The following is a 72089-nucleotide window of genomic DNA, read 5'->3' on the forward strand; positions in this document are numbered from 1 at the left end:
TCATCTCCATTTATTTTTTCTTCTTATGTGTTTACTTAGCTGAAATATTTCTACCATAGCCTTGCAGCCCCATAGGGGTCAGCAGGGTGCTTCTCAGCAGATATTAAGCAAAGAGCGGCAGCCCATTCTTCATATGATCAAGGCCTTAATTTCCTACTATCAATTCCCCTCCAATCTCTGGCTTCCTTTCCTTTGGCCCTGAATGTTATCATATTTCAGTCAGTACAAAAACAATGCGATCCCTGTCAAAATGCCCTTCTGATCATTAGGGCCATCATCATTACTACTATGTTACAATAACCAATAAGATCTCTAATATTCTCTTCATCTCTCTCTCTCCCCCCTCAATCTCTTTATAATAGTAAAAATGAAAACTGTGAAATGTGGGTAAACCAAGAAGGACTTACTGGTTTGGTCTCGTCTAGTCTTTCTGGTCTGGTGAGAGCAATGTTCTGACCAACTCACAGTTGGACCAAGGGACTGGGATAATGTCACAAGAAGTTTGATGTCACAAGTAGGCCATCACACTACCATGACAACCCCTGTAAAATCCCAGCATAGTGGGTCCATAAGCCTACCATCCTGTTTTGCACAACTACTAGTTTAAAGGCTTCTGTGGAGGCCAGAAGCAAGGTGTCAAAGGAACAGCAAGTGGCATTCAGGGCCTCTGAACTGATAGATTCCACTTGTGAGTCTTGATTAGGTCACCTCTCCATGAAATTGTCTCCTCTCGTTTTAAAGACATCAGACTGGTAGCCACTGCCACTTTTTGTAGCAGCAAATTCCAGAAGTTAATTTTGTTCCTTGCCTTTGTCTTATTTGTTATAAGGACAGTTGGCAACACACTAAAGAAACAAGATATTGAACATTAAATTCTTGTCCCAACAAGACGTCTGGGAGCATAATGAAATCTTTCCTGGTGCCAAAAAGACATTATATGTTGTGTGATTAACTCCTCTCTTCTGAATCAACTTCATTATGTCACCTGGAATTATGGGAGATGGAGGAAAACTCCAGCCATGTTCTCCATAGCATGTGTGCTGAATCCAGGTATTTTCACTGGGATCCCCACATCTTTTCTGTGCCTTTGGGTCTGTTTTCTCATATTTTGGGCAAATTGGACTCACCAGCAGCTCCTGTGCATTCAGCAGCTGGGAGCATTACAGGTAGCTTTTGGCTCTTTCTTTTATAAGCGCCATAAGCTCTTTCTCTTCCGTTTGAACCAGAGATCCTGCCAGGGACTGGGATATACCTGCTAATTGGCTCACATTTCAATCTGTCCGACTCCAAAGGGGAACAGACAGGTATCTTTCCACTAATCAGGTAAACCAGTGACATCATCATAGCCAAATCTTAAAACTTGCAAGCCCACGAGGAACTGAATGGTCTTCATGCCAGTTTCCTGAGAACCCAAACTGTGGGTCTCGGAGAGAAGTACCCACTCACAGGCAGCAAGAGAAAGTGGTCTGGAAGTTCCATCTTCCAGGTAATTAGGACAGGGGCTAGCAGTGTAGAAGAGATCTGTCAGGTTCTGATTCATTTCAGTTCCGTTTTTCCACTGGTTTACAAAATTTTCCTAAATGAGGCAAGCAGAATAGTAGCCCAGAACTCCTTCTGCACATTTTTACTGCTCATTTTATCTAGTTGCCTTGTTCTTTTTTGTTTACTCCTCTTATTTAATGTATTAATACAGCTGGTTACATTTGAACCCTTGATCTGCCTGGAACTTGTTTCATTCCTGCATTATCAGGTTTGCTTCAAGCATATTAAGCTCTCTTTCATTCCTTCCTTTCATTCTTACATTACCAGGCCAAAATTCACCACTACCTACCCATATCTTATTCATTTTTTTCTTCCCATCAATGAGCTCTTCCAGCTTTTTGCCCTATATTATCAGGCTCATTCATACTTCTCTTTTATTCTTTCTCACATATTCTGGTTCAAATTGGCCATAGATTGCCTCTGTAGCAGTCCTGTTTCAATTTTGTACCATCTTCCTCCCTTTATTTCTTCTTATGTGTTTAGTTGAAATATTTCTGCCACAGCCTTACAGCCTCATAGCAGCCAGCAGGGTGCATTTCAGCAGACATTAAGCAAAGGAGTAGCAGCCCATTCTTCATATGATTGAGGCCTTAATTTCCTACCATCAATTCACCTCCGATCTCTGGCTATCTTTGGCACTGAATATTATTATATTTCAATCAGTATAGATAGAAGGAAAACAATGAGATTCCTGCCAAAATGCCCTTCTGATCATTAGGACCATCATTACTACTACGCTACAATAACCAATAAGATGTCTAATGTTCCCTTCATGCCTCCCTCTTCCCCTCTCAATCTCTTTACAATAGTAGAAATGAAAAATGCAAAATGAAGGTAAACCAAGAAAGACTTACTGGTTTGGTCTGGTCTTGTCTTTCTTGTCTGGTGAGAACAAGAAAGACTTACTGGTTTGGTCTGGTCTGGACTTTCTTGTCTGGTGAGAGCAATGTTCTGACCAACTGACAGTTGAACCAAGGGACTATGATGTCAGAGTGCGATGTCACAAGAAGACCATCACACTACCATGACAACCACTGCTAAATTCCAGCATGGTCGGTCCATTAGACTAGCACCATGTTTTGCACAGTGACTAGTCAAAGGCTTCTCTGGAGCCCAGAAGGTATCAAGACAACAGCAAGTGACATTCAGTTGGCTTCTGAACCGAAAGGTTCCACTTGGCAGTCTTGATTAATAGCCATTGAAAGGCCACCTCTCCATGAAATTGTCTCCTCTCCTTTTAAAGCCATCAAACTGCTGACCATCACCACTTTTGGTAGCAGCAAATACCAGAAGTCAATTTTGTTCCTTGTCTTTTTATTGTTTTATCTGTTATTTTCATTGCCTTGTATACTGACCTTTAATACAAATCATCAGAACAGTTGGCAACACACTAAAATGTGGGGTCCCCACATCTTTCCTGTGCCCTTTGGACTGTTTTCTCCTATTCTGGGAGCAGCGCAGGTAGCTTTTGGCCCTTTGTTTTGTAAGCGCCAAAAGCTCTGTCCCTTCCATTTGGGTTATGTTCCTGTCAGGAACTGGGATGTGCCTGCTAATTGGCTCACATTCCCATCTGACTCCAAGGGAGGACATACTGTTATCTAGGTAAACCCTTTCGACTAATCATGTGAACCAGTGACATCATGATAGCCAAATGTTAAAAATTGCAAGCCCACCTGGAACAGGATGGTCTTGATTCCTGTTGCCTCTGTGGGTCTTGGAGAAAAGTACTCACTCATGGGGCAGCAAGAGAAAGTGGTCTGGGAGTTAATTAATTGGGATTGGGACACAGTCTAGCAGAGATCTTTTGACCATTGACCAGTTGACCATTCACCCAGTTTGGAGAGGTTTGCCAGAACTCACTGCTGTCGAGACTTCTGTGGGAGAAGTGACAGCATGTGAGTGGACACAGAAGTGCTTTGAGCCTGCTTGCCAGGGCTGCACAGGGCTCCTTGCACCTCCTGTAGCCTGCTGCAGCCCTACATTGTAAAAAGTAAGTGCAAAGCACCCCCCTCGCCCCCCTTAGTGCCTCCCTCCACTTCCCCAGCTCTTAAATGGACGGGGAAGTGTTACACAAACTGGTGGGTCGCGACCCACCAGTTTAAGAATCACTGATCTGAAGTGTCACTCACAATAACCTATCTGAATTCCCTGTTAATAAATTTAATACCATTCACTCACACTGTTAACAGTAAATCACAAGATAATACAAGCAAATCTTTCTAGATTGCCTGGTCTCTCAGCTGATTCCAACCAACTTCTCTTCCCCGACACTTCTAACTGCCTCAGAATGCTCTTGCCCATCAAATGCAGCTCTGCAACAACAGTTGAAGATGTGACAAGTTCCAATTCTAGTTCCATGATATCCTCCCAGCAGCCCTAAGAAATATTTAGGCAGAGGAATAAATATATATGCAACTGTCCAGAGGAACATAGGCTCAGTTCTGGTCCCAGCCCTTAGCCAACCAACCACTGGAGAATGCCTTGTTTAAAGTCTCAGGTGCCTTTGGACCTCTTGATTCCCCCTGCCATCCTCATGTTCCAGTTAGGAAGCCCCGATAACACCTTTCATCGCCCAACAGGAAAAGGGACTGTGAAATCACAGAAACCAAATCTCCAAGACCCTTGCCAAAAGGGAAGGTTGGCAGGGACTTTGTGTGAGCATGTTGAAAAAACAAGGTTCAACTGTATGAGTCGGGCAGCCTGTCCAGTTTAGGAGGTGAACTTGTTCCTTCTAAGTGGAACTTAGTGCAGGGACTGTTGAGTTATAAACTGGCTTTCTTTTCTTTTATTTGGCCTGTAAAATCAAGTACTATATTTGATGGTTAAGCCATCTGTCCTGGGCAAGGGGAAGGAAGGAATCCCGGTGCACAGCAGGAGAAGGGGCTGCACCAGAGCCCAGAGGCAGGTCCAGGTCCCTGGGACAGCAGCCCCAAGCCCAACGCGACCAGGTCCTTTCCTTGAGGGGTTACAGTCACTGCGAGGAGCAGGAGAGCTTTCCTGCAAGGATCATTCACAAGGAAAAGGAGGACATTTAAGTTCTTTTCCAGGACATGAAGCTAAAAACATGTCCTGTAAAATGAGGACATCTGGTCTCCCTACATACAGATCCTTGGGGATCCCCACTACTGTCCCCTTTTCCTTACCTCCTGCTTCCTGATGGACCTTTCCTCTTATCCCATGATGGCTCAGTTCACTCAGAAGCTTTTAGAGCCTGAGTCCTGTAGCTATGAACATTTGACCCATCTGAGGAAGAAGTGACACTTTGGGTGCAATCCTAACCAACTTTCTAGCACTGACATAGCTGTACCAATGTGGCATGCACTACAACCTGCAGTGGGGAGGCAGTCAAGGGGGCCTTCTCAAGGTAAGGGAATGTTTATTACCTTACCTTGGGGCTGCATTGTGGCTAAGTCAGTGCTCAAAAGTTGGTTAGGATTGCACCCTTTGAGGTCTACTCCATTGGCTTGGTTGAAACCAATGGCAGTTTCGCTCCTTCCCTCCAGACTTATCTTCTTTAGCAGCCCTTCTTACCTGGCTGCCTCAGAGAGAGGCAGATAGCAACACTTACTCCACCAGTGGTCATTTGGCCCCTCCCTCTCACAGAAACTTCATCCTCAGTTGACATTCCATCTGGGCATTAGAACAATTGTGTCACATTATTTAAGAATTGATAATTGTATTTGCTTGCTTCCATATAGGGCTGAGGAATGCATATACAACACTGGTTAACACAGTGTCAAATCTTGGAGGAAACTCAGCTGCTACAATAGCTCATTGGCTTGTAGATCTGCTTACCATGAAGGAGTGTATAGGGTCTCAAATGATCTGGCCCCAAGTCATATAGGGTTGCAGTACAGGTCCAGCCTTGTTATACATGGATTTTTTACTGTTGCAGAGAGACAGTCATACAAGTGATTACAGATATAACCTAAGTATCCACAGATTTATGTATTTTCAGAGGGCAAATCAATGCATATATATTCTTATATGAATACACACACACAGGTCTAGCCTTGTTAAACAAGGATTTGTTATACATGGATTTGACTTAACCCGAATGGCCCCTGCAAATGAGAAGGAATGTGCTGATCCCTGGAGAAGGGGAAAAATGCATCAGTTTAAAAAACTGAACAGTCCTTTAACAATAACCTCCTTAATGAGAGGGGGGGGCACCTGGCTGACAATCCATCAATCCTTCTCTCTCCAGCGGACCCCTCCCTTCCCCCTGAGCACCTGAAAGAAAGGTGATCACTTTGCATTGGTGAAGGGAGGGGCTGAGTGAAGCGCCTTTCTAAGTGCTTGGAGGAAGACTGATTGATGGATCGTCTTCTTAATGACTCTTATCTTACATCACAAAGGTCAGCAAGGCTGTTTTTAAATAACCGGAGCAAGGGAACTTTGTTTTTAAAATGGATTTGCTTTAGTACATTTTTTTTGCCATACATGTGAATTCTGGGAACAGAACCCAAACAAATAATGAGGCTGGAAACGAATCAGCAGCCAGTACAGCTACTAGAACAGAAACTGACAAGAGTCAAACAGCCTACCTCCAATGATCACATGGGCCACTGCATTCTGCACTAATTGCAGTTCCCAAACAGTCTTCAAAGGCAGCCCCACAGAGAGCGTGTTACAGTAATCTAACCTTAATGTCACCATGGCATGGATCATTGTGGCCAGGTTCACATGATCCAAATATAGTCACAATTGGTGCAGCCGATGAAGCTGGGCAAAGGCCCCCCTGGCCACAGCTACCACCTTGGAGTCCAGGAGCAGCTGTGAATCCAGGTAAAACCCCAAATTGAACCTGCTCCTTCAGAGGGGGTGCACCCCCATTCAGCACAGGGCAATACTTTATCATCTGCACTGTGATGTCTGAACTAGGAGAACCTGTCTTGTTCAGATTTAATGTAAGCATTTTTATCTTCATCTAGGACCCAGCCACCCCCAGGCAGCCTCAACAACCATGCTTTGAATCGTGGAAAGAAGAGACAGAGCTAGATGTCATCAGCATACTGATGGCACCCCACTCCAAATGACCTCTCCCAGTGGTTTCATGTATATGTTAAATAGTATGGAAAACAAGATTGAGCCCACATTTCAAGGGTCAAGGTGCCAAACAGGAATCCCCCACCACCATCTTGGAATCCCCAGCACCACCATCTTGGCCTCTTTGGAAAATAAGAGCGGAACCACCACAAAGCTATGCCTCCAACCTCCAGCTCAACCAAACCCCCAGCTCAGAAGGACAACATTATCAATGGTGTTGAAAGCAACTGAGAGGTCCAGCAGAACCAACAGGGATGCACTGCCCCTGTCCAGTCCCTGGCATAGGTAATGTCTGGCTATCTCTGAACCAAAACCTGGCCTGAAAACAGATTGAAAGGTTAGAAATCCCTTTCATTCAGGACCCTCTGGAGTTGTGGTGCCAACACCTGTTTGCCCAGCATGCCCAGAAATGAGAGGTTCGAGACTGGCTGGTAGAAGTTTCAATGCAGTGAAATCCAGGGAGGGCCTCTTCAGAAGGCGGTGGACTTCTGCCTGCTTCAAAGCTAGAGGCGGCAGCCCTTTCATCAGATAAGAATTAGCATCCCTGTCCACTCTACTCCACCAAGCCCTCCTGGGCAGATCTAATAAGCTATGCTGGGCAAGGATATGAAGGCAGATGGCCTCACACTCCCAAAGAGTCTGTCCACATCCTCAGGCTGTAAAAGCTGAAAATCCCACAAGCAGGACAAGCAGACACCAAGGGGGCATCATCAGACCTGGCATCCAGGTTGTGATGAATGTGAGCAATTTCATCTGCAAAGTACTTTGCATTTACAAACATGTCACAGGCCACGGTATGTTCCTTTGGTCTATTGAAGGGGCCTGATGTTCTCAGCAAAACATTAAGCACAGTCTGAATAACAGCACTTCTGCTGAACCATATGTTCAGTACTCACTGTCCACTCACCCTGATTCTTTTCTCCCATATGCTCTGCAGGCTACCAAACCCTCTCTCTGACTGTTTCAGATGCCTCTTTGACAAGAATTTGATCCAGCCAAAGCTCACCTCTTTCCCCTTCTCTTGGAAACTCAGTTCAAGGATGCACCCACACCACTAACTTGTCCAGTGTGAGGCAGCTTTCTCACTCACCTTACTCGCCTTCAAATAAAGGCTTCCCACATAACGTGTGATTTGAATATGCGCACTGACCTATGTGCACGTGATTGTCTCCCACAAGGAAGCTGAAAAATTTAGTTCCACTTGGGCCCAATCCTATCCAACTTTTCAGCAGTGATGCAGTCATATCAATGGGATGTGAGTTGCATTCTGTGGTGGGGGGGGCAGTCATGGAGGCCTTCTCAAGGTCAGGGGACAATTGTTCCCTTTCATTGGGACTGCATTACAGCTGCATTGGCCCTGGAAAGTTGGATAGAATTGGTCCCTTAGACACCACCACCATCTCATCAACCTCCTCAACTAGACCACCTCTGCAGGAACTAAGTTTCTTGTCAACCTGCCTAAACTCTCAGCATCTAGGATGATCCCATCTACAAGTGTTCATGAATATGACTTAAGGACATTGTGAATCTCTCCATATGTACAGGCAGACAGTTCCTGGCACAGCTGCATGTGTTGTCATATTATGACATCCTATGAGGTGGGTGTTAAAGGAACAGCTTGCAGGAACCAAATACCAACTGCCACTACAACTCTGGTAAACAAGTAGCAGCACTGCCATCTTTTGACAACTGTTATAGCTGCAAGTATAGCTCTCAACATTGCCACACAGTTCTAATCCTCATGAATGCTTCTTAACAGTTCCAAATAGGAATTTTTCCCAAAAGAAAGACAAATTCCGCCTTGCCACTTGCACAAATTGCTGCCCATCTAGTTCCTATACCCATCACAAAAACTAGAAAGCATGAAGTATTTAGCTAACAGCTTCCTGTTGAGTCCCAAAAACGTAAGCATAAAAAAGGTCATCTCTCCCTTCGGAGGCGCAGCTAGGGAGGGCGAAGCATTCAACCTGGCAGGGTGGTGGCAAGCGGCCCCTCCCTTTGGAGGCATTCCTGGGGGGGTGCCAAACCCTCTTTTGGGGCTGCTCACCCACCTCCCTGCCAGCTGAGTGCTCTGCCCCCCTCCAGCTATGCTGCCCCCCCTTAAAATGGTTAGGTCAAATTTGGGGCTAACTTGGGGTAGTTCTTTGCAGAACGTAACTTTGTGGGTGTGGTGTCTGTCTCAGAGTTGTGTTTCATCTGACAGAAAATGCCCTGTGCCAGAGTTGGCATGGGTATAATTTTGACATTTTTGCCTCAGGTAGCAAGTGTCCAAGGCCAGCACTAGTTTGTTTCCCATCATTGTCATAGTACTCAGGCTCAGGAAGGAGAAGGAGCAAAGGAAACACCTACAAGAGAAGGTCAGCTACCAGATCCTAAGCAGCTGTAGATGAGGACAACCCAGGGGAAGACATAGGCTTGCATGGTTTTTAAACAATTCACAAATTAATATAGGTACGAGCATGATAGTTGGACAGAATCAGCATGTTTAGAATGCCTCTAGATACTAGAGGCTGTGGACAAACAAGCCCTTCTCCTTATGTACTTGATTCATTGCCTTAAAAGGAAGAAATGTTGGGAGTGCACAGGTATTTGGCAACTTGTTTTTACTCACTAGAACAGCCATTTTCAACCACTGTGCAGTGGCAAACTGGCGTGCCCCGAAAGGTCTGCAGGTGTGTCATGGGAGTTTGGAGGAGGGTCATTTATTAGTAGGGCCATTAGGAGATGTGAGCCCCCCAACAGCATGGTGTGCCTTGTCAATGGTCAAAAAACCGATGGTGTGCCTTGACAATTTAAGCACCTTGTCAGTGTGCCATGAGATGAAAAACAGTTGAAAATCACTGCACTAGAACATGGTGCTTATTTTTATGAACCAGGTGTAGCAAAAGCTATGGCCCATAGAATCTGAGAGGTCTCAAACTAGAAACATTAAGTCCTAGTTACAAAGCGTTACAAGAGTCAGGAGGCCATCTGAGATTAACAAAAAAAATCGCCTTGCTTTCAGTGGAGCTTCCTCTTGAAATAAAGACAAGTCAGAGCAAAAGGTGGCAACACTGTCTGCTCTGTTGTTCTACTAAGCCATTTCTGCCCAACATTGCAAAAATGGGTTAAAAAGCATAAGGTATTTCTCCACGATGATCCACATTGCTGCATTTTTCAAAGTAGTCCCCAACTAGTGGCTAGTTCTGTCACCATATCAAATAGTCTAGGGGGCATTTTCACATCTGCAGGATGTGTTGACAGCTAGAAAGGGCAGCAGGGTTCACCCATCAAAATCTGCCTTTTAAAACTGAGGCAGGAAATACAGTTCAGCAAGGAGATGCATATGACCTCATTAGTCCAACTTAAGTCAGTAATTCTTTGCATTGTCATAATTGTTATCTAATATTCATGCATCCTACATAAGACCCAAGTTACCCAATTAGAATTTTACCACACCATTCCACAGTCCTATAAAAGCCACCCTTTCACTTCCCTTGTCAAACGCAAACATTATTTTATAGTTTACTAGAATATACTTTACTCAGATAACTATATGTTGCAACTTTGCAAGATAGAAGTCAGTAGATCTAGCTCTGACATGGGGTAAACGAGACAGGATTTGGAAAAAATAATTCACTTTGTTTCCTTCTGCTGAAAGATGATGCAAGGTTGGGGGGGGGGGTATTTGGATTATGACCATGGTAAAGGGGATTAATTCCCCTCCCCACTTCACAGCAGCTTTGGTCTTTGAAACCCTGAAGGTGCACTTTGCCACAGAGGGAAAAGCATGCAGGCATAATATACTTTTCCATTCCTGTCTAAAGTGGGTCCAGACGGGAGCAATTTGCACCAAGGCACATACGGGTGTAGAGAGGGGAGCTAACTTCATACCTTACCAATCACCACATGACTTTTAGCCAAAGGGGGGGGGGTACCAAAATGGTTGGAAACGGCATCTCTGAGTCAGTTCAGTCATTCCTACTTGTTAGCAATTTAGAAGGAAAAAAGGTCTTTGTGAGGCAGATAGAAACAAAAAAGCTGAATCTTGGACTATCCGCAACAGTAATACTGTTTATAACTTCAGTCCAGCAAACCTGAATTTTCAGACATTACCACCAGAACAGCCTTCGAGGAAGCCCATTGGCATGTTTAAGTGGCCTATACATAAATTTTCCCATTTTACCACTTATGAACTTCCAATTCACCATTTCATTTACATCCCATCATGGAAACTCAATGTCAAAATACAGGAGATTCACAGGCAATCACTCATTCAGGCATTGACCAGCCCTAGACATGATTAGCTTTAGCAAGGTGGCTACATGTATCATGGTTGAGTGCAAGTCATTTCAGCATTCTGTCGTCCGTGTGTGTGTGTGTGTGTGTGTGTGTGTGTGTGTGTGTGTGTCCATTTTGTTTGGATTGCAAAAAGATAGCAAAAAAATAGGGTTGCTTCCCAGATAAGGTTAGGAAATTCCAGCTTTTAAGTGAAAATTTCTTGTCAAATTCAAATCTCTTTATGGATTTTTCCCTTTTGTTTTCTGGGGGCCTTCGCAGTTCTTCCATTCATCAAATCTTAATCTTCTCATTAAACCTCTATTATCTAGTGCCAATATCTCATTTCCATGCCTTTTCTTTCACTCTCCCTTTATATATTCAGCTAACCTCTTTTTTGCTCAATTTAAGAAATTGTTAAAAAAAAACTTACATTTTCCCTCTTGATACACTATTTCATTTATGCTTAGGTTAAGAACATAAGAGCAGCCCCACTGGATCAGGCCATAGGCCCAACTAGTCCAGCTTCCTGTATCTCACAGTGGCCCCACCAAATGCCCCAGGGAGCACTCCAGATAACAAGTTAGATTTGTAGCTCAACTTCTTAGGAAAACCAATCTTCAAGAAACCTCACAGTTCCCTAAAGATGGGAAGATACACAGGGATAACTAGCTGGCTGGAAAGATAACTGCCATCTGTTACAGCTGCATTTGATTGATTTTTACCCCACCTTTCTTCCCAAAGGAGCCCAACCGTCAGTCTACCTAGTTACTAACTGACTGGCAGTATCTACCCAAGGTTTCCAAACAGGAGTCATTCCCAGTCCCACCTGCAGATGCCAGGTGTTGAACCCAAAACCTTCTTCATGCAAAGCAGCAGAGGTTGGACACAAAGAACTACGCAGATCAGAGGGCTTGCCTGGTAAGGTGGCAGTGGTATTTATTCACCATCAAAACTCCAAGTTAAAGATCTCTGCAAATCAGTAATCACTGGTACTTCACCACCACCGACACCACCCTCAGGCCCAGGTGTAATTACACCTTTCTAAGAAAACTGAGGTACAAGGCACACAGGCCTCAGCTGGGCTCTTCCTGCACACCTTCATCTGCAGCAAGTATCACTTCTAAAGTTAAATCTTATATACTACAGCAGGGGTGTCCAAAGTTTTTGGCAGGAGGGCCACATCATCTCTCTGTCACTGTGTCGCAGGCTGGGGGAAAAATTAATTTATATTTAAAATTTAAATACATTTGCATAAGTTTAAAGGTGAACTTATATCAATGAATGAAGGTCTTGCAATAGCTCAAGGCCTATAAAAGGCCTTGCACAAAGCAAGGCTGGCCTTTCCTTTGCTGCTTCTGCTGCATCACATCTGTGAAACTGCAAGCAGTGGCAGGAGGCCCTCCTGCCACAGATCATGCAAGAGGTCAAAAAGTTGCCCTCATGCTGAGAGCAGTCATGTCGGGCCGGTGTGGGCTCCAACAAATCTCTGGAGGGCCAGAGGCTCACTGGAAACTAGGGACTTCCTGGGCTCCCTCCCTGAGGGGACTCTCCTTGAGAGTCATCAAGGGCTGCAAGTGGCCCCAGGGCTGAGGTTTGTGCACCCCTGCACTACAGTATTAACTTTTCCTTCTTTTACTCTCATTCTACACAATTAGCACAAAGTTTCTCCCTTTCCTTCCAATTCCCCTCTTGTGTCATGGCTTGTTCTCTCTTTTAAGATTGCAAATCTGTGAGCAGGATGTTATTTTTCTATTTTTGTACAGCAAAATGAGGTGCTTCTATAAATAAAATGGAGGATATTTATGGAAACACCTATCAAGAAAATCATTCTGGCATATGTTGGGAGAGAAAAATAAATACCATGGAACACATCCTGTTTTGGTGATATTTTTATTCATTTAATAAAAGCTTAGAGAAACATGAGACACAATGCTTGGGTTTGCAGAATATTTTCTTCCACCTGTTTGCACATTTTTCTTCTCAATGTTACTTATAAAAACACAATACCTGTGCCTATCATAGCACAAAATAGAAATTCAAAAAGGGACATCAATACAAGTAAAATGTGATGGTTTGAATGCAGTGCTACTGAAGATACTTTTGTGCATTAAGAGTCTCTGGTTTATGGAATTCATAGACACAAAGTAAACATTTTCTTTTTAAAAAGCAATTTTCCCCTCCAGAGGTTCTCTCTATATAATATTAACAGCTAGAAACCAGAGCTTACTATTTAAAATGTTCAGTACCAAAATATTTTTTTTAAATTAAAAAGCACATGGGCACAGTAGAAATGATAGCACTTTTGGAGGGTGATTCATACACATGGACATTGCAGCTTAATTTATCCATGCAGAAAAACAGATGTGCCTCTAAAAACAGGATAAAAGTTGCAAAGTGAGCATTTCTAAAAGCATACTTTTCCTTTTCATCACTATGGTCGGTCCTTGGACAGGTAAGACATATTTCGCATAATTCATGAACATCGTTGCAAGTTAAAATAAAAAACAAAAAACTACTCTCACAGCCTCAATTCTGAGTTTTTACCACAGTTTAAACATTTATTTTCATACCACTCCTGTGATGCAAGTACCACCATCAGATACACATTGGGTCTGAAACATTACAGCTGTAGCCCCAACAGCAGTAAGGCCATTGAACTTGCTTTACAAACAGCTCAAACAAGCATTCTGGTACGTTCTCGGACTTTTGTCCAATAATGAAGAGCTTAAAATGGAAATACTGTTTTCTTTTTAATTCAATATTTGTGTTCAAGTAAATGTGTTTGGGATCAAGATGACACACCAAACCATCTTGATTCCAAACCATCTTGATCCCAAAAGGATGGTAAGTGCTGCATACCATCCTTTTGGAAGACACAAGTTCACCATCTCTGAACAGTACCCACAGATTTAAGAAGAATAGATGCATCTGTGTCTATTATCTAGAATCTAGATATTCTACATTATCTAGAATTTTCTAAAAAGTTATCACAGAATCTAGAAGCACGCATCTCTCTGAAACAAGCATGTTATTGTTCTTCCAGTATTACAAGTTTCAAATAAAGCATGCATCTTAATTCCTAACCACACAGAGGTCTCAAAGTTTCACTATAAATGCTTGATCTGTGCTATTAAAAGCACTCTGCCACCCATCACTACACTCTGCTCTCAAGTAGTTCCAAAGAAGCCCAGGAGATTACTTCCGAGTAAGTAGAATTGAAGCTCAAAGACATCAAGTTCCAGGGGAAGTCCAGGTTTTACAAATTTCATTAACCATCACAGTGTGCTAATTTCTTGAAATATGCCATCAGTCAAGATAACCACATGACCTTTGACTGTGTTATCAACACTAGACCCGCTTAAACAGGACTAATCTTTCAAAATAGCTTTCATATTATCAGTGTCATGAGGGGTTCAATGTAAAGGGTGCCAGAGCTCTCCTTCCAGAACATATGACTGGATGAAATCTGCAGTAAGACATATTACAGTATTTCCCATATTATTATGACAGAAGATAGCTCCTTTTGCATTTCAGTGTCTCCATTAAGGTTGCATAGATTTAAAATACTTACAAGCAGTGCAGATATTTTGTTTCCTGAGATGTTATTCAGCTGTACAGTATGAAGCTAGATTAAGAATACTGCAGTAAGACAGCAATCTCTTCCATGGCAATTTTCTCTTATTTAAAGCATGCCATAGAGAGACCGCAACTCAAAGTTCCCCACAGTTTTACTGATTATTTTTCATCAGCTGAATGATTTCTTTGTACAAGCGCTGTGGGGCATCAAGGCCCCAGATGAAATCCAGATGTTCCCATTCTGGGATGTTCTTATGGTAAACTAAGTTTGGGATTGCAGTCACCAACAGGGCAGTATCTTTGGGGTCTGCAAGCCAGTCATGACCGCCTGTCCACACAGCTGTTGGCACAGTCATCTCTTTTATTTTGTAAAAAGGAGGTGTTGGCTAAAAAGGAGAGGGGAACACAAAAGGTTAACAGCATAAAAACCATCTGCAGTTTGCAGCGTAACAAAGACTTTCTGACAAATTCTGTACAGTACTAAAAGCACGCCAACACAACATCGTGCAGGGCGGGGTGTTCAAAGAACTAAAGGTGGAGGCCAAGCTGTGTTAACCAGGAAAAAACAGGATATTTGAAAGAAGTCCCTAATAACTTTTTCTGAACATTCTGGGACAAACTACATGTTATGACAAGGGTGTCCAAACTTTTTGGCAGGAGACACACATCATCTCTTTGACACTGTGTCAGGGGCGGGGGGAAAACTTTTCACACCCACTGCCAAACCCCCAAATGCCCCCCAACTGCTTTCACTCTTTCCTCTCAACCACACAGGATTCCAGATGAATGCTTGCTATTCTCCCTGCAAATAGTATCTCCATATCTAATGTTATTACTAGCCAAAATGTGGTTGTGGAACATGACGAGCATCCACTAGGCATGGTCCATGAACATATCCTTTCGCTTCCCCACAGGTTATTTGATATGTTGTTCAACCTTGTTCATAAATATGCCTGCACTACTCAGCTTCACCATGGGAGGGCGCCCAGTTGACTATTTTAAAACAATTTAGAACTCTTGAGGCAGATTGTGGCTGTTAAATTCCAGCCCACACTACCCTATATTTTTTGGAGGGGGAAGAACACCAGTAGAGACAACTGCTACCACTAGCTCCAACAGCCTTAGATTCCCCCAAAACATATGCAGCTTACTTGGGGAAGTTTTTGTACATGATAAAATATGGTTGCAGCACAACCTGGCCTATCTCCCTACAAAAAGATATTTCAACAATGAGGTTTCAGCTAAGTCAGGGCGGCTTGGAGGCTGCACCACAGAGTATGCAGCTGAACATTTCACTGTATTTCCATCAGCAGAGATGTCTTTTCTTTAAAAACCCTTTATCCTATCCCCTTCTTATAGAGTTGGCATAACTTCATTTTAGCCAGTAGAACCAATGTGAACAGAAGCCTTTGTCACCCCTACATATGGCAAAGTACTACAAATTCCTAATCTCTGGAAGAAGTAGGATAACTTCTCAGAATAGGGTAAGATGGTTAACTCTAGGATCTAAAGTCTAGGTAGTTTAAGTGGATTGGACTAAATTAGAAACCAGAAAACCATAAGGCTCTATTGACTTACCTGGTTATAGTGAGCCATGTTTGCTGCCTTGCTTCCCCAATCAAAAGCCTTGAATTGCCCAGACTTCACAGCCTAGAAACAACAATGGTTGCATTGCTTTGTGATCCTACATCCATGCAAATGTAGCATGAGAACAATGTGGGCAAGAATTGCAACATGCATTTTCTGCTGTAGATTATGCAGTTACCAAGACTAACTACTTCCTACTACTTCTTTAGGGATGAGAATAAATGATTAAATATTTTAAACCGCTGAAATCTGGTAGATGGAGAGCAAATCCAAAATATAAGCAGAGAATACACCTGATGTCAGCCTTTGCACCAAAGTCTCCTCATCTTACTGGGAAGAAAGACAGAGAAATGTGCAATCAAAAATATTGCTAAAATTTTCAGCCAAGAGATCACCAGGGAATTTTTCTCCAGATGTTGTTTTAACAGAGGAGTGGTTAGATAAGCAACGGCCTGTGGCTGGGACTTCCTTGTGGTGGCTCTGCCATTACGGAACCAATTTTTCAAAGGAAGCTCTGCAAATAGTTTTTGGTGCCAGGTAGATTTCTTTTCCCTTCTCAATCTCAGGGGCCTTTTAAATGTGGGGATTTGACATGGGGGCAAGTTGTGCATATTTTACCTTGTAAGTAATGAGTGTTTCTGTTTCATTTGTGCCAATATTTCCTGCTTTGATATATTTTTAAATGGAGAAGCGGTTTATAAAATTTATAAACAAAATATCATGGGATCAGAGTAGGATCAGCTCCATCTAGTCCAATTCGCGCTCCCAAAGGCACAGCTGCCAGGGCCCTAGAGTGCTTTAAAAAACAGTGGCAATAAAGAACTGATGCAAACAAGCCAGTTGCTAATGTCTTGCTAAGAAAGTACTCAAGGTCCAATCCTATCTAGTTTTCCAGTGCCAGTGCAGCTGTGCCGATAGAGCATGCACTGCATCCTTTCATGGGGAGGTAGTCACAGAGGCCTCCTCAAGATATGGGAACATTTGTTCCCTTACCCCAGCACTGCATTGCAGTTGCACCGGTGCGGGAAAGTTGGATAAGACTGGGTCCTCAGACTCCCAGAGAGCAAGACATGCATCAATACATGCCTTTGAAGTAACACGTGTCAACATCATAAAAGCAAAATACTTTCTGACCAACCAGAAAGAAAAGGCTTCCAAAGAGACTAAGGGTGCAGTCCTAAGCCCTTATGTCAGTGCTTTCCAACACTGACGTAAGGGCAATGCAGCTCTGAAGTAAGGGAACACATATTCCCTTACTTTGAGGAGGCCTCCGTGAGTGACACCCAACACATATGGGTGCAGCACATGTACCATTGGCACCGCTATGCCAGTGCTGGAAAGCACTGACATAATGGGTTAGGATTGTGTCCTTAATGTGTCATTTCTAAGAATTACAACAGAAGGAGAGAAAAAGAATTAACACTCCCTCGCTTTGGACAAGAGAGATCACTCAATCAAAATGTCAATGCTGTAAATCCAAATCAGTGGATTGGCTTATTTCAGGCCTACCTGTATCCAGTGAAACATGTTCTGGACAGACGTTCCAGCAGGACAGTGTGAGGAATACACATCTACCCGACTCTGTAACAAACAGAAAAGTTATTAGACGGCTAATAATAAAGCTAAAAATCAGTTCAAATTTATTTCTTGGAACAAAACAAGTACAACAGCATTTAGACATCATGCAGACTGCAAAAAATAAGTACAACCAAGTACTAGCACCTCAATCTAGTGGTGATTCTTGATTTTTTTGGGGGGGGGAGGGAACAAGTGAGATTAATTTAAAGCAGCTGTTTTCAACCTTTTTCATCTCACAGCACACTGACAAGATGTTAACATTTTCAGGGCACACCATCAGTTTTTGAAAATTGACAAGGCACACTGTGTTGCCAACAGGGGGCTCACACCTCCAATGGCCCTACTATGAAATTCCCCAGTCCCAGACATCCATGGCACACCTGCAGACCATGACACACCTGCAGACCATTCACAGCACACCAATGGTGTGGTGGTGACGTACTGATTAAGAGAAAGAGAATAAGGCATGCCCCAGTATCCAAGGATTCTGTATCCATACTTTCAGTTATCCACAGATACCAGGGACACCTCTTAAAAAGATTGGAAAACATTTTAAAAAAAAAATCTTGCTTTACCAAGATTTTTAAAACTTTCCCCTATTTTTTTTAAAGGCATCCCCGGTATCCATGGTTTCAGGTATCCACAGGGAAGTCTGGAATGGAACTCCAGTGGATACCAGGGCACACCTGTATACTTTAATTGTGCTGTATAGTCATTAATGCAAGACTACATTTTACACATTACACTGCTAATGACACTTTTCCTAATACAGTACAACTCAAAACAGAACTTGTCCCAATTACAGATCCTTAGGGGAACCTACTTCTTACTGCCCTCCACTGCAAAGTCTTCCTGTTTACTCTCACTCTCCACCCTGTATTATTTAATCAGCTATCAAAAACCAGGTGGCGATCGCACGCTGGAGCAGTTCTAAGGCACTGGAAGGCCTGCAGAGGGGGCTGCGGGCTTCCCAAACCCACACTCCAGAGGGCCATAGCAGTCCCTGGTAAGTTTTTAAAAAGCAATTTTTCCTGATGGCAGCACAAACTCAGGAGCACCGTCACTGCTGTTGCCCTACCCCTTAAGGGAGTGGTGACAGGGCTTCCCTGGCTGCAGCATTGTGACACCCCAGTTTGGGAACTGCCAGGCACAACGTAACTTTTGCCAGTACAGCAGCAGTCCTGCAAACAGATGAGATCCAGATGCCTTTACAACTCCTACCAGTGAGCAGGCCAAATGGGGCAGAGACCTGGGCAGGATGAGGAAGCGTTGATGTATATCAAATCCTAAACCCCCTTCAGAGGATAGATATGACCCCAGAACAATGCTACACCAAATGACTGAGCATGTGTAGGAAGCGCAAAACCCACAGGAACTATGGAGTTGGAAAAAGTCTCTCCTACTGAGCACCCTCCCCAATCTGCCCACTTTCCTATCTTAGTGCAGGGACTCTGCCCTAGGAGCACTCCACACAAAAACACTCAAGCGGCAACTTCACCACTTCAGCAGGGAGAATACTAGCAATACACCACACACAGATAAGCAAAGCAGAGGAGGCATGGTTGGGCAACACGGTGCCTCCATCAGGATGCTACTCCATGGCTGCAGAACTGTGCCAGGATTGCCATGGACACTGAGGGGGCATTCCCAGGAGGGTTGCACCAGCATGACACACCCTGGTGTTCCTCCTCCCTCTCTGTGTGAACAGGCTTTGGATACGGTGGTCATTCTGCTGAAGTTGGGCAGTTGTCACTGGGCCACTGGCAAGGGGTCAATATAGAACTGAGTGATAAGACTCTGAAGTAACACATTAGGCTCAAGGTTCAAACTCAAAGATAAGATATGGATGATGTAAGCAGAGTTCTTTTCACATTCCACATGAGGACACGCTACACTATATTTAAAACGTTAACTCCCTGTTCTAGTTCCCGCTGAACTTAACAGTGGATCTGAATGCACACGTTCTGTTCATTTCAATCAACCTTTCACTCTCTGACTAGCAACACTTCCAAGTATATACTGGTTAGGAATTAAAAGAACTTACCATATTTAGATTTTTCTCATTAAACCCGCACAGTAGAAAGAACAAGTTACCACAAAGATAATCAAATAAAGCGTGGGTGCAAAAATGGGTAGAAAGCCAACTTGTAATTCGGTTCTGTGGCAAAAACTGCTTATTTCCAAATATTTCCTGCCAAAGGAAAAAGTATAAAGAGATCATTTTACTAGTCATTCTTTGCTACCCTAAGGACTCTTCTGACAAAGCTGCAAAATATAAACAATAATTTGAGAATCTTCTACTTGATCATTTATCATTTAGAGAAGGGGTGCCGAAACCCCGGCCCAGGGGCCACTTGCGGCCCTTGGGGGCTCCGAATCTGGCCCGCGAGGAGCCCCTAGTCTTCAAGGAGCCTCTGGCCCTTCAGAGACTTTCTGGAGCCTGTGCTGGCCCAACCCAACCCCTCTCCGTGCAAGGACAACTGTTTGACCTCCCACCTAAGCTGTGGGATGAGGGCTCCTTCCACTACTTGCTGTTTCAGGTCTGTGATGCAGCAGTGGCAACCAAGGAAAGGCTGGCCTTGCTTTGTGCAAGGCCTTTTATAGGCCTTGAGCTACTGCAAGACCTTCATTCATTCATACAAGTTCCATCTCTAATATATTTATGTAAATTTATTCCAATTTTACATACATACATTTTACATACATACATTACAAAGTGTAATTCCCCAGCCCCCAACACAGTGTCAGAGAGATGTGACCCTCCTGCCAAAAAGTTTGGACACTCCTGATTTAAAGAAATTGGGAAGCACCCATACGGATTTGACCAGAAACTGGCAAATGTCATCTGACAGAAAAACCTTCCTATTATTTTTGTGTTATTTCAAATAACCTATGCTCGCCTAGCATAGATTATCAGAAATAATGACATCTATTTCATTATCAACAGTGACATTTATTTAAAGCCCATGTATTCTAAGCCTAAAAGCATTGGGAACTTCCTTGCTTCCTCCTCCCACAGCAGCCTCCAAAAATTCACTCCCGAGAGTCATGAAAATACTGGAGCAATGTGGAATGCAGCACTGGGAGCTGCCACAGGAGGAGAAGCCACTCCCCCATGTGAATGGAAGAGTCTCCTGCTCATGTAAGTCTACATATTTCTGCCAAGGTGGAGGGGGAGAGCAGTAGTGTAACAACACATCAAAGAGACAGGGCAGCCCAGAGAGCACTGCTCACTTGTGTGCTGCCCAGGCCACAGCCATCGCAAATGTGCCATAAGGCACATTGTGGTAGCCAGAACGAGGGAGGCGCCAGCATAGAGGCCAGTGTGGGCAGGTATTGGGCTCTGAGTCAGCAGGATGAGGAAGAGAAGCACAGGGTGGTAAGTAAAACTGCTGCTCAGCGGGGTGGCATTTCTAGGTGGGGGCATTTCAAAACTGGGCGGAGGGAGGGAGGGAGGGTAGGCCTGAGCGCAGATTGGGTCCGGGAGGGAGGCAGGAATGACTGCACCTGCTGGATTCTCTCTCTCCTCCTGTGCAATTTCGCTGGTGCAGATTCAAGTAGACCCACAGGGAATGCAGGGGGGAGGTGCTACACACCAAAGGGAACTGATGTTCCCTTACTCCAAGGAGACCTCTGGTTGCTGCTCTGACCCTGCAGGATATAGCGGCAGCCATTTCAGTCATTGCACTGTGCGGTGCCAGGGCAAGATAGGATTGGGCCCTGCGATGTGGTCTGCAAAACCCTTACCCACTTCAAAACACTTCTGTGGCCAAAAACTCATTTGGTAGTTTCTGGCAAATTACAGTTCTCACCCTCATTTCAAACAGCCCAAGGAAAACCGCCACCAAACCTATTTGGAACTTTCAGTTGTAATTAAAATGCCAAAGTGCTCGCTCTTAAGTTCAAAGCTTCCAGTGGCAGGGCTGGATTCAATAGCAAAGTCAGCACCTAGCTGAAATGCAGTACTACAAGTCTAAAAAAGGCCAGCAGCACCAGCTGACTACAGAAGTACTGAGCACCCAGAAGCGTGCCATTAAGAAGGGCCCTAACCACAAGTAGAAAATAGACGTAGGCAAGCTTGTGGCCTTCTCAGAGATATCTACTTGGTTGTTCCTGGAAAAGAACTTGGTCCCAAGGAACATTTGGTCTGAATCTGCAAGGACTCGCTATCTTCTCGTCATTAAGCAATTCTTACAAAACGAAAGCAGAATATGTTGGCCTTGGTTATCTTCCTCAACAATCTTCACTGAAGGAGGCCTAGCTTTATCAAGTTATTCTGAAGTCAAAAAAGGCAGCTCAAGTTGGAACCAGATCCATGAGCCAACAGGATTGTGCAAGCCATTGTTACCATTAAATGAAAAGCCACCAAAACCGGCACCCAGGGTTTGTAGAGGGAGACGACAAAACAATGGCAAATGCATCCATGACTGAACACTCCAACTGAACTACAGATGTCTTTTGCCACTGTACAGGTTCATTCCCTTGGTGCTTCTACAGGCCCAGTTTCCACATCAGTGAAGCGGTAAATGAAAAAGCGGTTTTCAGTTCCAAAATGTACAGCAAGAACAGTGGCTTCACCGATATGTGTACCGAGTGCAAAAAAAGGGTAACACAAGTGTTCAAGCACAGTTCTCTCTTCTCACTCCTTCCCCAAAATCCCTCAGGCCTTTGCAGTCTGCTGAATAGTCCACGACATCTGTCAGCAGCTAAAGCAAGTACCCAAACCAGCGTAGCAAGTTGCAGCACCTGCTCGCTGAGATGTCTAAGAGCACTACAAACGTTCTGCATTCAACCACTGTGTTTACTTTACAGGGAACCTTCCTTCAGGCTTTTGTTAAAAGGCATGTTCAGGCTTCTGTTCCACCATGTACAAAGCAACAGCGTACTGCCAAGTACTCTGCAACATCCAGCATTATTTGTCCAGCATTGTTAAAGCATATATTTTATTTCAAAATACGTACTTTGAGCACCAGTTCAGGAAACACTGAGAACTTGGTCAAAGGGCTGGTGGAGAACTTCACTGTGACTGCTGGTGCCAACGCAAAGAACATTTTGATCTTTTTTGCTAGCTGTGGCAGAGTTGAAAATGCAATGAAAGCTGGGAGGAGAGAGAGAGAGAGAGAGAGACACACACACACACACATAAATGGATATCAACTCTCATGAACAAAACCCAGGAACAAAATTTTGCCCACATTTTCCAATAAAACAAAGGCAAGCAAGAAAAGTCAAATGGAATGTAAACACTTTTAGAACTGTAGATTATCAAGTTGCAAGGGCTTATATCCCTGCTAATTGGGTAAGAGGCACTTTTTCAAGTGGGTGTCCTCTTTTAAGCAGGGGGAGAGTAACTGGCCCGCCTCACCCCAGCAGTGTCTTTTCTAGTGGCTGTCTGCTGGTGTTCTTTTGCATCTTTTTAGATTGTGAGCCCTTTTGGGACAGGGAGCCATTAGTTGTTTATTTTCTCTGTAAACCGCTTTGTAAACTTTTCATTGAAAAGCAGTATATAAATACTGTTAATAATTATAATTTGTTCTCACATAAGCCAGGATACAAATATGCTCAGTCTTAATTCAGGTTAGGGCCTCTTCAAACATCATATTCCTTTCTTGGGAAGTTCTTCCAAGTACAGCAACGCACAGACTGGGGTGCACAATGAACCTTAAAGTGTTGTACATGGAGTGTACAAAGCGAACAAAGCCTTAAAATATTGTACATGGAGCCACTGAAAATTACTGAATAATAAGTAAACTACCGCCTGAAATTAAATACGTAATGCAAGTGTACAACTACACACGGAGCTACTGGAATCACCGACAAGTATTAAAAGATCCTGTTCACATACCCACTGTGGTGCCTTGGGAATGGCCAACATAAAATATTTGCTCTTGATTGGTTTTGTTTAGAATAAAGTTTATTGAAGCTGGAAGATCATATTTAGCCATTTCATCAAAACTGCAAAACAAAAACGACAGCAGCCTGTGTTAAAATATTAACTAGGATGTCTATATGATCTAGGCATCAGTTTCCTTAAGTGCCTCCTTATCAACCCAGACTGAAGGGCAGAGAGGCTGAGGTGCAAATCTCTAACTCAGCCATTTTCAACCTTTTTCAGCTCAAGGCACACTGACAAGGCACTAAAGTTGTCAAGCCACACTACTAATTCTTAATTACATTATGTTACAATTAATTTAATTAATATAACTAAGGGCACAAGCCTAACCAGGTCTACTCAGAAGTAAGTCCTATTTTGTTCAATAGGGCTTACTCTCAGGAAAGTATGGTTAGGATGGCAGCCTTAGATCATTACATGACAATGAAAGAAATTCCCCAGAAGCTTGGAGAGGGAGGTGTATGTGGTTTCTGGAAAGGAAGAACAATGTTTTGAAGCAGGTCTGTTCAAACTGTTATCAATTGATATGCTCTGATATGCTAGGAAGTGGCAAAGAGAGATGAGACTGAGCACACTGGAGAAATAGAAATGTGCTGTGAGGGACAGTGAGGAGATGTGGCTGAAACAAGTGCAGGATGCACTGGGGGGAGAGAGGGAGAGAGAGAGAAAGAGAATGGGAGGCACCTTCTGAACTTTGGAAGGTGGTGAAGAGGGAGGGGAGGGGCAGAAAGAGAGGGGTTAACTGCAATTATGATGGGGGGATGTGTGTGCAGGAGGGGAGGAGGTGGGGTGGGGGGAAGAAAAGCATCACTTGCCTGCTCATTCAAGAAAGAGTGCAACCAAGCCTCTGTACATCTGCTCAGAAGTAAACCCCATTACAGTCAATGGGGCTTACTCCTAGGTAAGTGTTGATAGGATTGTGGCCCAGCGCCCTTCCTGCCAAAGCCTTGCTGGGGAGGCAACGCAGGCAGGGTCACTTTGGGGCACCGCAGACAATGAAAAGGGTCTCTCCAGGATCCTTGCCGGCCAGCTGCTTCTGGCTCCTACCTGCTTCCACCTTCAGGCTCACCCTCACTCCCTCCTTGCCCTCACTCCCTCCACGTTCTGCCTGCTGGGAGCTCTTCCAGGCTTCTCTAGCTGCCTGACTGGCTGCTCAACCAGCATGCGGGGCAGGCACCAGCAACAGCAGGAGCGTTCAAGCCCCTGTGCGGCTGCCCCTTTTTCTCCTGCTGTTGTGCGAGGCTCCAAGCCGCCACTTCTCCCCCGCGCCCAGCCGCTTCCGCCGCTGCCACTGCTACCTGACTCCTTGGACCCAAAGGCACACGTGAGGCAGCCTCACGTCACACCAGTATGCTGCGACACAATGGTTGAAAACCGCTGCTCTAACTCCTTTCAAAAGTTAAACAGAGGCTTGCGGACATCAAATTTCAAAACCTTAGCCAGGACACACAAACTTGTTCCCCCTTAAATTTCCACATTCCGTTGGCTCACAACCAGATGGCTCCTTATCTGACTCTTCTGATTAATCCTAAGGAACACTGAGTAATTACACAAGCTAGATTTTATGTCGTTCCTTCGACAGTAACCTCAAGAAGGTACCATACGGTCCCTCTTCTTGATCGGCTCTGCCCTTGTTCTCTGCTTCAGGTCGAAACCCTCTCCCATATATTTTTTTCTTGTCCAATCCATTTGGCTCTGTGCTCTATTCATCTAGAATCTAAACTAGCGAAGAAGAATGGGCTCCCAGAGCTGATGAAACTTGCATACTTATTAAATGACAGCCCAGTACATGTGTTGCAGGGCACTGCTAATTTCCTTTTGTCAGTTGTAAAAAAGTATTGAAAGAGATTGGTGTAATGTTTATTTGTATGGTCTGTTTGCATTTTCACCTTAAAATTGGTGTGACCTTTATTTTATTTTTAATTCTTTATTTCTTTTTATTTTACATCTTGTTTTATTTTGATGATTCATTTGTTGGAACATGAATCAATGCCAATATAAGTCTCTAAATCTAACTCCTTCAAAACTCGTTAAGTAAGACTCGGTTACCCCATTCGTGAACTACATTCAATGACACTCAACTTCACAAGTCGTTGCAATTCAATACAAAGACCACAAAGCATTTTTTTTTAAATTAAAGTGAGATAATGCACAGCAGTAGCCGTACTTGGCATCGCTCATTCCCTTTTGCACCTGGACTTCTCTTGCCGTCTTCACTTAATATTTTTAAAAAGAATTTTTCTATTTTTATGATATTTCAATTATATTTTGTGCCCTCAGGCCTTGCAGACAGAAGTACTGGGAAGCTCTTCCTTGTTCAAATCCAGTTGGATTGTCTGCAGTATCCACTGCAGGATTTCAACAACAGCCAGGTTCAGCCACCCCAGCACACACGCGCACAGCCAGCTATGCTCAGAGCCAGATCTTGGCTGAGCCACCTTCTCCAAGCTCAGCCTACCTCACCAGGTTGCTGAAAGGCTAAAATAGAATCTCTTTCTGCTGTCCTGAGATGCTTGGACAAAGGTTTTTGTCATACATACAGGTGTAAAGCAAAAGCAGCCCAATCTTATGCCTGTCTGCTCAGAAGTAAGCCCCACTGGTATCAGTGAGACTTACTCTCAAGTAGAGGATTGCAGCCTAAGATTTCTTTGCAAAGAATACTGTGGTTCAGATAGAAAAAGTCATGCCATATAGTAGCAGCTTACCCCATGTCAAGATATTTGTGTGCAGGGACTCATCACTTGCAGCAAGCAGTATAAACTAAGCTTAACACCATGCCACTGCAATAGATCTTATAAGAAAGTTAAACAGTCTAACCCCACACTATCAGCTACTGCAAGCAAACAGCTCACTGTGCTGTTATAGCTGCTAGATGGCCACTACACCACAGCAATACCATGTAAGGGTGTTCATACACCCAGGCTTTAAAGCCAACCCTCTATTTCATTGTGAACCAGCAAGACCTGTGAAAGCCAGGCTGCAAAGGCCTTTCGAAGGTCAGGCAATTAGCAGGACAATAACTCAATCATCCTCTAATTGACCCACCAGCTTCTACTCCTTGGTACTCTGCTCTCTTAACCTGAGGAGCTTTCTGACTATAAAACAGGTCACTTTGCCCGTCCACTCCTTGGCTTCTCTGTCAGAGTCCCGACTCGGCTTTTCAACAGGGTGCCAGGCACAGCTACTGGACATCAGGGTAGCCCGATGACCAAATCACTGGAAACCAGTTCTGAAACCCAGTAAACCACAAGACAGAGTAGACACTTATCCCCCAATTGCCTTTCTGAGCTCATGCTACAAATGTTTGGATAAACAGAATTGGCCTTATAACCGATTAACACCTGCCTGTAGAACAAGTGGGATTTGACAAAATCGTATCTGTGTAGACCAGGTGCTGAGCTTGACAAGCTACATTGAGGCTGGCTTTCAAAAAGAATTAAAAACCACAGTTGTATTTATTAACCTAACTGCAGCATATGACACCATGGGGAGGGAGGATGTGCTATATAAACTGTGTCACATCATTCCCTGTAAAAAGCTGTATTGATTAGTCAACAAAATGCTAAGTGACAGATCTTTCCAGATCATAATGGGGGACAATGCAAGCAAGGTAAGAAGGCTAACAACGGCCTCCCACAAGGCTCGATAATGGCACCCTGTATTTAACCTGTACATATCAGACTTGCCAGTAACAAGGGGACGTAAATTTGGATATGCCGACGACCTGGCTCTAGCAGTGCAGGGAAAAAACATGGAGGTGTTGGATGGCCTCCTCTCAGAAGACCTCAAGGACCTGGGAAAGTATTTTGCTGACTGGAGGTTAACACCCAGTATCAGCAAAACAGTGACTACATGCTTCCATCTTCATAATAAACTAGCTAATGCAGCCCCGAAGGTCTATCTAAACAACAACCTACTCCCTTACAATCCCCATCCAAAATATCTTGAGGTAACTTTGGACCAGACTCTCTCTTATAAGCCACACCTCGAGAACACGGCCCCAAAAATCAATTCCAGGAAAAACATACTCTAGAAATTAATAGGAACAAGATGGGGAGCTTCAGCCACCACTCTCAGAACATCAGCATTAGGATTGAGCTACTCCGTAGCAGAATACTGTGCTCCAGTATGGCTTAACAGCTGTCATACTAGCATGATTGATGCCAGATTAAATGAAACCATGAGGATTATAAGTGGCTGTATGAGACCCACTCCTATCTGTTGGCTCCCCATCTTGAGCCACATAGCACCACCAGCCCCAAAGAGAAAAGAGGCTTTAGGGAAAGAATATAGAAAAATCACCAACAACCCACTTTTACTAGTACATGCTGATCTTCTCATCTATCAATTGGTAGGCTTAAATCCATGAAGCCTTCTCTGGCACTCGCACAACAACTTTAACATCAATGCCCAATGGAAAGCTAAATGGCTAGATATGGATAGATATATAGACGATCCTACACTTAAGGTGCAGGTTTTGACTTACCTTGCCAGCATTGGAAAACTTTGAATACGATCCATACCCTACATGGTGTTTGTCAGGACTCAGTGTTTAAATGGGGGCTAGTATCTACCCCACAGTGTGATTGCGGGTTCTCCCACCAAACCATATACCACATTTTCTCTGGCTGCAAACTGAGGGTGTATACTGACCCATGGTCTGACTTTTTCTTTGAAGGTAACTCTGTCCTTGAATGGCTGCATGAACTGGACATTGACATTTGATCTAGTCTAACTGGTATATAAGTCCATGTATTATATGCCATACGCTAAATAAATAAATAAACTGAAAACCAATCCCATTTACCACCAGTGTTCCCCTACTATGATTCCAATAATTCACTCAGCTGTAAATAGATAGGATTTATTAAAGGATAAAAATAACATACAGGATATGTTGGATATAAGTTTAGGAATTTAGAAAGAGCATACAATACACACCAATAATTAAAATAATAAAAACGAACTCCTAACCCTAAAACTGTCACTCACCAAAGTCTTACATCAAGATACCTCAGCCCTGCTGCAGTCAGGGTTCGTCCATCTTGGAACAGAGTGGTCTAAACTCAAGAACCCAGGCCAGAGAAGAACTAAGACAAAGGATGTTCCTAACAGTTGACTCTTATAATTGACTTGAGCTCAATAACCAATTAAAAATCAGAACTGATGGAACTTGCTGGAGGCAGACATGCGGTCAGGCAACTCACTCATGGAGGGTCACCCCTGCCAACCTGAAAACCTGCAGCTGGAACAGATTCCCAATCAAGGTGTCCTTGCCAATCAGGCCACTCTGGGAACAGCTCTCTCTTAGAAATGAGGACCAGCCGCTCCCACATCCCTCCAAGAAGTTAGCTCCTAATTAAGAACTTTCTCACAGCTGCATCAGGCTAGCATGTATCCAAGCATTTAACTTGGCTTCAAGCAGAGGCCTATATTTTGTTGTTACCCAGTTTTGTTTTTCCCGTGACAGGATCCAGTCCAGGTCCTACAGACTAGATCTAGTTGCACCCAAGTCAAACAGTTCAAAGCCTTAACACCTACCAAAACTTCAAATTTTATCCTTCGTAACAGATGTTTCATTTAATGCAAGCATTCAATTCTCCACATTAACACCTCTTAAAAAACGCAAAACAAAAAAAGCTAAACTACCAATGGGAAGAGTTTCATTGGTTTTCCAGAGTATGTCACCAAGTCCCAGCAACATGCAATCAAGGTTAATGAGCTCACTCTACCTGAATATCCAGAATTCATCTTGTTTCACGGTATAATTCCTGTGTTTTTTGCTCCAGGTATTACCTCGGCTATTTCCCAACCAGACATCATAGCCAGCATCAGCCAGCATGAAGCCCAGACTGTTATAGTCCAGATTTGATATCCAGTTACTGCCATCAGCAAGCAAGCCATGCTGCAGAAACACTGCAGGCCTGGGATCTGAAAGAGAAACATTTCAAAAGAGACATAAAGAAGGTTCCAGGCTTTTGCCAAGTCACAGACCCATCAGAAACATTTTATGCCAGTCACTAGGATCATTCCCTCCCTGCTATAGATTGTGGGTAGAGAGCATACATTCCTGAAAGTAACAGAATAAAGGTATGTTCATAAGTGCTGCCCTGTAGTCTGGAATGAGTCACTTGTCTGTAAGCAACACAGAAAGCAGGGTATTTTAAGAGACCAACATACACTCAAATTCAATGCAGCTCTTATTCAAGTTACAGGTACAGTTGGCCCTCCTAATCTATGTGTATTTTACTCAACACGAGTGCTGACCTTGCGTTTGGAGGGCTTCAAGGATCTCTCAGACACAACTGGAAGAGTCTTGCAATCACATCCAGGAAGTCTTCTGAGGTGCAGAAAGGCTGCACCTCACCAGACCTCAGGAGGCCTTCTGGATGTGACCAGAAGGCAATTCCAGTCACATCCAAGAGGTTCTTGAGGACCTCTCTGTAGATACGATTATCCTTGGAAATAAGTATTTGCAGGGGGTTCAGAAACGGATCCCCCGCAGATACTGAGGGTCCACTATATAGGAAAAATCAAGTTCCCAAAGTGAAAGCATCCATTATGTTTACTGGCCTCGCTTGGACATCATGCACTAAAATCTTCCACACTGGAAACTGTATTTTCTTTAAATATGGGTCCAGAATCCTACTTTGTTGTGAAAATTGACCAGGAATGTATCCAATAGAGAGAGGTTTGACGAAAGCGACCATCCATGAGACAAAACTGAAATTCAGAGGAAGCTCTCGCTTTAAGATGATCCCCCAATTCAGGCATCACAAACCATCAGACAACCTCAGCTCCCTTATTCTTTCTCACAGTAAAAACCTCAAGTCATGAAAAGCTGCATAATATGGTGGAACCACCAGCAGATCAGTTGTCCAATGACCTACAACTGACTAGTACAGGTAATGCTTCTGAAAGTAAAAAGATTGCTGCAAAGGATCACATGCATTTGCCTAGAGAGCCTGGGTCAAAGTGGCATCAGGACTGTAAATAAGGAAGAACATGAACTCTGAACTAGTCATTCATGCTACAGGAAATCTCAAGATCTCAAGGCTGCTAACCAAACACGCAGGCTTCCCCCTCCTCAGACTTCCCAAATTCTTTTTATAGCATCACAAAGTTAAAAATTAATACACTCAGCTCTTGATTTGTACTACAGGTTGAGTCACCCACATTACTTGTGTGGGTTCCGTTTCCAGAACTCACTATAGCAAATCAAATTTTTTTAAAAAGCCCTTTGCTCTGGTTATTGAAAAACAGCCTTGCTGACCTTTGTGATGTTAAGAGTCATTAAGGACAATTCAACAATCAGTCTCTTTCCAGGTCCTTAGAAAGGATTATCTTTCTTTCACTGTTCAGGTGGAAGGGAGGGGGTCCCTTGAAGAGAGAATGATTGAAGGATTGTCAGCTGGCTGCCCTTTAACTATTGTAAAGGCCTGTTTTCCTTTAATTTAAAGGTCCCTTCTCATCATATTGAGATAAAAATCTCTACAACAGTAAGAAAAGCATTTTAAAGGGGTGCATTTTTCCCCTTCTCCAGGGATCAGCACTTTCCTTCTGATTTGCAGTGGCCATTTGTGTTGAACCAAATCTGTGTATAACAAGGTTGGACCTGTATTGTTAGCAACCTGAAAATGCTGTGACCTCCTCCCCCCCGCCCCCCAAAAGAACAAGCAGGTCCGTTAAGCCCTTTTAAGCCCTCTTGTTTGGGTTTTTGTTTCTTTGTGGTTGCCTTAAGAGCCCTTGCATTAAGAGTGACACTTGGCTGGAAATTCCTCACTCTTAAATGAGCAAAGGAGGCTACATGACACTGTTATGTTCTTTATACACGACCACAAGACACATAAACAAAATCCAGAATGAAAAATAGGTGGTTGCACAGTGCCTATCAATGCAAGACATCCATCCCAAACACCAAGTGTTGTTGGGAATGAGACACTGTCCAACTATATGTGCTGTCAGGACAGCAGAGGAGGACAGCCCTTGCGTTTCCAGTGGAGGATAGCAGAGTGGCACGGGCGCATAGGGAGATAGCACAGGAAGCAGTCGATCCCAAACAGAGCCAAAGAAGCAGACACAGGCTTGTTTGTTGCAGAAGCAGGTATTGGTAAAGGAGCAGGCAGAACAGCAGTCAGTCAAACGGTCCAGAAGTCAGGGATACAGCAAGGTGCAGTCACGATAAGCAGTTCAAGTCAGTACACAAACCAGCAGCATAACATGCAGAAACTTCACCACAGCAACCCACATTTGGTGTCTGTTCTTGCCCCCATGTATACCAGGGCCAGCCAATCAGAACAGGGCAACCTCATAGTCACAAGACAGTCTTGTGACCCACTGATTGGCTATCCAGTGGTGCATTGCACCATTCCTCCATAGCCTATATGACTCAGCATTCATCTCTCCCCAAGTCACGTGACTCCCACCCAACAGGTGCAGTTGATTGCACTAGCTGTGCTGCTTTCCAGATTGTTTCACACCAGGTCCAGATATCAGGGCCTCCTGCCACATCCTGGCTAATAACAATCTCAAGCCTGGGATGCCAAAAAACTGACATGTGCACATGTCAGTTCCTTCCTCACTAGCACTGATCATGAGGCTGCCAAGAAGCATAGCCGGTTGGCAGTCAGTGCTTCCAGCACAAGATCCAGGCTACAATATTATATAGGTGGGGCCTCTGAGGATTCAGCATTTGCCTCACCGTGGGTGCCAAACCCCTGGATAGCCCCACTGAAGACCTCCCAGAAGCAACCAAAACCTTGTTCCTGTTGCGTCTGAGAGGTTTTCTAAGCCTCAGAGAGGCCGCATGCCACCAGAAGTTGCCACAGAAAGGCCATAATGGCTCCAGCCACGTTCAGAGCTCCAGTGGGCCCCCAAAACCTCAGATTTCATTATCAGCAGTTTTTGGTACCTGTGGGAGGTCTGGGAACAGAACCCCCACAGATAAGGAGAAACCACCTATACACCCTTTCCTGGAAATAAGACCTACTGAATTCAATGAGACTTGCTTTCATAGAGACATGCATAGGATTGCACTGACAGTCCGCCCCCCCCCCTCCTCATGCATTCACTGAACATATCAGAAGAGGAATGGAATTATAAAAGGGCTTGAGCTGCATGGAAATAAAAATTGATTTTGTGGGAGGGATCTCAGTAGAGAATTTTAAATTATATATGTCATTTTTTAAATAAAACAATAATCCATGAAACTGCAACAACCTTTTTCCAAAAGTCAAGCTTCTCAAAACCAAGGAATGTTCAACACTTACACATGTTTAAATTTACTCACATGCACACACCCCAAATCATAAACACTCACCCTTGTTCCACTGGCTCATTCTCCCATGACGGATTCTATTAATGCAGAGGATATACCCATCATCTGTGACTACCTCATATTCCTCGCTGGGATAGCCTCTGAAGGAGATAATTTCACTCTGGGAGGAAAAAAAGAGAGCAACAAGGGTAACTTTAGCTTGTGAAGTTTAACAAGCAACTGCACAGTCACTACAGAGATTTTTGTTTTCCCCACGCAAGACAATATGGGGAATATGGAAAACAGACATTTCCATCATTGTGCCATACCAAGAACAAAAGGATGATGAAGCAGGGAAGGAAATAATTGTTTTGTGTGTGACAATATTACAATAAAAATAAGCTTAAATCTAACGAAGGCCATTGTGATTGCCAATTTAGCTGCCTTAGCATACTGTCCGCTTATTTTAAAACAACACAGGCAACTCAATACAATTCAGTTGTCTGATGCTATTGCCAACTAAGTACTAGCAATGGCTCAAACTGCCCCTGACTCCACAGAGATGACCCAAGTACAAACCTGATGACCACTAGACAATTTAGCAAGTGACAAGCTGCAATGAACCTCTGCCCACCTTCACTTAAGGCTGCAATCCTATAGACACGTGGGAGTAAATAGTGGGAGTTATTTCAGCTTACTCAGAAATAAATCCCATTTCTGTATAGGACTGCACTGATAGAGAGCTTTGTTGGCAGATGTTTATCACGAGAGCCTGGCAGACAAAACAAGATGAGAACACCAGCCAAAGGGGAATGTATGAGAAAACAATACCAAAGCGATCAGAGGAATTTTGTCCAAAAACATTTGAACCATAATCTGGCTGCATCATGAAGAGAAGCAAGCAATATTAGACTTAAGGAGGAGAAACTGAAAAAAAAATGAGGGTAAAGGAAAAACACAGATCACAGTGGTAAAGGAATCAGAAATGGAATCTTCAAATGGGCTTCAAGGGTGACATGTGAGTTTCAGAAGACATAAGAAAAAGCAGATTGGGAGGACAGTCAACAGGACTAGTAGCTGTTTCACATGTGACAGATCTCCTTCATAGAAGGCAATTGCACATAGAAGTTTTCAGGAAATTCATTTGTAGTCTGTGGTGATGCTTCACATGGGTTTATGCTACACAATGGCACCAATAGGAGCCCTCCTCATGGGGAAAACAGCAGCTGCAAGGAGCCCAGTCTGGCTCAAGGGCACAGGCAAAGACTCCTTCTCCTCCCACCATGAACCAGACTGCACACTCTTGCAGCTCTCATATAAGAATCAGGGCCAATTACACAATGGCTTGGCTCCAAAACAGTTGACTGGGTGCGCCCAGTAAAATATCTGCCTTCTTCATTTCAAGTGAGATTCCCCATGCCATATCACCAACTACTTTTCAAGCCTTGAAGAAAGCAGCTGCTCAGATCCAAGCCAGTTAATGTCACGTGTAGTTTGGCCCCAAAGTGTATGATAGAAGGTTCTCCTTCAAGTGATCACTGCTAGAACTGAATAAAGGTAAAAATTCTACTGAAGGTAAGGATCCCAATAAGAGAGTGGCTTTTGTACTCTGGGTTTAACACCTTTTATTTCAAGTAGATGTATAGTAATTAAACACAGTATGGTGTAGTGCAGCCATACCCTTCTCTCTCCCCCCTTCTGTGGCTAGGTAGGTGGCACCCTTATTCTCCCCAAAATGCTACAGAGTGTTCTATTAGCACATTCAGGGGTAGGGGGAATGAATGGCAATCCCCAATGGTACATGGAGGCAGTCCAGGGCATTCAGGGAATAAAAATGGTGCCTGTCTCATGGTGACTGCCATCAGAAGCAACTTCAGGTTTAGTAGCCATTGTAGCTGCAGGTTGCAAAGAAATGGCTAAAAGAAAAACATGGTTGCTGTGTTAACTCCAGCACTGCTCCCTTTCTGCAATTCAGCCCCCTTCAGTTGCATCATTGGGGCAGAGTGCAGATGCACATCCCATCTAAAGTAACGCAGCATAAATGGATGCCAGCCACATTTGAAAGTGGGTGTCATCTATCAACCCTGAGTTACAGTACTTTCAATGGTATGCCCAGCCCTAACCATGTTCTGCCTCACCCACATAATTAAAAGTTAAAACATCTCATTGTGCAGCACGGGTAAAGAGACAACAAAACTGCAAGCATGGCAGAGAGCATTAGCTCAGTTCAAGGAGCGATTTCTCCTCCCCTCACCCCCCCCCCTTTTGCAGAAGCCGCTCAGCCAAGGAATGCATATGGCTGCAAACAGGAAAAACATTTTACAGAAGTGGAAAGTTGAACAACTCCCAGCCACCCAAAAAAACAACTTACACAAGCTGAACTGAAGTTTGAGCAACATCAGTCGCCCAAGATGCCTTATATTGAAATTAATACAAGAGCAGAAGATACACTGCTTACAATGTTCATAGTTGTCTCTGGATCCACATGCTTTCGGCTTCTCTCATAAGTCTCAGATGTTATCAGGCCTTGGACCAAACTTGCCACAATTATGAAGAGCCACATCCTTGCCCTGTAAGAAAGCAAATTCACCTTTCAGCACAGAAGTCCCAGACCATCCCTTTGGAAAAGGCTAGGTTAATAATTAACCAACTCCTTTAACCTAGTATTTATAAACTGGGCTAATAGTTTACCATGAAATCCACTAAACCAAACCATTAAGCCTATGCCCTCACACCTCTATTATGTTTTGGCATCACCAACTGGCAAATAAGGGAGCTAAAGTACAAGTTGTACTACGATTGAAGGGATCAACACTTTCCCACAAGGAGAGACAAGTCTTGACAAATTGACAAATTGGCAAGCTGCTATTCTCCCAGCCTTGCTCCCTCATCATCAATATTATCCCCTTTAGGATGTGCCAATTGACCAAAGTGGCGCATCACGATGAGTGCTGCCCACCTGAGAAGCTGGCAGCAGCCCTTGGGCATATATGCATGAATACATACAACCACATACACTGCCCTCAAAAGAGGATGCCACCAGTGAGAATCAGGTCATTGAAAAGCTCTATTGACTTCAGTCGATTTATTATTATTACTGTGTTTTAAGAATTTAAAAGTTCAGCTTGCCAGTGACCTGTGTTGATCAATTCCAAAGTTTTTCAAAGCCCCGAAGAAGTTTTTCTTCTGTTTCTTCTGTTTCTAAAGAATCAAGGAAAAAGGAGAGCATTTGGTTTCATCATCCCATGATGTCAAGGATAACCATTTCGCATGTGGCCTTTGGACTGTGTCCATTATGGTCCCCTTTTACCATTTGTCACGTTTGTTAGGAACACAAGGAAGAAAAATTCAAATTCATAGCATTCATACTATTTTGCAACAGAACTGTGTTCAGCTAAATAAAGCCACTTTTGCAAAGGTGAGATGCAAAAGTGGCTATGAAGTTTAAGGTACTAAGTAAATCATGGGCACATTAAGAATGGTTGCCTATAGCTCCAGTCTTTCTCCTTCCCCCCTCCCCACAAAGTCCTGGCTTTAACAGAAGATATTTAACAGGTAAAACTGTCCCCACAATCCTCAGAAAGCTTCACCTGTGTGTCCCATGGCCTCCTGTGAAAGAACTGCAGCAAGTCCTGGATATGGTGATATGTCCTGGACTCAGTGCTCTCCAAATACCAAAGCTCCTTAAGATGTTCCATTCTCAAATTATGTATTAGCCAATAATATGGACAACTGCTTTTCACAAAGGAATATATAGCATTTTGCTTGGTAACTATCATCCATCACTTCTCAAAAATTCTGGACACATCATAACCAAACACTCTAAAGATTATTGCGAAGGAAGGATCGTGGACTTAACCCACAGATCGATGATCTCACTTAGCATCCCCAGGTGTGCCCAGAGAGGGTCAAGATGAGCTCTTGTCTCTAAGCCAGTGGTTCTCAAACTGATGGGTCACAACCCACCAGTTCATGTAAAGCTTCCCCCGTCATTTTAAGGGGTGAGAAAGAGGGGAGGCAGCAACATGGTCCCCAGGATTGCATTCCTAAGGGGGATGAGTGGGGTGCTTTTACTTACTGTGGGCAGAAGTAAGGAGGAGGAACTGCAGGGAGCCCCGCGCACCCCTCTGCAGGGCTCCCCGAGTATTAGAATGTTGAGAAACAAAGTGCACAAACCACCTCCTGCAAACCAGAAGTGGTTTGCACACGCTGTTTCTCAACATTCGGGGAGCCCAGAGGGCAGCGCAGGGTTCCCCAAAACTTCCTGCTCCTTGTTCTGCCCACAGTAAGTAAAAGCACCCCCCTCATTCCCCTTAGCAATGCAATCCTGGGGATCATGTCACTGCCTTCGCCCCTACCCCACAAAGACTTACTTAGGGAGTAACGCTCCCTGAAAGTTTGAGAACCACTGCTCTAAGCACGTCTAATCTACAACCCTCATAACGCTCACTTGAGAGAAAGATCCACTAAACACTGCAAGATCTACTATTGCGTGAACATGTGTAGGAGTGCCCACTAATTCTGCTGGGCAAACAGCATGTGGGCTGAATTAACACAGGTTACATTAACTAGGGTGGCATTATATTCCAAAATTAAGTATAAACACTTTTTTTTTGCAATCCAAACATGTTGTGCTTACTATACAACCAGTTAGCATACAAGCTGATCCAGGCAAGAGACATATTACAAAATTATTCACTGCATCCTGCTAACAGTTATTTTAATTGATCAGTCAAGAAGCATTGTTTACTTAGCTTCTCGTCGTCATTCCCCTTTTGCACCCACTGCACAACTTGACAGGAGACATCAAAATGGCAACAGCTGATCATAAAAAAATAATCTACAGCCATTTAAAAGAGAAAGCTGTTTTGGTTATTTGCTAAACTTCCTCTAAAAGGAGTATTTATCCTTTTCACAGGCAGCAACTATCAAGTAGGAGCCTTGTGACAAAACAGGCAGCTGGATTCATCTCTTTCCCACAAGAGTACTTTTGTTAGCAATACTCAAGACAGCAGCCACTATTAAGGAGAAGAAATCCAAGCGGATTCCCACTGAGCTGCACAGTTCTCTCGCTAAAAGAAAAGCTAGTGATAACAACACAACTACATATATACAACAAAACAGGATTCAAGAGTCTCTGAACAGGGAGAACAGGAACAGGCTGTAAACGAGACACATTCCAGCACTGTCAGCTGACTAGTCAGCTGCCCCTCTCTTTGCGCCTTTCACTGGGAAAGTTCAACAATGATGCTTGCAGAAACCAGCAAGCAAATCTCTTCATAGCATAGAGACCAGTCTCTTCTGGTGAACAGAACAAGCTGCCTGGCTAACAGACCAAGAGACAGGAGCAGGGACTTGTAGAGAAGTTGGCAGTCCTAACACGCACACAGAGGCTTGAATTTTAAACACGCAGACTAACCAGTAAGCCCCACTGAACTCAGTAGTTTACTTCTGAGCAGGCATCCTTACAACTGCACTGCAAGGAAGTTTCTGCTCTGGATTAAGTACCACCCATGAGTCCAGATTCCCACTCTCCAATGTGAATTAGAATCTCCACTGTATTCTGCACAATAATGGACAGTACATTTAACATTGGGAAGGCCGAGGGGCAGGGAAACAGGTGCAGCTCTATGCCCTCTTCATGTGTATGTGGGAATCCTGCAGTCCTCCCCATTTCCATACTGGGGCTTCTTCCAAGTTATGCATGTAGCCGGTTCTGGACCCACAAGTGTGGGTCATGCCCTGACTGCACCAGAAAGTTTGCCACAATTTCTTATTTTGTTGCTGCTGCTTGATTCTTTTTAAGAAGGAGAAAGTATCATCAGGACAATTAATCCTGTGCCTCTGAGAACTGTGCAACTAGAGAAGCTTCATCAGGAGGGCTTTCTCACATCTCCACAACCAAGCTGCGCCTTTGAAGCTGCAAGAGCCTCTTCATCCATCAGGACGAATTGGGCCCTCAGGCATAAGAGCTAAGCCTCTTATGTCACAATAAATCTCTTAGTCTTTAAAATGACACCAACTCCTTCCTTGACCTCTAGGAACTTGGGGGGGGAGCAAAAAGCGGGACATACACAACAGATAAGGACTTTATGAACACTGCAGGAAAAAAGGGGCAACAGCGCAGTCACTGTCACCTAATGCACAGTTACCATATTGGTACAACTTGTAACACACCAGCAAGACTCTCATCAGATTAGGTTTTGGCTTATTACATAGCAGTTAAAGGACTAGCCATATAATGGGGAGGAAGAGAAGCGTGGCTCTCCATGACATTAAAAAACTTGTCCTTAAGATCATCCTCTCCTTTTCCCAGTGTCTATGACTGTGTCAAGCACCCCCCTGCCTTCCTTGCTCTCCCCTTCAGCAGACAATGGCAAAAATAACACGCTGGCCAGCCTGCAGAACCAATGCCTTCTGGCTTAGCTTTCCACGGGCAGATCTGTCTCAACAGAACAGAGGATCACAGCACTGGGAAGAGTCTGGCAGGTGTGGCTCTCTCATCACTGCAGCATCACCACGATATGACACAAGTCACACCAAGTCAAACAGCCCATTCCAATGGGACTACCTTGCAACCCCAACAGGCTTCGCTTCATCAAAAGTTCAGCCCTCCTTGCTACTTACTCCTGAGGAAGTGCACCTGGGGGTGTTTACACAACACACACTTGCTTGGAAGGAAGACCCACTTCAGGGAAACAGAGAGGGGTTTCCAGAAGCAGTGGGGTAGCTAGAGGGTGTGCAAAAGCAGTGGGGTAGCTAGAGAGGGCGTGAACCAGAGAGGGCTTCCCAGAGGCAGTGGTGTAGCTAGAAGGAGTGTGAACTAGAGAGGGGCTCTAAGAAGCAGTGGCATAGCTAGAGGGGGTGCAAAGCGTAGCTAGAGGGGGGCAGAAAGTGGTGTAGTTAGAGGAGGCGTGAACCAGAGAGGAGTTCTCAGAAGCAGTGGCACAGCTAGAGGGGGTGCAAAGGTAGCTGGGGGGGTGCAAACTGGAGAGAGGTTCCCATAAGCTGTGGCATAGCTAGATGGGGTGCAAAGCATAGCTAGAAGCAGTGGTGTAGCTAGAGGGGGTGTGAACCAGAGAGGCTTCCCAGAAGCAGTGGCGCGGCTAGAGGGAGTGCAAAGGTAGCTAGAGGGTGTGCAAACGAGAGAGGGGTCCTCAGAAACAGTAGCATAGCTAGAGGGGGTGTGAACCAGAGAGGGCTTCCCAGAATCAGTGGCATAGCTAGAGGGGGGTGCAAAAGCAATGGCGTAGCGAGAAGGGGTGTGAACCAGAGAGGGCTTCTCAGAAGCAGTGGCATAGCTAGAAGGGGTGTAAAGCGCTAAGTCCGGGGGAGGGGCCGCTTGCACGCCACGGTGGGCTCCCTGCAAAACTTGCTGCTTTGCCCCCCCCTAGCTACGCCACTGCCCAGAAGTAGGCGACCTCAGCGACAGGCAAGGGGGCCGTTCCCTCCACACCAGCAGCAGGCTCTGCATCTCTCCACCCTTCCCAGACCCCGCCGGGGCAACCATACCAGACCAGACAAGGGGCTTCTAGAGCAGCCAGAGGCCGAGATCCGCTCACCGGGGCACGAAAGCTGCAGAGGAGCAAAGCACCACCCCAGCTGAGCCCGGGGGACTTTGAGCCCGCCCTCCATTCAGCAGCGGGTCAGAGAAGCGCGTCGCAGCCAATAGCAGGGCTTGCAAAGCCTCTCGTTCCACGCGCATTACCCAATCGCTGCTCACGAAGCGGGGGGTTCTGCCCGCTTAGCTCAGCCCAGTGCAGTTGAGCGGGGATGGCTGCAGAAACCGGGAGGGAGCGGAAGGAAGAGGTTGGAGCGGGGGGCCTAAAGCCCGGGCGAGAGGGGCGCGCCCCTTGGCAGGCTTGGTCTTCTGCATCTACATCTACATCCTTGGCTTCAGCCCAATCGTATCCACGCTTTCCTGGGAGGAAGCCCCATTGACTCTAATGGGACTTACTTCTGAGTAGACATGCATAGGCTTGGGCTGTGTGCTCGCAGGACGGCTGCTGCTGCTGTGCCTTGGATGTGCATCCCATTGAACTCAGTGGTCTCACGTCTAGGATGAGCTTATAATAGCAGGAGGATGTTGAATCTAGTCTGAGGCTGCAGCCCTGTGCACACGTATCCATTGAACTCAGTGGGACTGACTTCTGAGTAGCCATGCATTGGTTTGCACTGGAAATTACTTCGAAGCAATGCTGCTTTGGCAAGCACAGCACAGACCTGAGCCCTGAACATGTTTGTTGTTGCAGTTCAGTCTGACTCTTCATGACCCCATGGGCCACAGCACGCCAGGCCGCTACCTCTGTCTACTACTAACTTCTGGAGTGTGTCCAAATCCATGTTCATTGCCTCCGTGACAGTATCTAACCATCTCATCCTCTGCTGCCCCTTCTCTTTTTCCCAGCATCAGGGTCTTTTCTGAAGAGTTCTCCCTTCTCAAGAGATGACCAAAGTATTTCAGCTTCAGCTTCTGTCCTTCAAATGAGCAGTCAAGGTTGATTTCTGGACCTGTAGGATTGACTGATTTGATCTCCTTGCAGTCCAGGGGTCTCTCAAAAGTCTTTTCCATTCCAACACCATAATTCAAAAGCATCTGTTCTTCGGTGCTCAGCTCTCCTTCCAGCTCTCACAGCCATACAGTTGTTGGCAACCTTCAGTCTTGAAAGACTATGGTATTGCACTCTGGATGGTGGTTCTGGCGCAGTGTCTAGTGTGGCTGAAAAGGCCAATTCGGGAGTGACAATCCCTTCCACACTGGGAGCAAGTGCAGTCTGTCCCTGGTCTGTCTCCCTGGCTATGGACCTTCCTTCTTTGCCTTGGTCTGTTGGCCAAGTGTCTCTTCAAACTGGGAAAGGCCATGCTGCACAGCCTGCCTCCAAGCAGAACGCTGAGAGGCCAGGGTTTCCCACCTGTTGAGGTCCACTCCTAAGGCCTTCAGATCCCTCTTGCAAATGTCCTTGTATCACAGCTGTGGTCTACCTGTAGGGCACTTTCCTTGCACGAGTTCTCCATAGAGGAGATTCTTTGGGATCCGGCCATCATCCATTCTCACAACATGACCAAGCCAACGCAGGCATCTCTGTTTCAGCAGTGCATACATGCTAGGGATTCCAGCTCATTCCAGGACTGTGTTGTTTGGAACTTCGTCCTGCCAGGTCAATCAGAGGGCAGAGCCTTTCAACTCTGAACAGTTTCATTTCTCCACTAAGCTCAGGCAGCCTGTCTGAAGGACTCTGAAAAGTTTCTGTTCTTGCTAAAGTGGGCTCATTAGAAAGCCTGCTTGCTCAACAGGCTCATTTGTTTCTATAGTAAATTTCCTGAAAAATTCCAACCAACCTTAATCTTTTATTCTCCTCCATTCCCTTTTGCTACTGCAACCATTTGAAGCAACGTCCCAGGCTGCAAATCAATGCACCATTACACAGGGGTGCTCAAACTTTCAACTTTAGGGATGCTGGACCTTTAACAAGTGTATAGAAGAGAGAATTTCAGCAGGTGCAGCTTGTCATCTGTGGGTTTTACTTGTTTTACTGTGCTGGTTTTCAATCACTGGTTCATACATGAATTGATGACCAAAAACTAGCTGTTGGTGGGGCTTTCACAGCCAACTAGCTACCTCCCTTCCTACCTTGCTGATCCTTGCAAGGCATTCTGGAGCATGACCTGCCTTTTTCTGCCATTATTTCATTCTTTTTCAAGTATCCCTAAAGGTCCTGTTGAGTGTCCCTGGGAGTACATGAATACCAGGTTGGGAACCACTGTTTTACTAGTATGTAGTTTACAGTGCACTTACTCTGATAGTGTTTACAGAAAGGTGGTGAAGACCAGAATTTTAAAAAAAATGAAAATGTCTTATGATCTTTTACTATGTTTTTAATAAATTAGAGACTGTACAGTTCTTAGGTAACAATTAGTGGTAGGTTATTTTTCAGGATCTGGCCTCGGGTAAAATCAGACAAAATTATAGTCAGACACCCCCCTAAGTTTAACCCCGACTTATCCAAGAGTCATAGAAAATTCCATGATTGTTGGCTCAAAATCTGCCCTTGACTTATCTGTGGGGTCAACTTATGGTCGAGTGCCTGTGGTGAGTTGGTTTGCCATAGCTTTCCTCCCGTAAGCCTGAGCATGTTTAATTGGAAGTAATTTCCACTGAGTTCAATCAGATTTGCTATCCAGTAAGCGGACAAAGGTTTTACAACCATACTCTGTAGAGCAGCGATTTTCAATCTTTTTCATCACATGGCACACTGACATGGCACTAAAATTGTCAAAGCACACCATAGGTTTTTTTTACAATTGACAAGGCATACCGCATTGCCAGTGGGGACTTACAACCTCCAATGGCCCTACTAATAAATGACCCTCCCCCAAACTCCCATGAGACACCTGTGGACCAATTGTGGCACACTAAGGGTCCAATCCTATTCAATTTTCCAGTGCCGGTGCAGCTGTGCCAATGGGGCATGCACTGCATCTTGTGGTGGTGTAGCAGTCAGATAACATTTGTTCCCTTACCTTGGGGCTGCATTGCGGCTGCACTGGTGCTGGAAAATTGGATAGGATTGGGCCATAATGTGCCACAGCACACTGGTTGAAAATAGCTGCTCTAGAGATTAGGCACTTTTGTACACACTTCAGAGTAAATCACACAGAGTTCAGTGGGGATAACTTGTGAGTAAATGGCTTGGCATTGTGCTGTAAGTGTCGAGTCCCAAACCTGCTTATTTTAAAGTTAGTTCCAGGGTGTTCCGCAAAGCTTAAGGCCTGGCCATATTCAACCTATAGTCTTGAGCTTTGTGAGGGCCCAATCCTATCTAATTTCCCAATGTTGGTGCCGCTATGCCAATGGGGCGTGCACTGCATCCTGTAGTGGGGAGGCAGTCACAGAGGCCTCTTCAAGATATGGGAACATTTGTTCCCTTATCTAGGGGCTGCATTGCGGCTGCACCGGTGCTGGAAAGTTGGATAGGATTGGGCCCTCAGTTCACACTCCTAGGCAGACTTGCTTGACAACACCTTACAAGATGGGATGTCACACAACACATACCTGATCATTGCATTCCAAGTTAAATAACATGAGAAAGTTCTGATTATCACCAGATGACATCACCTCCGCTCTCTCAACTGTGCCTCACCAGCCAGATCTGAACGAGCCAGATAACTATCCTTACTTAACATATTTCTATATTGTTCTTCTATACCAGGACAGAAACATTCAAATGTATTTACAGCATTCTGATTACCACCAGACTTCACCCCCACCCTCAGCTATGCCTTGAAAGCTAGATCTGGAAGAGCTAGATAATGTCATTTATGTAACATATGTCTTTACCACTCTTCTGTAGCAGGGCAGTGCATGAAACAGAAATATTAAAATAAAAACATAAAAAGAATACTTCCTCTTGTTTACCTTCCTAAATTCACTGTACTCTTTTTCAGGGTTATGTTACCATCTAGGATTCAAGTTTGTCAGGGGAATTTGCCATAAATAGCCCCTGCCAGGTTGGGGGGATAATTCAAGGGCTAAACACTCTGGACCTCCGAGCTATGATGATCCCAAACCAGGTTGGGCCTCCACTTTCATGGAAGTGAAAGTAATCCCCTGATTAGACAATGATGCATTTAACATCATGCCCAGTTTGGTCCTCAGTCACCTGTGTGTGTTAGAAGATGACCTCAAACCTATCCTGCAGATGGGAATGACTGCATTTGAAGCCATGTCACACATTAGGTAAGTGTTAGGCTTTGTCTGTACATCACAAGTGGAGGCAAAAAAACCCCACAAGAAATAGGGTTTCCAGATACAAAATAGAACATAGTGCCTCTACCTTTAACTACTGTATAGAAGAGGAAATTTTGGCAGGTGCAGCTTTTTAAACCTTTCCAAGTTGAGCTGCACCTGGCAAAATTCCCTCTTCTTAAAGATATTTAAAGGTATTGGTTAAAGGTAAAGTTAAAGGTATTGGCACTCTGTCCCCTGTGGTATCTGGTAACCCTAGAAGAAGAAGCAATATACTTGTTACATGTAGTTCCAGTTCATTGGTGGCCCCTTGATGCACTGCCCCTCACTGGGGAGGGGAACAGGGAGGTGACACAATTCATCCTTCATCGCCACCGTCAATAATGCTATAATAGCATCGTCATTGCTATAAGCAGTGGCAGTGAAAGAAGGCTGCCTCTTGTTTGCTCCCCCAGTTCCCAGTGAGCTTTCCCAGCTGGATGTCACCAACAGTGTCCAGCCGAGAAAGTGAATGGCAGCAGATGGGTGAGAGTTCTTCACTGCCATATTACAAGCACCATGTATTGCAAAATAGCTAGTGAGGGGTTGCTCTTTGCAAAGGACTACATTTTGGCTGCAGTATCAAAAGCAGTTGGTGGAAATCTTGAAAAGTGGGTACTATACTGCTTGCAGGAAAGAGTGACACCATGCAAGCTAGATCTTTACCGTAACTGAGCGTGTACATGTTCATCCCCACTTTCCAATGTTCAGCTGAATGTGCTTATATCAGAAATGAGGCCACAAGGTGCATGTACCTAATCAGTTCCCAGTTTAAAATGTGTACAGATTGCATTTTCCTGCTTTGATAAGACTTCACATTAGTTTCCTGTTTTGTTGTCATAAGAACGTAAGAAGAGCCCTGCTGGATCAGGTCAAAGGCCCATCTAGTCCAGCTTCCTGTATCTCACAGTAGCCCACCTTAGGTGATCTTAGTGTCATCCCTTTCTGAGTGGCTCTGACCAGTTGCAGTATACAACTGCAACTTGTTTTATTTTGCAGCATACAAAAGAGTTTTGTATAACAGCTTCACTGCGCATTGATCCAAGAGTTTATTTGTAGGAGAGACCAACTCCCCACTGCAAGTGAATTAAGAGCTTTCATGACCTGGTCTTAGACTCACTCCCTTTTAGCTGCCATCTCAATGGCCTGTACCCTGCCTCTTTTCCCCCACTAATCCCTCTAGCCTTTTCCACTCTTTCTTGCTTCCCTAAATCCCAATGCCTTCGTTTTCTCATCCCAGGTTCCTCCGAAAAGCCCATCTATGTTCCTTTTCACTCCACATTTCCCCCTTCTTTTCCTTCTAAGAAGTTCCTCTCTCCTTCCATCTCCCCCTTCTAACTATTTTACTTAGGGCTCCACTGTGTGTGCATGATAGTGGTAGAGCTCCTTCTGTATATTTACAGATATACAAACCTCTGCTGAGTAAGAGGCACTTTTTCAAGTGGGTGCTCCTCTTTTTTTAGCAGGGGAAGAGTAACTGGCCCTCCTCACCGCAGCAGTGTCTGTTCTAGTGGCTGTCTGCTGGTGTTCTTTTGCATCTGTTTAGATTGTGAGCCCTATTGGGACAGGGAGCCATTAGTTATTTGATTTTTCTCTGTAAACCGCTTTGTGAACTTTTTGTTGAAAAGTGGTATATAAATACTGCTAATAAGAATAAGAATAATATTTAAAAAGTTGTTGTTATAATTAACTGTATTTATATACTGCTTTTAAATGAAAAGTTCACAAAGTGGCTTACAGAGAAAATCAGTGTGTGAGTGTGAGTTCCAGTTCAAACCGTTTTGGTTTCTAAGGACTTTTTAATAAACTTTGGAGCACATCAACATTTGCCTCAGTTATCTTTCATCACCAGATTACACAGATGTGCCATTAGCTTTGACACAGCATCCCTGCATGTGATGGTAGCCCCCCCCCCAAAATGCACATGTTATATGCATTGCATTTAAAAAGCATTGCAAATAACAATGCCCATACCAATATTTTTTTTATGAATTTCAGACCATTTTTTCCAAAATACCATTTATCACCCAGGGATCAGAACAAATATCAGGATGCTGATTTTGTAGACATTTTATGAGGGGAAAAACAAAACTGCAACACTCCTACCTAATTTAGTGGAACTTGAATTTGATTGGTCTGTATCACTTGGAAGTTAGCAATCTAGGCCTTCTTCTGGAATACTGTGTATTGCTTGGACAGCTATTGGAATAAGGATTTGGGGCACATTTTATGGTTTATTGCAGTATTCCAACTGAGAGCCCAATCCTATGCCTGTCTACTCAGAAGTAAGTCCCATTAGAGTCAATGGGGTTTACTCCCAGGAAAGTGTGAATAGGATTGGGCTGTGAGTTATCTGTGGTGTAGGAATCTGGCTATGTTTGACAGCTTCAGAACAAATCACTCTGATCTGTTTTGTTGTTGATGATGTTAAAATAGGTTTGGGGCAGGAAAAGGTTGATAAATAGGTTATAAATTCCTTTAGGATCAGGGAGCCACTTATTTAATTTATGCAATGTAAACCACTTTGGGCCCAATCCTATCTAATTTTTCAGTGCTGGTGCAGTTGTGCCAGTGGGGTGTGCGCTGCATCCTGTGGTGGAGGGGCGGTCACTGGAGCCTTGTTAAGGTATGGGAATATGCAGGGCTTTTTTTCTAATGGAATGGGGGGGGACGGAGTTCCGGCACCTTTTTGCAGGGGCCACTCCCCTTCGGAGGCATTCCGGGGGGGGGGGAGCAAAACAGAGGCATTCACTGGGTGGGTGCTGGGGGGTACAGGGTGGGCGGGTGCCTGGCCCCTGCCTGACTGCACAACGACCCCCTCCTGCCCCCATCGCCAAACTCTTGCCTGAGCCCAGCCTGCCTCCCCTCCCCTCCCCCCACGCTCTGCTTCCCCACGCAGCTTCCAAGCCAGTGGAGGGCGCGGGGGACACGCGCCGACACCGAGGAGGAGAACGGACAGCCAGCCAGCCAGCGAGACGGGCTGCAGCACCCACGGAACACCCAGGTACTGGCTTGGCGGAGGAGGAGGGGAAGGAAGCTGACTGGTGCAGTCCCCATGCCAATCTGCAGCACGAGCCTAGGCGTGTCTACTCAGAAGTATGTCTCATTGTGCTCAATGGGGCTTGCTCCTGGGAAAGGGTGCATAGCCTTGCAGCCTGAGAGCCCAAGCATGTCTACTCAGAAGTAAGTTCCATTGTGTTCAATGGGGCTTACTCCCAGGAAAGTGTCATAGCCTTGCAGCCTGAGTAGACAGGCAGGGGAAGGGCTCTGTGGCTGCAGTCCTCTCCACACTTTCCTGGGAGGAAGCCCCACTGCCTCTAATGGGACTGACTTCTGAGTAGACAGGCAGAAGAAGGGCTCTGAGGCTGCAGTCCTCTCCACACTTTCCTGGGAAGAAGCCCCACTGCCTCTAATGGGACTGACTTCTGAGTAGACAGGCACAGGATTGGGCCCTGAGGCTGCCATCCTATCCACAGTAAGCCCCATTCACTAAAGTGGACTTCTGAGTAGACATGCATAGGATTGGGCTCTTAGGCTGCAATCCTAGGCACTTTCCTGGGAGTAAGCTCCATTGACTAGAACAAGACTTACTTCAGAGTAGACATACCTAGGATTGGGCTCTTAATCCTGGCAGAGATATATATCTGCACCCGTTTTCACATGCTAAGGGCAGGTGAAAAGGGATTCTACATGTGTACAAAGTGCTGTCCAGCCTTGCCAGAGATCCTCCTCATCCTTCCCCCACAAGCATGCCCTCTGCCAGCCAGCGTTTGCAGCTCCTCTCCAGCAATGCACAGCAGCTGCTCAGGGCAGCAGAGAACATACAATTGCATGCCAAGTGCCTTCCCAAAGACACAGAGTATTCTGATACCTGAATTAAAGCATATTTAATAGCTTGTTTGCAAACGTAGCTGTTTCTGTGTGCACCTAAGGACCCCTCTTGTGTAAGAATTCCTTTTTTGTTCTTACTCCCACAGTTGCTTAGAGGAATTTTACTACATGGAACTCTTGTAAGCCATTTTCCGGAATCCATTCACTGCTTCCTCTCCTTGAAGTAGTGCCACACTACATACTACACGCTACAAGTGCACCTGTACAGTATTTTTCCCCCTGTGTAGAAAAAGTAGCTAGGGGGAAGGGGATGTGGAGATTGACAGCCCAATCCTATGCATGTCTACTCAGAAGTAAGTTCATCTTTAGGGGGGAAGCACATAAAAATATTTTATTTCTCCAATAAAAAATGGTTTATAAATAAATAAATAAAAATTAACAAGTTAAGAGTTCCTGCACCTTTTTATTTACAAAAAAAGCACTGGGAATATGTGTTCCCTTACCAAGGGGCTGCATTGTGGCTACACCAAAGCTAGAAGATTGGATAGGAGTGGGCCCTTTGTGAGCTTTGCTGCTGCTACTGATCATTATTGCTGTTAGTATTCTTCTCACATGTCTCTTAACACAATCCACTGTGTTTTTGCTGTCATTTGACTCATAAAGGGCTGATTCCAGACCACTCCATTCTGCACTATCCCACTTTATGGCCCTAAATATGAAGTGATCTTATAGATTGGTTTAAACATCCCAGACCCTAAAGTTGGGTTTTGTTTTTTTTTTCAAAAGAGCTTGAGTGTGTCATGCCCTGATAAAAGCAATAGGATCAGAAGAAAGGGAAACTGACAGCATACCAACACTTCTGTTTTCAGCTGAACAAGTTACAGTTTCAATTTTCAGGAGTACTGAGCCTGGTCTTCTAAGTTTCGGTTCCCATTTCCAGGCAGAGAGCTAAGCTCATACAGTTACACCCTGCTTTGTGTACAGGGTCTGGAAAACTATAAAAAGGATGCAGTAACAGCACATATCCACAGGAGGAGTTCCACCCAACTAGAGGAGAAGGTGTTCTTACAGCACATTATACAGCTGAAATCATGAGGTAGGTAGCAAATGATAAGTAACAGTGCAGTTTATTGCTTGTTAATAGTTGCCATGACTTTGGTGAACTGAGTTTCTCAGCATGTTATGTGATGTTCAGCCTGATCCTAGTTTCCTCAGAAGCAAGTCTGTCTGAATTCATAGTAACTAACCCCCAGGTTTCAGCCCAAACGTAACTGTTAATTGAAACTTGAATTAATTGTCAGGACTTGAATTAATTGTCAGTAATGTATTTAGTTCTTCCATTACCTAGAACAGCAGTTCCCAAACTGTGGGTTGTGAAACTGATAAGCTGATCACTGACAAGGAAAAATGTATTGGGCTGCGATGAAAAGTGAAACTGATCCATGTGTGCACCTTTACTCATTAGTATGTGAGCATGCCACAGTCCACTTCAAAGGGCAGGCTGAGGGGAACGCAGTGCCACCAGAATGGTCCTGATCCAATGAGCACAGGTCCCAAAAAACACCGGAGAAGGAAGTCACCCCCCCAAGTTGACAAGGAAAATGTATTGTGCCCTATAAAAAGTGAAACGGAGCCACTCCTGTGTGTTTACTCATGAGTAGACAAATGTGCCTCAGCTCTTATGGGAGATCAGGCATAGGGGAACACAAGGCCACCAGAATGGTCCCAATTGATGAATGTAGAACTCAACAAATGCACCTGAAGTTGAGCAGAAGTGAAATTTTTTGTGAAGTGAAGTGAAATCTCATAAAGCTAGGTCTTTTTTATAAAGTGGGTTCCAGTGCTAAAACAGTTGGGAACCACTGATCTAGAACTAGAGTTATCAGATAGAAAGTGGGACAGAGTGCCTATACCCGTCATTTTCAACCACTGTGCCATGGCACACTGATGTGTCGCGAATGGTCTCTAGGTGTGCTGCGGGGGTTTGGGGGAGGATTGTTTGTTAGTAGGGCCACTGGGGGATGTGAGCCCCTGCTGTCAGTGCAGTGTGCCTTGTCAATTGTCAAAAATCTGATGGTGTGCCTTGACAATTTTAATGCCTTGCCAGTATGCTGTGAGATGAAAAAGGTTAAAAATCGCTGGCCTATACCTTTAACCATTGTATCAAAGAGTGAATTTTGGCAGTGCAGCTCAACATGGAAGGGTCTAGAAAGCAGTGCCTACCAGTATCACCTCTTCAATGATTAAAGGTGGTATAGGCACTCTGTCCCCCTGCATCTGGTAACCCCATCTAGAACAGGAGTCTCCATACCCCTCCATGCCATGCATCATGATAATAATCTCTGGCATGGTGCAGCTGTGGCAAATCCTTACCATTCCAGGCTGCAACCTCCTTTTTCATGCCTGATCTCTGCAGCAACTCCCACTGGGCTGCAGCTCCCCCTTGAAAATTGGAGTGCAGAGCCTTCTGGGGCAATGTGGAGCAGAAACGGCTGCCTGCATGAATTGCTGCAGAGATTGGGCGTGAGAAAAGGAAGCTGCAGCTCAGAATAGGAAAGCTTTGCCACTGCCATGCCTGGATTATCGTGGTGCACTGGATCCGACTCATGGACCAGAACTGGAGACCCATGATCTAGAACAGGGGTGGCCAACCTTTCAACTTTAGGGCACCTGGACCTTTAAAAGTTGTGCAGACAAGCTGTATTTGCTGACATTCCCTCCTCTACACAATTGTTAAAGGTCCAGGAGCCCTAAAGTTGGAAGGTTGGCCACCTCATTCTAGAACAAGAAATATAAGAGAAGAATGCTAAATGCTAAGTGTTGAAAAAGCAGATATATCTTCCTTCTGGGTGGGACAAAGGTGGGGAAGAAAGGATTCAAAAACTGCAGTCTGACAGATATATTTTTATTAGGAGTCAACGTAAAACGACACAACTTAAAATGATACAAATGCAAGCAGCAAGCTTTGCACCCTGCAGAACTCTTCATGAGGTTGGGTGTGAAGGAAAGCAACAACAGGGGAGGGTCAGAAATGTTGGGCCTGGTGTCCAGGCCCCAAAGTCTGCAGCTCATTTGCCATTTTAAAAAGTACAGCAGGAAAAGTTCTGCAGACTTGCTGATTATGGCCCTGTCACAAGGCACCTGAGATGTATCCCATATACTAGCAAGGATTGTGGAACTGGGGCACAGTATAGTCCCAGGGCTGGACTAAAGTGATTGTATCATTGGCTGCTAAATTCTGCTGGTTTCCATTTTGTCTACTCATCCAAGCAAGTGCCAAAATATTAATTTTTCATTTAACTGAACAAAATTGGGCTCATATTATTCAGTGCAAAGATAGGGTTCCCCTGTATTCATGGTTTGGGGGGGGGGCTGGAATGTATCTCCTGTGGATGGGGGGGGAGAGGCAGGACACCTGTATTAACAGCCATTCACGCATGGCTTTGAATGAAAGACCTTTTTCATGATAGAAAAACTGGCATTGATTTTTTCAAAGTTCTCCACAATAATTTTATGTTCAGCTTGTCACTTTGCAAACTTGAACTTTTCCCCTTTTTTCCTCCTTCTGTCTGTAGTGAAATTTCCAAGCATTCCCTGAAGGAGAGCCTCCTGCAACTTGAATGCCATTTTACTTGGATGTTACTGAAGGAGGACATTGATCCTGAAGAGTTAGAAGAACGAATTGAAGATCAGATTGAATTTTTACTGTTCACGTCCAAAACCCGAAATTATAACCTGCTGGCCTACGTGCAGTCCCTGAGAGGCAAGAACAAAGAAGCTCTGAAAAACTTACAAAGGGCTGAAGAGACTGTTAAAATTGAGTACCCGAAAGAATTCGAAAAGGAGAGTCTTATTATATGGAGCAACTATGCTTGGGTGTTCTATCAGATGGACAAACTTAAGGAAGTGCAGATCTACCTAAAGAAGGTGGCAAGTACCTGCAAGGAACACAGAAGTGCCTCTCCTTATAACATAAAGTTCCCACAACTCTACTGTGAAAAGGGGTGGGCGCTCTTAAAGTTTGGGGGAAAGTATTATGAAAAAGCCAAGGAAAGCTTTGCCAAGGCACTGGAATACGAACCTGAAAATCCAGAATTCAATTCAGGCTATGCAATCACAGTGTACCGCCTGGAAGATTTTTATGAGAAGAAGGTTGCAGATGGGTCATCGCTAGAGCTCTTGAGGCATGCACTGAGACTGAATCCAGAGGACGCGTTTCTCATGCCCATCCTTGCATTAAAACTTCAGGAAACGAATCAAGCTGAAGAAGGGGGAAAGTACATTAAAGAAGCGCTTGAAAAATACCCAGACATTCCGTATGTACTGAGGTATGCAGCCAAATTTTATCGAAAAGCTGGTGATGTGAAAAGAGCTCTGCAATTATTAAGAGATGCAATAAACTTGCAACCAAACTCTGGCTTTCTACACCATCAGATCGGCCTTTGCTATAGAACCCAGTACTGGGATTTGAAAAAGGCAACAAGCCAACACAGAGGATTGATGGCTGAACTGCTCAGACGTTGTATTTTTCATTTTAAACAGGTGGTGGAGCACAAAACCAAGTTTGTCTTTGCGCATCTGGACCTTGCAGGCATGTACGCTGAAGGGAAACGATATCCAGATGCGGAAGAAATGTTTCAGAAAGTATCTGCAATGAGCAAGCTAACCTTGCTTGAAAAACAGGAGTTCCACCTTTGCTATGGGTGCTATCAGGAATACCACAAAAAATCAGAATCTGATGCTATTAAACAATACTTGGAAGGGCTGAAAATTGAAAATGACTCGTATCCAAGAAATAAGTGCAAATTTCATTTGGAGAAAATAATTAAAAAGGCTATCAAGGGAGGTTTCTGTGATGCAAATAAATATGGCGTTCTTGGGTACATTCATAAACTGGATGGCGAAAAGCAGCAAGCCATTGAGTGCTATGAAAAGGCCCACAGGATGGATCCTGACAATGAAGAATACTTCAGTGCCCTTTGTGATTTAAAACTTTATTTAGAAGATCAGCAGCCCAATCCTGAGGTGCCCAGTGCCAGCTCTGCACTTGAAGCAACGGCGCTGGGTGTCGCAAAAATGCCATAAGGAACTTTCCTGCTGGTGGGAGGCACCCAGCACTGGCAGAGAGGCCATTGTCAGTCCATTCTGGGTCTCATCGCCGGCAGAAGAACTGCTAGGCAATATCTATCCTCACCTGGCAGCAGGATGGCTTCTTGGGGTGGGGGAAAGGTGGGGAGGGGGAGGACTGGGGCAGGGGGAGGGTGGGCCAGAGTGCGGATTGGGCCTGGGAGGGGGCGGAGATGGAGGCAGAGGCTGCTGCCAGATCCTGTCCCCCTCTGAAGCTGCAGAGCACTACATTGGCCTCCTCAGTTCTGTGCCATCTCAAGAGCTGACACAGATCCAAACAGACCCACTGGGGCCAGCCATGTTCTACACGGGGTAAGGGAACCAATGTACCAAGAACCAATGTTCCCTTACCCTGAGGAGACCTACAGCAGCTTCCCTGGCCCTGCTGCATACAGCCATTTCGGAGCCGCTGTATCACAGGGCGCTGGAGAAGCTTAGGATTGGACTATAAAACGTCTTCTCAGCTATGCAGCTAATTGATCTGAAATAAAATTAAAGTAATAAAATTCATAATGTATTTGCTCCACAGCAGCTCCATAACAGTCCACATCACTTTAAACTAATTGGATTGAGACTTATATAGTTGTGTTTTTCAATGTGACATTGGTTTGATCACCATATTCTATTATGCACTGTGCAGGCATACTTTGACTTTCATCCACTTGAAAGAGCAAAGAGCCTTCAATTTTAACTACAATTCAAATTTCATCCACATGCTTTCCTCTTTTATCTGATTTCTTCCAAACGCCCATGATGTTTGCCAGTGATGCTTATTTTCCATTTATTTTTGTTTATTTAGGTTTTGCATTCATTTACGTGTGCCATATAATTAGTTAGTTACGTTTTTCATTGGCCAAAATAAATTTGCAAGCTAAATAAAGCTATGCCTTTACTTTCATCCATTTTTTACTTTCATCCCTCCATGCTCTGATCCCTAACCAATTGGAAGTGCAAGGTATTGCTGTATTATGCTTCATTTAAGAAATTGTTGCACCCAATCTTTGGAGATTTACCAAACTTATTTAGCAATATTTAACCTAGAAGTAGAGGAGCTTGACCCCAATGTATTTACTGGATATTGTCTGTTTGGCTCTTAACATTATTATTAATAATTTTTATATGCAGTTTTTTGGCAATAACAACAGCAAAATGAATGAGGGGCTCACAATCAGCAAATATATTCAAGAGAGACATATCAACCAGTGGCTACTGGGAGGAATGCTCTGCTGGGATGAATAGGGATAGTTGCTTGCTCTCCTTCCTCCCAGCCAAGAACCAACAGTTTAAAAAGTATCTCTTTGCCCAGTTAGCAGCATTGAACAGTCCCTGAGCTCCCTCTAGCTGTAATACAGCCTTTTAAACAGCCAGACATGAAACTATCCATAGCAAATGAATAGCTCCATTCAATGGTGCACTTAAAAGCTATGTGCAAGATCTTCTAAAGTTCTTTATTATTATTATTAGGTTCTATATTATTAATGGTAAGAGAAAAATATATCAAATTTTGTAGCACTGTAAATGTGCATACTGCATCAAACAAACACAGAGGGAAATGATATGTTATTGGCCCAAGGGGCTTATAATTTAGATACGGACCCAAGGGAGACCAGAGAGGAAAGGAGATGGAAGTGGGGTAAGCAGAGAAGAATGTGATTATTTCAGTTACCTATCCTTAAGCTTAGCTACAGCAGGAACAGGGACTAAGGTGTGGGGAAAGGTGTGCTTAGGGATTTGAAAGAGCATGAGAGCATTTTCAAATATGTATTGAAAGGTGGTTCCAAGCATAAGGGGTAACAGGAGAGAATCTGTTTGGTAAATTGCCATGATCTTTACAATTAAGATTGAGATAATAGTAGCATAAATAATGTCTGCAGAGCACACAATGACAGTATAATGTTAAAGCAGGTTTCAGCCTAGTCAGCAACTTAGTGGGCAACTTCCTGAGAATCCCATGGAAGGCAAGAATTGGACACAGTAAAACAAGATCAGAAATAAAGCAATGCATTTCACTCTTTTAGGCCCAAATCCTAACCTACTTTCCAGCACTGGCGTAGCTGTGCTAGTGGGACGTGTGCTGCACCCTGCAGTTGGGCAGCACTCACGGAGGCCTTCTCAAAGTAAGGGAATGTTTGTTCTCTTACCTTGGAATTGCATTGCCCTTATGTCGGTGCTGGAAAGTGGGTTACGTTTGTGCCCTTGGGCGCATTTGATGTTTGTGATGTGTGTTAAGAGCCCTGATTGATTTGCACAGTCAAATGTAACCCTCAAAACATTATTTGCATTTGAAATTAGCATGAACTATTGATTAATTTGTAATCAGATTTAATAGGCTGCTTGTTTTTATAATAACAAGTGCTTAATTGAAAATAGAGTTTTGCATATCTTAGGCATTGCAATCGATATTGTCAGCCTGTTTGGTGTAAACTATAAATCAAATGTCAATTAAATGTAAATCAAATCAACATTGTGTTTGTGTGAGGAATCACTGTGCACACAATTTCAGAGCTTTAAGTAACATTTAATAGAAAAATGCTGTTTTTAACATTCTGTAGATGCCATATCTCAAACAGGTCATAGGTCACAACATTTCCTTATACTTATCTATAGCAACCATTAGGAATTATTCTCTCATAATGTTTTCTTTCATAGCAATTATTTTGGGGGAAGAAATGCACCTAGGAAAAAACTGAATTGTAATACTTTCTGAGAAAGATCCAGAGACCCCAAATTAGGTTCTTGATAGTTTCTGCTGCTCAGATTTTTTTTTTTGAAAAACCTCAGTGTCAGAGCTGGCCCAAGACCTCCTGATACCTGAGCCAGCATGCCAAATTCTATCCCCCTCTTACCCAATGATGTGCCAGCCTCTGCCAGCTTCTCTCACTTTCCAGTGTTCTAGCTCAGCACTGCCCACCCCTGCCCATTCCTTTTCCTGTCTGTCAATGCTTCTCCAATCCAGAGAGTGGGAGAAGCACATTCTAATGTGTTCTTCTTCCACCTGAATTTTGAAGTGGTACAATCACAAGGAAGCAGTATTGTATGACACATCTGAATATGCAGGTCAGCCCTCCATTAAATATAAAGGCATCTTTGTGGCTCTTGTTAGCAGAGTGGAGGAAATCAATCAGTCCCACACACAGCAACGCTGGGTTTTGCTAAGAACTTTACTGTAGCAAGTAAAGAACTGCAGCCATTGTTACACACAGGCAGAACAAGAAGACAGGAAAAAGATCTTAACAGAGCTGTGAAAAAAAACAGAACTTTTTGCAGCAGAGTTGAATTACACAAGCATTTTTACATACTGTGAAATAAAACTAGAGAAGCGAATGGTCATGGCTGCTTACAAAGGGAGAGATGAAACAAGGACAGGAAAAGTTAATGAAAAATCTAATCAAAATATGAGAGGAGCAATCCATTTAAAACTAGCAAATGAATAGGTGGCTGCTGTACCTACTGATGGGATGAACACATGTATACACTACCCACTTACTGTGCAGATTTAGCTCACATGGTGTCACCCTTCCAGCAAGAGGCTAAAGAAAAGACTGATTAGGAGAGAGTAACCCATGAGTATTTAAACTAGGAACAACATAGGTAACTGCTCTATCTGCTGGTGGAAATGAATACAGATACGCACACCTACAAGTTGTTGCATAGCTTTAGCTTGTGTGCCATTGCTCATCCAGTAGCTCTGACTCTGGAAACACTGTGCAAAGCTTAAAGTGTCAGAAAGCTGAAAGGGTCAAGGACTGATGAAAAAAAAAAAATCTCTCCCTCTGCTTCCACAACTAGCCTGTCCCAACCTGCTCCAGGGAAACTTTGGGGAAAACTCTGGCTTTGAGCAAATCACCCCAGCTGAACACAACCCACCAGTCGTGTGACCTAGTGGCTACCTGCCAATCCCCTGTTCTCGCAATCCCAGGGGCACAGTAAAGCAGAAGGCTTTGAAGCCATGGTGCAGGTCTAGTGGTCTGTATCTGGTTTGGGGCATCCACAATCTGTGTAGGCTTGAAATATGGGCGAGGTGACAGGAAACAGGAATATTCTTCCCTGAATTATATCCTTCTTTTTGGCATTACCGTTAGAAAATTCCATTTGTTAAGCGTACTGCCACACATGCATGTATAAATGCATGTACTGTTGAGTATGAGACACCTAGAATTATGGCTAGCATTCCTGAAAGGGGAGACACAGAGAGAGGGATGGGAGGTCCTAACGTAGCTAAATGGTGGGGCAGTGGCTACATAACTCACCTAACTGGCTGTTGAACAAAACAGAATAGAAATCCCATTAACTGACTGGCTATAGATTGTCAGGATGACCAAAAGGGGTGTTGAAGAGAATTCTGTTCAGTTTGCAGTAGTTCAGATTTGGAAAAAGAACAGAGAAGTTTTCGCTCCTTGAGTTTTTCCATTCATTCCAATATTTATTAAGGAAGAGATGAGGGGTGTTAGGTATACAGTAAATGTTAACATTGGGTTTAACCATCGTATCACTAACACTTGAGCTTTTATCAAGGAAAGGAGGTTTGTTTTCTGTCAGAAGATGAGCTGTCAAGAGGAGTTTTACCCACCCCCATTTTTCCAATGCTTACAAATATAAAAAAAATGTATTGCAAACCCCACATGCAGTCTTGGCTATATTTAGACCAGCAACTAGATTTTGACAGCTACTTGCCACAAGGCATCCACAAAAAAGGATTTTTCTCTAAGAAAATCCACTTTAAACCAGTAGGAAAAGGCTTTTTCTTTTAGCATTTGGGTAGGTCAGTGGAGATATACATGTACTTGAAGAAGAACATAGGTGGTTATAGGTGTCAAAGCAAAGGAAAATGTCTGCAAGGTTGGCATTATGCCCCTGTTAAATTCAGAAGATGTCTATAATGATGAATGTCTTGTGTTAGAGATGTGGAAAGGATGGGGCTGATTCCAAACATATCTGGTGGGAGTGTGACTAAACAGAACCATTTCAGAAGGTGTTTATGGTAAGTGTTAATGATATTATGGGCCCTGACTTCCTTCTGGATGCATTGGTTATACTGTTGGGTAACCCCACCATGGAAGGAGCAGAAAAACAGCAAAATAATCTGTTATATGTTATTGGCAGCACAAATTGCAAGTTATTGGAAACAGCCCAGACTTCCATCCATCTCCTAGAAAAACCTGGAATAAACTTCTCATGTGCAAACTTACCTGTATTAAACACCTCTGGTGGGTTAATGCCAAAATGGGATGTACCTCTTAGTATCCTAGGAATTAGTATCACTTTTTTAAAAGTCTATGAATTGTTTGTCTATGTATATGTGTAATATGCCAATAAAGGTTCTAAAACTGAAACTAATGCCAAAATAGAGACTTTTTAGGATTTTGGCAACCATGACACAGTGTAATGTGCCAGAATAATTTATGGCAATATCCAGAGAGTCAAGCAGAAGTGCTGAATTGGTTATGATGTTACGTAATTAGACTGCAGGTGGTGGATTGAAATGCTGCACACTCAGTGAAATTGCAGAGGTTTAAAGATGACATCTATGAAATCTGTCTAAATGCAACATATTATGTTGATTTCAAGTGTGAAAATATTATTTTAAAAGAAGGCAGGAAATGGAAAGGCTTTAAAAGTCTGGTGGGGTCAAGGCCCAAATGAAGAATCCATCTGCTATGCTCAGTGCATAAAATAGCAGGAGCAGGAACTGACTGTAAGCACGATGTAAGAGCAAGGCTGGCCCAGTCATTAGAGAGGTTAGGCCTGCTGCCTCAGGCACTGGATGAGTGTGGGTGGCATCCTGCACGTATCAGATACCTCCACAGCTGCCTCACCAAATTGCCACTTTCCCTCTTCCTCTTCGCACTGCTGCTCTGTGCTTTGCAACAGAGTCACAGGGCAGGACAAAACAAAGAAATCAGGAGAAGCACTGTCCACTTCAGCTTCCGCAGTTTCCTTATTTTGGCCGCCTTTGCTGTTCTGTTCCAAAACATGGAACAGCAGAGCAGGGAGGAAGAACAATCAGCTAGGTGAACTGTGGACCTGCCTCCAGTGCTGCAGGGAGCAAGTGGTGACAGTGATTATCCTGGTGGCAGTCAGGAGGAAGTTTTCCACCATCATCACCTTATCCTCTCCTTCATTTCTAAATGAAACTGGGGAAGGAGGCCCTGGTGCTGCCATTGTCATTGTCACTGCTGTCACCATCACTGCCGTCACTGTTCTAAACTGTAGCAGAGGAGGAGGAGACGGGTGGCAGTGGCAGCAGCCATGGGGGGCTGGTTTGACAGAATTTCTATAGTGCTTCAGGGGCTGGCCTGCATAACTGTTTATTGGAGATTTATTTATTGAGTTATACAGAGGCTGGCCTGCATAACTGCCTACCCAGCTGGGCCAACCTCTGAACCCTCAGTACTTCTGGTAGTGGTACTGCCCCAATCCACCATCATGGGGCAAGTGGGGCTGCTACGGGGGGGGGGGGGCAGATGCAGGGCTCTACCTGAGGGTACCCAGCAACCTGGTGCCAGAATTGAGTACGAGGTCCAAAACAGTCAGCAGAATCTAGACAACCACAAGTGGTGTTCGGCTCACTCACTCAGCCAAACATTTTGTTGCTTCAACCACAAATACAGTTCCTTCTTATGTTCCTTCTGATATGTGTTTTATTCATAGAAATCAAATAAATTTAAAATAAACCAAATGTATATACACTGATATCCAAGACAAGGAACAGCAGACTTGTGTCATCTTAGGGCCCAATCCTATCCAATTTTCCAGCGCCTGTACAGCTGCAATGCAGCCCCAAGGCAAGGGAACAAATGTTCCCTTACCTTGTGGTGGTCTCCTTAACTACCCTCCCACCACAGGATGCAGCACACACCCCATTGGCACAGGTATACCAGGGCTAGAAAGTTGAATACTATTTGGCCCTTACTTGTCAGTGGCCTTTATTAACAAACCTGTTCTCTCTGTTATAAACACCCTCAAGATGATAACCAACTTGTTGAGTCTGTGTACAGTCTGATAATTTTGTTAGTTTTTGAATAGATCTCTTGTCTTTGAGATAATGCGCCAGATCCTCTGCTTCATTTTGTTCACAAATGCAGAGGTTCTCACTCTGTGTGGGGCTTTCCTGTTGAGCCCCACAAAAAGCTACTCTTGACATGCTCTGGAAAATGGATACATTGTAGGTGTAAAATATTTGCCTGTAATATTTAATTAGTTGGGGCAGTGTTCTCTTCGGGTTTTTAAAATAATATTTCCGTTCATTCATTCATTCATTCAATCTTGTTTATAATTTATTTACATTAAAACATGCAGCTGTAACTTCAGTACCTATAGTTTTCCCCATCTCTGTAAAAAACAAAGTACCTTGCAACACAAACTGACCTTGCCAGTGGCGTAGCTAGCAAGGGGTGGAGAGGGCGGTCCGCCCTAGGTACCAGTCTTAGGGGGGGTGACACCACAAGGGACCAAAATCACAGTGATTAGAAATAATAACATCATGCTAAATACCTTTGGATGTGGAATTTACAGCAGAATGCAATGGGAAAAAAAGAGTAACTCCTTTCTATCAAAAGGTAAGACTGGAAAATCAGAAAATAAAAAATGCATGGAGCCCTATAGAAAGTGAAATTGAGCCATATCACACATTTACTCGTGAGTAGGTGAACTTGCCTTAGTCCATCGGGAAGGACAGGTTGAGAGGAATCCAATGACACCTGAATGGTTCCAATCTGATGAACACAGCCCCCAAAATACACCCGAGAAGGAAGTACCTCTTCCAAGCTGACAAATGTAAGGAGTCCTACAGAAAGCAAAACTGTTTACTCTCGAGTAAGCAAACATCACGATCAGGTCAGGCAAAAGGGAATGTGAGGCCACCAGATCTGATGAAAGTGAAGCTCAACAAATACTCCACAAGGCAGCACCCCCCCTCCCAATGAAAATAATGAAACAGAGGCTTGAGCTGATAAGGTGAACTTTTTCTATTTTAGACTTGTTAAGACATTGAAATATAAGAATGTATAGTGAACTGAGCACTTGGGGAGGGCTGAAAATCTCACTGATTTTGTGGGTGGATATGTTATTGCAGGCAGGCTACAGAAAATTCACTTGGTGGAACAGGGCTGGCTTGCCCTGATTTAATTATTTGTTTTCCTTTAATTATTTATAATTATTTTAATTTGCTTGATGATGTCACTTCCAGCCATGACATTGAAGAATTAAAAAATTAATTGAAAAATTATTTAATTATGTCCTATGGGGTGTTTCCTGTTTTTGAGGTACTAGCTGCAACACAACTTCTTGCGATCAAAGCTTGTGTCTGCAACACCACTTCATCTTTAACACAGACACAAAGGGGGCATTCAGGGGGCATCTTCTAAAATGTCCTGTTGACCCAAGCAGTTAAGTATAGGGCCTACTTTGGCCAAAGCACTCTGTACATGCTCAGAGCTAGGCCCAAACAGGGGCCTGAATGGGTTCAAATGCTCTAAATTCTGGGGGGAGGTTCCTCACAATAGTGCTGAATAGCAGTACAAACTGACTTGAACTTTCTGCTTTCCTTTTCTGTGTGCAATTCTGTCAGCTTCTTTTTTTTTAATTATGATTTGCTTCAGATCATAGTGAAGCAGATGGTCAATGTGCATTTCATCCACACTCTGGGCCTTCTTCACTACATTTTCAGTTTTTTCCCCAGGACAGCCAGTACGTGATTCAAGAGGAACAAACTTGCCCTCCGCAGTCTTTACAAAGGTCTGGAGAGCACAGGTGGGCCCAGCCAGGAGGCCAGTTGAACCCCTCACTTCAGATGGTGGGTATGGAGAGGCTGCAAACTGGCATAGGGCAACCCATAACCTGTAGTGGCCCACCATCCACACTGGCCCACTGTCTGCCTGGCTATTCCACCTGTTTGCCCCATCTTTTTCTTGCATGTTGTTCAAGTGCAGCAGAAGATAAAAGAGGGGACTTGCCTCTTTGTCCAAAGCCACCACCTCAGTCCTTTCCCTGGGTGCTTGGGGAAAGGATCGCTACTTTGCCTCTCTTACTGCTTCTGGTAAGCGGTCAGGTGGGGAGGAGCAGAATCCTCTCATCTACAAACAGTCACAAAGGTTGTGATGGTAGAGGAGGAGGGGGTTAATGGCTGTGAGATGAGTACTGGTGTGGAGCATGTGTCAGAATGTGTTCATGTGTTGGACTGTGTGCACACACACTGGATTGCAGGTGCAGGCGAGGGCTGGAACATGGGGTCATTCTAGTACACACGCATACACACACGCACACTCTAACAAGGAGGGGTAGTGTAATTTGGGGGGGCCAACTTAAACTATTCTTAAACTATTCTTACTATTACTATTCTTACTATTCTAAACTATTCTTAAACTATTCTTACTGAAGGGGTCCCATGAGGAACATTTTATCATTGTCACGTTAGTTTTTGGGTAAGCTCTCTCACCTACCCACCTACTTTAGATTTATTTCTGAACAAGCGTTCCAATCTCTTCTCAGTTCATGCTTAGAAAAGCTTCACCTGAGAAATGTTTACCTATCCTGCACACAGGATTAACAGCACAGGAGCACTGCCAGGAAAATAGTTAGCAACCCTAGAGTCTAGAGTCTAGAGTCACAGAGCTAGAGTCTGTGACTACAGTGCTGCTATAAACATGCATTGGCACAAGACTGACAACCCAATGCTATTCTTCCTCCCTCCACTGATGCAGCAATGTCAAAATGGCTACCTTTGCATCCCGAATGGGTAGCAGTTACAGAAGTCTCCTCAAAGGGAACATTTGCAGCACAGAGGGATCTACTTGGACCTGCACTAGTGAATTCACTGCTTTGCATGGACCTGCGCTGCCAAACTCTTCGCCTTCCCAGACTGAATCGGCCCGCACCCATCACCACCCAATTCTGTCCTCTCCTTCCTTGTTGTAGTCTAGTTCCACTCTCCCCCCCACTGTGTCCAACCACCCCCATCATCTTACCTGCCTTGGTGGATCATTGGCGATCCACTCACATGTGTGAGATGGTTGTAGCTCTCCCATTGGCACTCCTACAGTAAGCTACTCCGCACATTGCTGGAGTCCTTTCTACCACTGCCTTAAGGCAGTCACTTCCAGTGGAATGCATACTGGATTAGGCCCTAAAGCTGCAAGCTTGTTAGCCAATCAGAATCTGTGCATAAAGTTTATAGGTACCTTCTGGGCATGTATTCTGATGTGAGACTTTTCTGTCCTGTTTGGTGCTTCTCCTCTGTCATCTGTGTACTAATTTCTTCTCTATTGTGTAACTCCAGATGTGCTGCTTGATCACCTGAGTCAAACTTTGATTTCTTGCAATGTGCTTCCCATGTCTCATGGGAAGCATGGCCTATGTTAGCAAGATACTACACTTGATTTTAGCAAGAAGGCTTAGCCCTCTCTGTATTCCAGAGGACAAGGGATTTAGCTGTCCTGGTGAACAGGGCACTACACTTGCTGAGAATTTGCAGGCATCATAACTTGTTGACACTTCTGATCAAAAACAGCCATGCTGTTTATGAGTTTTGCTTCACCTCAAACTGTTTATTCCTGGGTAATTGGGTAACTGGAGTGGTTACCCCAGGTCACCCCAGGTCAGAGTGAATTTATCATTCAATGTTTGATACAAGTTAGGATAATTGGGATGTCTCTCTCAATCAACTGACTAGCCAAAAAGACTTGTTTTCTTTTCCAATAGTGAAATTTTAACTGTAGGCCCCATTTGGGCAGGAAGCGTAGTTTGCAGGTTGAGTTATCACCTCGCCTGAAAAAACTAAACAGATTCAGCTGCCTTGGATGGATGACCGAAGCTGCTGGCAGATCTCCATGGAAGAGTGTGGACGAGCCAGCTAGCAAGAAATTGGTAACATCTTCAGAACCAATCTGAGGTGTTAATTGCAGCATTCTGTGAAAGCTTATAAGTGCAAGGTCTGGCAGCCAGGATGACAACTGCACTATGAAGGGAAACAGCTGGAGAAAAGGAAGGTTCTAGAAGTTTCTCTCATAGAATAAAACTTGTAAAAGCGCCATTTGGGGGGAAAAAAGGGGGGGTTTAAGATCAGGCTGTCTATGTAAACTGCCTGGAGTCTATGAGAAAGGCAGTATATAAATATTATAATGAATAAAAACAATAAATAAAATTTGGGTCTACTTTGGGCTTTGATCTCCCCCCTTCTCAGATAGCCTGTGAAATGTATAAAAGAGAACTAGCATTTTTTTCTGCAAGTTAACTTTTTGTAATCATGTTTGTCTGTATAAGGAGAAATTGGTTACAGCTATAAGCTGTTTACAATTGAATAGTTTCTTTTATTGTTTGACATCATTGCTTCTAGTCATCATATTAATTTTTCTCAATAAATTAGTTGAATGGACACCAAGTCACTTCCTAGTCTCCTTTTATTCTTATGGTGATCGTTTGTAAAGTGGGTGCATCATGACTAAGGGCACCATCCTATCCTGCGCTGGAACAGGCAAGCCAGGAGTGTATCCAGCAGCTGTATCCATTGCTCTGTATCCAGCAGCAGTGGCATAGCTAGGAAGGGGCAGTGGGGCGCAGTTTGACCTAGGTACCAATCTTGGGGGGGGTGTGACACCACAAAGGGCCAAAATCGCAGTGGTTAGGAATAACCCCATCATGCTATATATACCATTGGATGCGGAATTTCCAGTAGAATGCAATGAAAAAACTCGAGTGAAATATATCTCCTTTCTATCAAAAGTTATGGCTGAAAAACCTGAAAACAAAAAATGCATTAAGCCCTAAGTGAAACTGAGCCATATCACATGTTTACTTGAGAAGAGGCGAACTTGCATTAGTCCGTTGGAAAGGGCAGGCTGAGAGGAATCCAATGACACCTGAATGGTCCTGATCCAATGAACGCAGCCCCCCCCCCCAAACACTGGAGAAGGAGGTCCCTCCTTCCAAGCAGACAAATGTATTGAGCCCTATGGAAAGCGAAACTGAACCACACGGTCTTGTTTACCCGCAAATAAGCAAACGTACCTTGGCTTGTGGTCAGACCAGGCAAAGGGGAATGTGAGGCCACCAGAATGGTCCTGATCTGATGAAAGTGGAGCTCAACAAAAGCTCCACAAGGCGCCCCACCCCCAAGAATGAAACAGAGGCTTGAGCTGGTAAGGTGAACTTTTTCTATTTTAGACTTATTAGGTGGGTGCTGATAGTGATATGCTTGAAATATAAGAACTTACATTGAACTGAGCACTTTGGGGAGGCCTGAAAATCTCACTGATTTTGTGAGGGGGGGAAATGTTATTGCAGGCAGGCTACAAAGAATATTCACTTGGTGGAACAGGGCTAGCTACCCCTTATTTAATTTTTCTTAAATAATTTTTTAAATTTTATTATTTATAATTATTCATTTTAATTTTCTTGATGATGTCACTTCCAGCCATGACATCACCTGAAAAATTAATTAATTAATTAATTATGTCATATGGGATGACAACAGTTTATGGGCCTCGGGTGTCAAATGACCTAGTTACGCCACTGTCCAGTGCAGGATAGGGGCCAGAATCGTTTCAGCCAGAGGCAACAGGAAACTTTTCCCCTTACCCCTGGGTAAGGTTCCCTGGCCCCTATGGGTCTCCTCAGACTTGTGGGCTCCTGAGGTGGTGCAAGTCTGAGGAGAACAGAGTGGCTTGAAGCCACTCCGAACTCCCCTGGAACAGTGGCTGGGATCCAGCATAACTTCTGGATCTCAGCCCCGTCAATTGGTCAATTCTATGCTCAAGATAATTTAGGGCCCAATCCAGAGTCCTGCACACCAGCTTACTGCCAGCGCATACTGTCCGCATGTTTGCGAGCCTTACTGCGGGCCCAATGCCAGAGCTAGTGTGAGCCTGCACTGGGCCAGCTCTGGCACTGGGCCCTCATTCCACTGCCCAGTAGCTTGCCCAGATTACCAGGCAGCAGAGATGTGAGTGGGGTGCGGGAGGTGGGGAGGAGGCAATCCACAGTGGGATGAGGTAGGGGAGGGCAGGGAGAGGGCGGAGAGGAGGCACAGTGGGGGAGGGAACGGGTTGGTAGGGGCGGGACTGGCATTGCTCATCTCCACTTTATCCTGAACCCTGTGTTGGGCCACATGGCCTGACATGGGACTACTTGATTCTTAAGTAGTGCTCAATAACCACTACAGAATCGGGTAACCCCGTTGCAGGGCTTCTTCCCTTACCTGGGGGAAGGGGGCAAATGTCCCCTTCCTCTGAGAAGCTGCTTCAGGCTGCCCAGTGCGTGTTGAATGCTGCAGTAGCCATTTTGGTGCCATGGCAACCTCACACACCAGGCAACTGAGGACTGGGCTGTTAAAAAGAGATTGAGAATAAAATGACCAATGTTATTCTGCCATTGTACAAATTGATGATAAGGCCACATATAGAACACTGTATCCAGTTTAGGTCACCACATCTCAAAAAGGATACAGCAATACAGGAAAGGGTGCACAAGAAAGCAAACCAATGAGTGGGGCTAGGTGGAATGAAGATTATCATGTTTGGCACTCTTCAGTCTAGAAAGGTGCTTGAGGGAAAACATGATTGAGGCATATACAATTATGCACGTGGTGGATAGAGTAGATATAGGGAAGTTATTCTCCCTCTCTCACAACCCCAGAACCAGAAACACCGAGAACAGGGGCATCCACTAAAATAGACTGGCAGGAGGGTCAGAACAGGCAAAAAAAATTTCTTTATCCAGCGCATCATTAATCTGTGGAGCTCTTTGGCAAAAGCTGTTGTGATGGCACCTGGCCTAGATGCCTTTAGAAATGGGTGGACAGATATATGAGAAAAAGTCCATCACAGATTTCAAGTCCTTATGTCTATGCAACTTTCAGGTTTTAGAGGTAGCCTCTATTTGAATGCCAGATGCAAGGGAATGGCAACAGGATACAGGTACCTTGTTGTCTTGTGGGCTCTCAGCTGTTCTCAGGGCCACTGTAAGATACAGGAAGCTGAACTAGGTGGGCTCTTGGACTGATGATGAGGGATTCAGATCTGGATCTTGTGGATAGTGCATTGGTTAATGTTGTCATTCCTTTCACACCATACCCCTTCGCATCACACTTCTGAATCACACAAGGCATTGACCTGTTCCAGCACAGCTGCAATACTACAACTAGGCCATCTCTTGTGATGATCATTTGGCATCACAACTGTGTTATGCCATTATCAAGTCGTGACTAGTAATGAGCATCAAATTGAGTTCTTCCCTTCCGGTTGCGTGCTCACACGCACTGTTCTGCCTAATGATGTGGAGATTTTAATCACATCAACAGCCCAATCCCAATCCTGCTTGCCTGCCTCATGGTACAGCAGTGCTGAAATGACCGCCACTGTGTCCTCCAGGGGCAACAAGCCAGTCAGAGGTCTCCTCAGGGTAAAGGAACATCAGTTCCCATACCCCGTGTAGCACCCCCACAGCCCTAGGGGGCTACTCAGATCTGCACCAGCGAAATCAATTAGCCCTTATAGGGCTTTCAGGTGTGAGCAGAGGAATAGGACCGTATTTGCCTGTAGAAAAAAAGCTCCCATTGTCACCAATTGAAGCTTTATCCCTGTAGGTAATTAGTGGTGGATGGGAGAAGGCAATTTGGATTAAGACTATGAAAAATAATTAAAGCCCTTCTACAATCCTGCCATGGCTCCAGTTCAGATTCCTTCCACTATGTATGTATCAGGGTCAAAGTAACATGTAGTTTGACTTGAAATGGATGTTCAAAACAGATTTTATTGACTTGACCTTGATAAACACTGTTAGCTAATGGGCGGCATTGCAAACTGACAAAGATAGCCATTGAGGAACTCATTAACCATGATAAAGGCAAACAGCTAACTTTAAGCCAATTCTGCCCAACCTTGCATATACGCAGCAGGTATACCAAATGGGTTAAATGGGTTAAGCATAAAAGAGAATAATCAAAGATACTGAGTATCTCTCTGAATGGTGAACAAATCTTGGTATCACTGAAAGCTAAATATCACAGCATATGATAATCTGATTCAGAAGCCAGAGAAATGGTGCTTATTCCATTTACACATGACTGACGTGTGGGCTACAAAAACACAGAACAGGAATAGAAAATGGAACCACAATAACGAGTGAACAAAAATACAGGACCTGTTGAGTCAGTCACTCACAGAATTGTTCATGGACACAAGTGCAGCCACTGGTGAGCACATGTAGAGGTGCCATTGGTTATGGGGTCACCAGCACCTCCACATGAAATTGGGAAAGTGGCCATTGCAGTTTGCCTGACCACAATAGCCCTAGAACATGTACTGTACCATATTCAGACACATATCCAGAATATGTCATGAGCCATTTCAATTTTATCTCATGGAAACTGCAGTTCTGTTCCAATGGGATGAGGTTCATAGATCATGTGATACAAGGTGATACAAAGTGTGCTTTTACTATGGGACATGCTGCAGTCAGTTCTCTTTATATGCGAAGTCACTATCTGCAAATTTGCTTATCTGTGAGGGACAGAATTGCTACCACCTCTTGTTATCTTCCAGAGGTTGCAGGGACCTCCAGAATGGCACCTGTGCAAGTGCAGACCCCTTTAAAATGGCTGGTGGAAGTTTATGGCTGATAGAAGCCATTTTAAAGGGGTCCACACTGGTCACCATTCTGAAGGTCCCTGCAGCCTCCAGAAGGTCACTTTGCAGCATTCAGAGATTGTTTGGCACTTCCTGCTGCACTCTTCTGGCTTCTTAAGGGTCTCTGCTGGATTCTTTTGATAGCAGGTAAGGTACCGCTTCCATCCAGTGGTGTTACTAGAGGCATGCGGGGGTGCGGGTTGCACTGGGTGACACGCACGGGGGGGTGACGCGCACTGGGGGTGACATGCTAAAATCACGGTGGTTAGGAGTAACCCCATCATATTATATACCGTAGGATGCAGAATTTAGAGCAAAATGCAATGCAAAAAACCAGAGTGAAATATCCCCTTTCTGCCAAAAGTTATGATCCAAAAACCGGAGAACAAAAAATGCATGAATCCCTATGGAAAATGAAAGTGAGCTGTATCGCGCATTTTCTCACGAGTAGGCGAACTTGTCTTAGTCTGACGGAAAGGGCAGGCTGAGAGGAATCCAATGACACCAGAATGGTCCTGATCCAATGAATGCAGCCCCCAAAAACACCTGAGAAAGAAGATGACTCCGTCCAAGCAGATGACTGTATTGAGCACTATGGAAAGCAAAACTAAGCCTCAAGGTATTACTACTACTAATAATATATCATTATTACTAAAAAGTAATAAGCAATAATTACATGCTTGTGCCTGTGAGAGTATAAAGGAAGTTGATTCATCTAAGTTTGGCTTAGGCCACTCAGAGACCAATCCTATTCAACATTCCAGTGCTGATGCAGCTATCCCAATGGGGTGTGTACTGCATCCTAGGGGGCCATTCACAGAGGCTTCCTCAAAGTAAATTGTTCCCTTACCTTGGGGCTACATTAAGGCTGCAACGGTGCTGGAAAGTTGAATAGGATTGGGCCCTCAGAGTGCAATCCTGAGCTCGGCGCCATGGCTTCGCCACTGTTTGTGAGCGTCACCGACGGGCTACCATCTGTGCTAGCCCAGCGCCAGTCGGTGCTGGGCTAGCGCCAGACTAGTGCAGGGTGGGTGCCCAGCCTCTGCCGCTCGGTGGTCTCACGGACCGCCGAGCCACAGCACAGTAAGTGGGGGCAGGGAGGAGGCGTTGCAGGGAGGGGGAAAGCATGGGGAGGGTGGAGAGAGAGCAGACGGGGGGCATGACGCGGAGGCGGGGGCAGGGAGGGGGGTAGGAGAGAGGCGTGCCGGGGAGAGGGAGCGGGGAGGGAGGAAGGCAGGTCTGTGGACGGCCTACACGAATGTCTTTACTTTACCGCCGACCAAAAGGTTGGCGGTAAAGTGAGTAGCCCCATTGCGGGGCTGCTTCCCTTACCCGGGAAAAGGGATGAAAGTCCCCTTCTCCCGAGGCGCCGCCTGCAGTAGCCCAAGGTGTGCAGGATCCGGCAGCAGCCATTTTCGGTGTCACCGAGGCTGGGCGCCCTGGGCAGCTCAGGATTGGGCTGCCCATCTACTACTGTGAAGCAAACCAGAGTCTTGAGGCTTTGGAGCTTGGGATTGCTCAGAGATTGCAAGGTCTGGGAGCTAGCCTGCAGGACTTCAGCTTCCCCTTGGCTGGAGGACTGGCTGTTAGTGGTGATGGCACCTACCAGAGGGTGGTTTACCCTGAGAACTTGTACACTCACCTGTCTGGTGTGTTTGGCTAGTCAGGTGAACATGCATAAGAACTTGTACTCAATGTTTGTCTTTTTTTTTATCTAGGAAAGTCTGTACCCTGCTTTTTTCCTAGGGTATTAAGACCCTTGAGATAATAAGATACACAAGAAAAAATTGCGAACATGCATTTCTAACTCACTGGTGGTGTTTGGCCAGTGAACCAGGAGTGTGTAAGATTAGTCAAAAAGACTCTGGAGTGTGACACATATGAACCAATGAATCTTCCCTGGACTAAACTGGTAGAGAGAAGGGCTTTCAGGAGACAGAGCAGTTCATCCAAATGACTTACACCAAAGGAAGGTATAGGTATAACTGAGAATAGAAATGGAACCAAAAATCTCACAGTTGGGGGGGAAAGCATTTGGGGCAGAAGCAGCTATTAAGACCTCCAAACCAATGGCCAGGACGTCCATTGGTGTTTGCATCCCCAGGTGGGACTACTATGCTATCTCAACTTCTAGAATGGGTTTTCAAAGTGCCAGGGCTGTTGGCTTATCCCAGCTGTGGGCAAACCCTGTCCTGCAGGCCATGTGTGGCCCTTGGAGATTCCCAATCCAGCCCACATGGAGCCCCCAGTCTCCAATAAGCCTCTGGCCCTTCAAAGACTGTTGGAGCCTGTGTTGGCCCACAACTGCTGATTGTGACCATGAGCTGTGAACTGAGTTAGAGAGTACCATTTTCCTGAGCAATTATAAATACAGAGATAGTTTGGGAGTCCATCAAGATTACAAGCCTCACTAACAGCAACAGACAGAAAACCAAATGTCAATCCAGTCCCCCAAAGTATGAGTTTCCTATTTCGAGAGATCCAGGACAAAACTACCTGGTACAATTGCTGAAAGAATAACCAGCCCAGCCGAATTCTTCTTACTTGTGAGGCTCTCGGGTATACACCTACCTAAACCAAAGTTCTCCACGCTGGGTTCACATAAAACATTTTGGTTTCTTCCCTTTAATTTCAAAACCTGATTTTCTGGCCTGACATGCCTCCTCCCTCTCCTGAAAGTATCTGGTGGCCTCCTGCCATGTTTTATATTGCATAACAGAGCACTATATGTAGCTTGGTAATACTGATTTCCCCTGATATAGTTTAAGCAATCAAAACAAGGAGGGAGGTGAAGCTCCAGTTTATGGAGAGATTTTGGTGGAAGGCCGATTAGTATAAGAATGTGTAGACTAGAGAGCCATGCTTGGAGGTATCTTTCAGTACATATACAGAGATGCAAAGCCGGCCCATCTGTGAAACCAGCACAAGTGACTGCACTAAGGGACAAGTTGGGGGAAGCAGCAAAGTGATAGGGATGCTCTGCAC

The 72089-nt window shown here is 44.5% G+C and overlaps 2 protein-coding genes across 6 annotated transcripts; one reads left to right on the top strand and one right to left on the bottom strand.

The window, feature by feature from the left end:
- Positions 1-12724: 12724 nt before the first annotated feature.
- LIPA (lipase A, lysosomal acid type) lies at positions 12725-40375 on the bottom strand. 5 transcript variants are annotated; one of them, XM_066620341.1, is made up of 11 exons: positions 40254-40352; positions 35878-35942; positions 35200-35311; positions 32805-32922; positions 29218-29416; positions 23438-23547; positions 22554-22690; positions 19637-19783; positions 17524-17595; positions 16006-16077; positions 12725-14813 (listed from the first exon to the last, which is right to left on the bottom strand). In XM_066620341.1, exons 3-11 carry the CDS (start codon positions 35302-35304, stop codon positions 14580-14582), a joined length of 1194 nt encoding a protein of 397 aa, XP_066476438.1. In that variant the 5' UTR covers positions 35305-35311; positions 35878-35942; positions 40254-40352; the 3' UTR covers positions 12725-14579. The 5 variants fall into 5 exon arrangements, with proteins under 5 accessions (XP_066476438.1, XP_066476440.1, XP_066476437.1 ...); XM_066620343.1 differs by having other exon boundaries at positions 40304-40339; XM_066620340.1 differs by lacking the exon at positions 40254-40352 and adding an exon at positions 36332-36467.
- Positions 40376-49350: 8975 nt separating this feature from the next.
- LOC136644862 (interferon-induced protein with tetratricopeptide repeats 5-like) lies at positions 49351-53584 on the top strand. Its single transcript, XM_066621053.1, has 2 exons — positions 49351-49453; positions 51933-53584. Exons 1-2 carry the CDS (start codon positions 49449-49451, stop codon positions 53440-53442), a joined length of 1515 nt encoding a protein of 504 aa, XP_066477150.1. The 5' UTR covers positions 49351-49448; the 3' UTR covers positions 53443-53584.
- The last annotated feature ends 18505 nt before the right edge of the window (positions 53585-72089 follow it).

This window comes from Tiliqua scincoides, chromosome 3 (assembly GCF_035046505.1).
Source record: "Tiliqua scincoides isolate rTilSci1 chromosome 3, rTilSci1.hap2, whole genome shotgun sequence".
NCBI lineage: Eukaryota > Metazoa > Chordata > Lepidosauria > Squamata > Scincidae > Tiliqua > Tiliqua scincoides.

Coding starts and splice junctions, on each gene's coding strand:
- LIPA (XM_066620340.1), bottom strand. CDS start 36,439: ATGGAACATCTTAAGGAGCTTTGGTATTTGGAGAGCACTGAGTCCAGG. Junction 35,312..35,877: donor TTTGGAATTGATCAACACAG/GTCACTGGCAAG, acceptor GCTTTCTTACAG/GGCAAGGATGTGGCTCTTCA. Junction 32,923..35,199: donor CAGAGACAACTATGAACATT/GTAAGCAGTGTA, acceptor TTTTCCTCCCAG/AGTGAAATTATCTCCTTCAG.